Source organism: Aotus nancymaae, unplaced genomic scaffold, assembly GCF_030222135.1.
Source record: "Aotus nancymaae isolate 86718 unplaced genomic scaffold, 86718_ANA_hifiasm-v0.15.2.pri h1tg000012l, whole genome shotgun sequence".
Lineage (NCBI taxonomy): Eukaryota > Metazoa > Chordata > Mammalia > Primates > Aotidae > Aotus > Aotus nancymaae.
In genome coordinates, this window is record NW_026988423.1 from 47,404,418 (window position 1) to 47,474,534 (window position 70,117).

Genomic DNA, 70,117 nt, shown 5'->3' on the forward strand with positions numbered 1-70,117 from the left:
GGTTTCACCATTTAGGCCAGGCTGATCTTGAACTCCTGACCTCAAGTGATCCACCCGCCTCAGCCTCCCAAAGTGCTTGGATTACAGGCATGAGCCACCATGCCCGGCCAGGGTCTCTTTTTATTAAACAAGAGCCGTGGCTGTCATTCCTTTAAGGTTTTGTGTTTTGTTTTGGTTTTTGAGACAAGGTCTCCCTCTCACCCAGGCTGGAGTGCGGTAGTGCAGTCACAGCTCACTGCAGCCTCCTGGGTTCAAGCAATTTTCCTGCCTCAGCCTTCCAGGTAGCTTGGACAGACTGCAGGCATGCACTACCAAGCCCGACTAATTTTTGTATTTTTTTAAACAGATGGATCTTGCTATGTTGCCCAGGCTGGTCTTGAACTCCTAGGCTCAAAGAATTCTCCCACCTCGGCCTCCCAAAATGCTGGGATTCCAGGTGTGAGTCACCGCACCCGGCCCCTTAAAAGGTTTTTTTACCTGAAGCAGGGGAAAGCAGACATGGGATAATTACGGCTTTTAAACTAAAATGGTTTTATTGAGATGTTTCGGTTGGAGGAGACACTTTTTCTGGCAGCATTTCTGACTCAGAAGGTCCCTTCGGGCCCACACTCTTCCCATGAAACAGTCACATCACTGTCCAATCAGCTCCGCAGAGGCCAGCCCTGGAGCAGAGGAGGATTGGGGGCCGTGGCGAGGCCCTACTCCGCTCCGTTCTGGTCAGCGCTTCTCTAGACTCTAACTTGTACTGTTGTCCGTAGCAGGTGACATTTCCACTGGAAGTTCATAAAGATGGCAACAGCCTCATTTCTTCCTAAGTGAACTGAGGCCCAGAGGAAGGGGAGGTCCCCACTAGGGAAACAGCCAGGGCCCTGCCTACGCAGGATGGTGAAATCAACTACATGTAATGCTTGCTTTTTTTTTTTTGAGTTGGAGTTTCGCTCTTGTTACCCAGGCTGGAGTGCAATGGCGCGATCTCGGCTCACCGCAACCTCTGCCTCCTGGGTTCAGGCAATTCTCCTGCCTCAGCCTCCTGAGTAGCTGGGATTACAGGCACGCGCCACCACGCCCAGCTAATTTTTTGTATTTTTAGTAGAGACGGGGTTTCACCATGTTGACGAGGATGGTCTCGATGTCTTGACGTCGTGATCCACCCGCCTCGGCCTCCCAAAGTGCTGGGATTACAGGCGTGAGCCACCGTGCCCAGCACATGTAATGCTTTCTAAGAGACAAGGCAGAAATCTGTCAATCCAGAATATTAAATATGGCTCCCCCTCTATAAGTTAACTGTCCAAGCTTATCCTTAAAAACCCCAGCAACCAACAATAGCAATTAGGAATCCAAATTCATAGCAACAAAAGGACACAGATACCAGTGTTGGAGAATGGTTTTGGTTACAGGGACAGGGTGACAGCTTATCCTAAATCCTGGGCATCCATCTGTCCACACCCGGAGCCAGGTTACCCTCGGCACCAGGTGCCCGCCCCGCAAAGCCCGGATCAGGAGACGGCTTGGTGGCAGGGTTGCAGGTCCCACGAGTAACTGCCCTTTCCCGGGCTGCGTGTCCATGGCCAGGTGGTCCTCAGGGTGGCTGGTGCTCCTTCCAGGAGCTGTGATTGCAGTGGGCTTGAAAGTTGAGTAGCTCTGGGAAATGGTCCTCGGAAGGCAGCGACAGGTCCGGGAGCACAGTGGTCCCCTGGGCTCTTCGCCTTGGCTCCTTAAGTGAAGAGGAAAGGTTTGTCTTGATCAGTATTTTGTTCTGAGAACCAGAGCCACTGGTTTGGGGACAGCATTGAGCCTGTCTGCTGGCTGAGAACAGAACCCATCCATCAATCACTGGGTTTCTTTTCTTTTCTTTTTTATACTTATTTATTTCATTTTTGTGGAGAACAGGGTCTCACTATATTGCCAAGGCAGGTCTTGAACTCCTGGGCTCAAGCTGTCCTCCTGCCTCTGCCTCCCTAACAGCTGGGATTACGGGTGTGAGCCACTGCGCCTGGCCTCCCTCCCTCCCTCCCTCCTTTCCTTCCCTCCCTCCTTTCCTTCCCTCCCTTCCTTCCCTTCCTTCCCTTCCCTTCCTTCCTTCTTCCTTCCTTCCGTTTTGCTCTTGTTGCCCAGGCTGGAGTGCAATGGCGCGATCTCAGCTCACTGCAACCTCCCCTCTCCGGGTTCAAGTGATTCTCCTGCCTCAGCCTCCCAAGTAGCTGGGACTACAGGTATGTGCCAGCACACCTGGCTAATTTTTATATTTTTAGTAGAGACGGGGTTTCACCATGTTAGCCAGGCTGGTCTCGAACTCCTGACCTCAGGTGATCTGTCCACCTCAGCCTCCCAAAGTGGTGGAATTACAGGCCTGAGCCACCGTGCCTGGCCTCTTTTTTTGTTTGTTTTTGTTTCAAGATAGGGTCTTGTTCTATTGCCCAGGCTGGAGTGTAGTGCCGCAGTCACAGCTTACTGTAGCTCACCCTCCTAGGCTCAAGCTAGACTCCCACCTCACCTCCAGGTAGCTAGGACTACATGTGTGTGCCACCACACCTGGCAAATTTTTGTATATTTTGTAGAGATGGCATTTCGCCATGTTGCTCACCCCTGTCTCTACTGCTGCCACCCCTGGCACAGATGGCACCAGTGCCTGGGTCCTTCCTGGACTTCCTGTCTCCACTGTCCCAGTACCCATTTGCCCAAAAGCCAGAGAAATTGAATTAAAAACATCCAGCTGGTCTTCTGTCCAAAACCTTCCCATTGGCTGGGCATAGTGTCTCACACCTGTAATCCCAGCACTTTGGGAGGCTGAGGCCAGAAGATTGCTTGCGCCCAGGAGTTCAAGATCAGCCAGGCAACAGCAATACCTTGTCTCTCAAAAAAGAAAAAGAAAACCAGCAAGGCGTGGTGATTTACACCTGTAATCCCAGCACTTTGGGAGGCTGAAGTGGGTGGATCACCTGAGGTCAGGAGTTCAAGACCAGCCTGGCTAATGTGAAACCTGATCTCTACTAAAAATACAGTGGCCTGGCACAGTGGCTCACGCCTGTAATCCTAGCACTTTGGAAGGCCAACGCAGGTGGATCACTTGAGTTCGGGAGTTCGAGACCAGCCTGGCCAACATGGTAAAACCCCATCATCTCTCGCCACTGCACTCCAGGCTGGGTGACAGAGTGACACTCTGTCTTAAAAAAATACAAAATAAAATTAGCTGGGCATGGTGGCAGGCGCCTGTAATCCCAGCTACTTGGGAGGCTGAGGCAGGAGAATCACTTGAACCTGGGAGGTGGAGATTGCAGTGAGCTGAATTGCACCACTGTACTCCAGCCTGGCAGGAGCAAAACTCTATCTCAAAAAACAAACAAAAAAACCACCTATCTGCCTCCCTCCCTCCCATCTCATGCAGTAAAACCCCAAGTGCTGTCCCTGCCTGGTCAGCACCCCCACCTCCGGCCTCCACCTCCACTAGTCTCCCCTCACCTGCGCCTTCCCATCCCCTGGCTTTGCTCAGACCCTTGGGGCTCACTCCACCCTGGGGCCTCAGTTGTCCCCTCTGCCTGGATGTCCTTCCCCCCTACGGGGTGAGGAAGGGAGCTCCGAAAGGTTTCCCTGGCCTCCTTAAATTGCAACACCCCATATTGCCCACAGCCCCACACTACTTCCTACCCCCTTCCCTGCTTGATTTATCTCTGCCGGACCTACCACCAGTGGACATGCCCTGTCTTACCTGTTTTTTGTTTTCTTTTTTGTTTTTTTGACAGGGTCTCACTCTGTCATCCTGGCTGGAGTACAGTGGTACAATCGTAGCTTACCGTAGCCTTGATCTCCTGGGCTCAAGCGATCCTCCTGCCTCAGCCTCCCAAGTAGCTAGGACTACAGGCACACAGCGCTATGCCCAGCTAATTTTTAAGTGTTTTGTGTTTTTGAGACAGGGTATTGCTCTGTTACCCACATGCAAGCACAGCTCACTGCAGTGACCATGGCTCATTGCAACCTTGACCTCCCTGGCTCAAGTGATCTTCCCACCTCACCTCCCAAAACAGTGGGAGTCTACGGCACGTACCATCACACCTGGCTAATTTTAAGTTTTTGTAGAGGCCGGGCCTGGTGGTGCACACCTGTAATCCCAGCTACTCGGGAGGCTGAGGCAGGAGAGTTGGTTGAACACAGGAGACGGAGGTTGTAGTGAGCTGAGGTTGTGCCAGTGCATACCAGCCTGAGTGACAGAGTGAGACTCTGTCTCAAAAAAGAAAAAAAGATTTTGTAGAGACAGAGGTCTTGCTATGTTGCCCAGGCTGGCCTCAAACTCAGAGGCTCAAAGGATACTCCCACCTCGGCCTCCCACAGTGCTGGGATTATAGGCATGACCAGTGTGTGCAGCCCTATCTGTTTTCTCTCTCCCACGAGAATGTAAGTTCTAAGGAGCCAGGGGTTTCCTGTTCTTCGTTTATATCGGTGTCCCCAGCGCCTAGAGCAGGACAGGGGTCCGTTGGATACTGGTTGAATGAATGACATGGGGCCCTGCACACTGGGTTCACACTCCTGCACCTGCCTCTGGGGCAGACTCCTGACCACCCAGGTTCCCTGTGGTTTCAACCCTCCAGCCTGCCCACTCAGACGATGGCCTGTGTCTCCCAGATGGGGACTTTGGGCAGCCTTCAAGGCCCCCTGGGGTTTATCCTGCTTCCCAAGCAGAAGACAGCCTGGGCTTTGATGTCTGACCACAGGGGCTTCCGTCTCCTCCTCCCCTTACCCCACAATGTGACCTTGGGCAGGTGGTTTAACTGCTCTGTGGCTTTGGGTGCCAAGAAGTGGTGTATGTGTGAGCGGTTAGCATGACACCATCTCACTGGCCTGTGGCGGCTCCTAGGTGCCTCTCCACCACTGTCACCTCTCCCAGTGCCCCACCTCCTGCCCATTTCCAGCACTGACCTGGTGACTTTGTGTGCCATGTCTTGTCTGGTTTTTTTTTTTTTAAATTTATTAAGACGGCATCTCGCTCTGTCACCCAGGTTGGAGGACAGTGGTGCGATTTGGGCTCACTGCAACCTCTGCTTCCCAGGTTCAAGCGATTCTCCTGCCTCAGCTTCCTTAGTAGCTGGGATTACAGGCATGCACAAACACACCTGGCTAATTTTGTATTTTTAGTAGAGACAGGGTTTCTCCATGTTGGCCAGGCTGGTCTTGAACTCCTGACCTCAGGTGATCGCCCGCCTCAGCCTCCAAAAATGCTGGGATTATAGGTGTGAGCCACAGCACCCTACCATATGTGCGACGTCTTGTCTAAGAGGTGGGCACTGGCCGGGCCCAGTGGCTCATGCTTGTAATCCTAGTACTTTGGGAGGCCGAGGTGGGCGAATCACCTGAGGTCGGGAATTTGAGACCAGCCTGAACAATATGGTGAAACCATGTCTACTAAAAATACAAAAGTTAGCCGGGCGTAGTGGTGTGCACCTGTAGTCCCAGCTACTCAGGAGGCTGAGGCAGCAGAATCGCTTGAACCTGGGAGGCGGAGGTTGCACTGAGCTGAGATTGCACCACTGCACTCCAGCCTGGGTGACAGAGGGAGACTCCATCTCAGAAAGGAAAAAAAAAGGAGGGGCACCAAGTGAGGAACTGGGTTCTAGGAGGTCGTCACTTGGTGCAAGGTTGAAGCTAGGAGGAGGTGGTGGAGCTGGGAGACCCACCCGGCGCCCGTTCCTTTCCCCTCAAGTCATCAGAATTCCCCACCTGACGCCCATGGCCACAGTCAGTGTCACCTCAGCAGGCTTGCCGCTGCTGTATTCTCCTAGTCCCATGGACTCTGGGCAAGACTAAAGCCAGGTAGGAATGGCAGGGGAGGGGCTCCCTTCCGAGGGAGACCCAGAACAGAGGAGCAGAGTCGCCAAGCTACCCCCTGGGAGCACCCATGGGTGCACTCCGCAGCCCCCACCATGGCCCCTCTACCCACACACTCGGCTGTTCCCTTGGATTGGGGTCCTGCAGCCTGGAAGACCTCTAACCCTCGGCCCACAGCAGCTGGAGAGCAGGGGCCTACCTTCCTTGGTCTGTCCTAGGCTTCTGAGACTGACACCTCCCCGTTCACGTAATCCGGTTCCCCATCCTCCTCGTCTGGGCTTCCAGCCAGGCCAGGGGATGCTTCTCTCTGGACTTGCCCTGCAAACCAGTGGGCAGACAGGTCATCGAGTGGTTCACGTGGACACACCCATGACTGTTCCCCCAACTGGGGTGCTGGGCTCAGACCCCCCAGACTCCACAATACAGCCTGTGGGGAATGCCACGCCAGACAGGTCCTGGCGGTGTGTGTCTGTTCCGTCTCGGATTTGCCAGAGATCGTCCTGCTCTGGGAGAAGGTGAACGCATTACTCCATGCATGCAGCTGGCGGAGGTTGCAGTGAGCCGAGATCGTGCCACTGCACTCCAGCCTGAGCAACAGGGAGACTCCAGCCCCCAGTGATGATGGGGTCCTCCCTGCAGAGAGGGAGGATAGGACCCCTTGGCCCAGTCCCACTGAGGTTCCAGGAGCCGATGAAGCCTCCTCTGAGGAGGCGCCCTGCCTGGGAGGACCTGACCCCACCCTGGAGGCCAGGGCAGCTGCTGAGGGCCATCATTTGTGGCTCAAGGTCTCTGCAGCTGCTCCTGCATCCCAGGCGTCACTGCGGGGTCAGCTGGACTGGCTGGAGGAAAGCCCACTCTCAGCCCCGCCCCTCCAGGCCAGTCCCTCAAGCCTGCCCTAAGTGGGCCGGCCACCTACCCATGGCCCTCCTGGACTCTCGCCACTGACGGATGGATGCTGAGTTCTGATAATCCTCGGATTCCTCATCATCTTCCAGGGGCACAGAGGGACAGGGACTGGAGGTGGGGCCAGTCTTCAGAGCTGGCGAGGGACTGTGTTCTCCGCAGAGGCCACCTGTGCCCTCCTGTTGGGCACCTGCAGAGAGGGAGGATAGGACCCCTTCAGCTCAGTCCCACTGAGGTGCCAGGAGCCGATGGAGCCTCCTCTGAGGATGCTGGGGGCAAGGCTCTACCCAAAGACACCCGGGGATCTGAGAGCCTTCAGGCTTCAAGGTGGGGCAGCCTTTGATCAGTGGGGAGTGCAGGGGCACCTGGCCGAGGGGTCTGCTGCTCCTGGCCCCAGCATGGCTGGGCGGTCTTACCTGGCTCTGTCGTTTTCTGCTTGCAGATGAGCACATTCTCATAGGAATTGGCATCATCATCTGCAGGAGAGAGGGGAGTGGGCATGGGTCTGTGCAGACTCTGAAAGGCCTGGCTCGTCCTCCTCTGTCCTGCCCTCCCTTTGCAGACGACCTCTCCCACCAAGCCCCAGATCTCTGGGTACCCGAGGGACCTCAAGCCTTCTGGAAGAGCTTCCTAATGGGCGCTGGCCTGGCACCCCGCAGGCTCTTCCCTGAGCCCTGAGCTCTTTTTCTGTCTTTTTTTTTTCTTGTGGAGAGTCTCTCGCTCTGTCACCCAGGCTGGAGAGCACTGGCAAAGTCATAGCTCACTGCAGCCTCCAATTCCTGGCTCAAGCGATCCTCCCACCCCTCACCCTCCTGAGTAGCCAGGACTACAGGCATGCACCACCACGCCCAGCTAAGTTTAAAAAATTTTTTGTAGAGCGAGTATCTCACTGTGTTGCCCAGGCTGGTCTAGAGCCCCTAAGCTCAAGCGATCTTCCCAAAGTGCTGTGGTTACAGGCATGAGGAGTCACTGTGCCAGGCATCCTTCTCTGTCTCCTAAGAGCCCCTCCAAATGCATTGGGGAGAGGTTTGCAATTCAGGCCCACGATGCGGGGCAGCTCAGAGGCTCATCTCTATGGGGCAATCAGGAGCTCTCCCTAGAGCCACTGCCGGGAGGAGGCTGGACTCTTCCAGATAGGGCAGGGCGGGCTGGGGATGCTTTGTTTGGGGACCCAGGCCGAGTGTGGCGTCTCCAAGCCTGGCACCCCATCTTGGCCCTGTGATGGGGAAGCTGGGCTCTGACCAATGCCCTGCCTGATGTCCATCAGTGATGACGGGGTCCTAAGAAATGAGCACTGCCGGCAGGGCTCACACCTGTAATCCCAGCACTTTGGGAGGCTGAGGCAGGAGGATCACCTGAGGTGAGGAGTTTGAGAGCAGCCTGGTCAACATGGTGAAACCCCATCCCTACTAAAAATACAAAAAATTAGCCAGGTGTGGTGGTGTGTGCCTGTAATCCCAGTCACTTGGGAGGCTGAGGCAGGAGAATCGCTTGAACCCGGGAGGCAGAGGTTTCAGTGAGCCAGGATTGCGCCACTGCACTCCAGCCTGGGCGACAGAGGGAGACTCCATCTCAAATGAAAAAGAAGTGGAGGTGGCAGTGGTGGGTGCAGAAGAGGACCCCCGAACACCTACACCGGCATGGCCCAGGTGGGAGCCCGGCCAGGGAGCTGGACTCAAGCCCAGGCCCCTGCACTTCTCGGCACGCACCGCCCACACTTACTCCTGTTGCCCTTTTTTTTCTTTTCTTTTTTTTTATCGAGCTGAAGTCTTGCTCTGTCACCCAGGCTGGAGTGCAGTGGCATAACTCAGCTCACTGTAACCTCCACCTCTTGGGTTCAAGCAAGTCTCCTGTCTCAGCCTCCCGAGAAGCTGGGATGACAGGCATGTGCCACACCACCATGTCCAGCTAAATTTTTTGTATTTTTGTAGAGACAGGGTTTCACCATGTTGGCCAGGCTGGTCTCGAACTCCGGACCTCAAATGATCCACCCACCTCGGCCTCCCAAAGGGCTGGGGTTATAGGCGTGAGCCACCATGCCCGGCCTGTCAGTTGGCCTTTCTATAAAGCAAAAGCATTCAGGGCCCAAGGCTCTGGTGTTCTCGGCCTGCGGGGATCACTGTTCCTGGTACCTCTGGGCTCATCAGATGCTCAGTCCTTGCTGACGGGGGCTGGTCTCCCCTGACCTCCCCGAGCCAGCCCTCTAGTTCCCTGCCCCTGTGGCCCACTCTCTCCGACACCCTGTGCCCACAGCTTCTGCACTGACCTGCCCGCCCCCTGGCCATCCTGGGCCCCTGCCTGCAGCGACGGCCTCCTCCTGTCCACCCACCCTTCTCTGCCAATTCACCCGAACCCAAGCCCAGCCTCCTCTCCTGCCTGGAATGTGGCTTCTGCCCCGAGCTCCCACATCACTTCCTCCCCCGCCTCCGGCTTTGTCCACCTCACCTTCGGGGGGCTTTGAGAACCGCCCCCAGTTGTAATACTCCATGGCAATGGGGTCTCTGGCCAAGAGAACAGACAGCACAGGTTTCTCGACAGGCTGGAGGGTGGGGCGGGAGGCCTCAGGGCAGTGAGGCCAGGGCTGCTCCCACCGTTGCTCTTCTTGGGGGCCGTGGGGACTCGGGTCCCTCCCAAAGTGCTAGGACTACAGGCGTGAGCCACCTTGCTGTGCGACCTTAGGCCAGCCCACGTGGTTTGCCCATCTGTGAGATGATGCAACACACTGAGGGGTCCTGGGTGTCTTGTCGCTTGTCTTTGACTGGGTGATGCTGAATGAGTCTCCATCCCCCACCCCACACACCCCGTGTCCCAGAGCATGGCTGAGTCCGGTCCCACAAAGCCAGGATCACCTGAGAGTCAACAGGGCCACCCAAGGCCTGCCTGCCAGGAGAAGGAGGGGAACCTGGGAGTTCTAGTGCCAGAGGTGGTTCCTAGACCAGGAAGCCCAGGGCCGTGCGGGCAGCTGGGGCCACTCACACGTAGACGTCCTCCAACCCGTGTCTGCTTCCTGCGGGAGGAGGCGAGAATCAGGCCTGAGCCCCTGGGCTGCAGCCCCACCATGGCCTCCCCCTCTCCCCAGGAGCCCACCTACCTTTGCTGAAGTTCTGGTACCTGGGAGATGCTGGATCTGGAAGAAGGAAAGGCCCAAATCATCGCCTGCTCCCCTGCCCGGCTTTCCACCCAGCTCGGGCTCCACAGCCCAAGGTGGAGCAAGGTGTTTCCTGGGTCTGAGCCTTTGCCATGCTCCCTGTCCCCTCTGTCGGGCATGTGCGGGTGCGCACTCTCTCTGGGCCAGGCCGATTCCAGGAGCCTTTCCTGCCCAGCCTGTGTCTCTGCTGGGGAGGCCTCCCCTGTCCCCCCAGGTGTTGGCATTAGTCCCAGCTTGGCTAGGCCTGTCCCTGTCCCTGCCCTGTGCCACTCACCCTCCAGGCTGGGGGAGAAGTGCAGCAGCTTGTCCTTCCTGCAGGGAGGGGGAGGGGGGGTTGAAGGAGGGACTGTAGGGGAGAGGCCGCCCAGGACACATCCCCCGCATACCCCTAGTGGGGCCATCATATTGAGCCCTGGGGATCTGGGGCTGGGGGAGGGAGGGAGGGAGGTCTTGGCCTGGGTTCACCACGTGGGGACCTCCAGGACCTACCTTCCTTGTCACTTCCTGGGGGCTGTGACCTACCTTGCAGGTGCTGTGTCCGCCAGGGGTCCTGGCCATGCCTGCCCGACCACTGCGAAGGACAAGAAGTCCCCCAGGCTAGCCCAGCCCCTCACTCCATCGCTCCCCCTCCCACATCAGGCCTGGCCACGGTGTCAGGGCAATGGGGACTGAGAGAACTTAACAAGGACACCCCCAACCCAGAGCCCAGCCCGGGACCCTTGGAGACTTACAGGAGTAGGTCTGGGACCCCATAAAGCTCTGCTGGTCCTCACGCCTGGAAACACAAGGGCTGTGCTGAGCCTGGGCCTGGCCTCCCAGAGCCCGGGGACACAGGGACAGGAGAGATGGGTGGGGACAAGGAGGGAGAGCAGAGGGTCGGACCCGGGCGACAGTGGGGAGGAACTGCTGCCCTTTCAAGCCTCAGACTCTCAGCTCCCCCTGCCACCCCAATTCTCTGGTCCCTCTGCACACGGGGTCCGTGCCCACTGCTCACACAGGGCCCTGGGCTGGAGCCCCGCTCTCAGCAGCCCCATCCCCAACATGTCCTCAACAGGGCCTGCTGGGGGGTCCCAGGCCCCTGGAGATGGTCAGAGGGATCTGTGGACAGGGCTGGGGAGGCAGCCCTGAGATCCTGGGGCATGAAGGTGAATAAAGACCTGCTCAGGGGCCCAGCAGTGACTTGGGGTAAATTATTTCAGCCAGGAGTGACAAAGAGGCTGCCTCCCACCTGCTGGTGCCAGGGAGTGTTTTTAATTCCTTAAAATAGCACACGTGGCTGGGCATGGTGGCTCACACCTGTAATCCCAGCACTTTAGGAGGCCGAGGCAGGTGGATCACTTGAGGTCAGGAGTTCGAAACCAACCTGGCCAACATGGGGAAGCCCCATCTCTACTAAAAATATAAAAAAAATTAGCCAGGCATGGTGGGTGCCTGTAATCTCAGTTACTCAGAAGGCTGAGGCAGGAGAATCACTTGAACCCAGGAGGCGGAGGGTGCAGTGAGCCAAGATCATGCCACTGCAGCCTGGGCAACACAGTGAGACTCCATCTCAAAAAAAACAGCACATGCTCTGGGGACATTCAAACCCACCATTTACTTCCAAATAACTGGCAAGACAAGTTCAAGGCTTAGCAGACACAGCTAAGTGCCCAGTCGTCACCTGATTTCCCTTCTTGCTTTCAGAAGAAACTTTGATTTTTATTTAGACAGCCTGTGCTCATGTAAAAGGCTATCCTGGCCGGTGCGGTGCCTTACACCTGTAATCCCAGCACATTGAGAGACGGGCCAAAGTGGGCGGATCACTTGAGGTCTGGAGTTTGAGACCAGCCTGGCCAACATGGTGAAACCCCATCTCTACTGAAAATGCAAAAAATTAACCAGGTGTGGTGGCGTGTGCCTGTAATCCCAGATACTCCGGAGGCTGAGACAGGAGAATCGCTTGAGGTAGGCAGAGGTTGCAGTGAGTCGAGATTGTTCTATGGCACTCCAACCTGAACAACAGAGAGAATGAGACTCCATCTCAAAGTAAATAAATAAATAAATTAATTAATTAAAAGACTATCCCTAGCCTTCCTTGCACCAAAGCGTGGCCACGGATTAAGCTCTGGTCAATGAGATTCAAGCCAAGGTTGTTGACATTTCCAATACATCTTTTTAAAGGGGGGCACTGGCAACTGGGAGACACCCTTTGTATCCTTGTTCCTTCTTATTTCCCACTGCTGGGAATGCAGAGATGAGGGCTGGTGCCCCAGCTGCCATCTTGGATCATGAGGCACTCTTAAAAAATAGAAGCCACCATTACAGGTGATGGAGTGGATTCAGTCATTATTAAAGCAGGTTTTGGCCAGGCGCGGTGGCTCACGCCTGTAATCCCAGCACTTTGGGAGGCTGAAATGGGTGGATCACGAGGTCAGGAGTTCAAGACCAGCCTGGCCAAGATGGTGAAACCCTGTCTCTACTAAAAATAAAAATATATATATTAGCCAGGCGTGGTGGTGCACGCCTGTAATTCCAGATGCCTGGGGGGCTGAGGCAGAAAATTGCTTGAACCTGGGAGACGGAGGTTGCAGTGAGTCAAGATCATGCCACTGCACTCCAGCCTGGGCAACAGAGCAAGACTCAATCACAAAATAAAATAAAGCAGGTTTTGGGGCTCTTTCTCTGAATCAAAATGGGTACCTGGCCCAACCTTCCAGGAGCTCCTGGAGGACTGGGGCTCATGGTGGCCTCCTTTAGGAGAGATACCCTAAATCCACAGGAGAGAGTCAGACGTGGCTTCCCGGAAGAAGCAACCCAGGAGCTGGGCCTGTGCTCACGGCAGTCACTTCACGCAGGCCGGTGGGACCGAACCAAACCGAGGTAACAGATGGAGAGACAGGCAAAGGCCTTCCAGGGAGGGGGCCAAGCAGCGCCCCCCGCCACCTCCCACATGGGGACCTGTGGTGGTCTGGCCTTGACCATCTGCGGCTCTGAGATCAATCATGCAGCCAGGGGTGGGCAGGGCCTGAGGGAAGAGGGGAGAGGGGACGTGTCGGAGGAGTCAAGGGCATGGGGGACGCTGGGGGAGGTTGCAGGCAGGCCAGAAACCACGTGGCCAGAAAGACGCAGAAAGGTCTAGGCTTGGCCCACGGTCAGCAAGGCTGGGAAGATGCTATTTTCAAATCTCACTGTGGTTTTTCAGTTGCAAAAGGAAATGAGGAAGGATGTGTGTGCGTGCGTGTATGCGTGGTGGGTCATGAGTGACTGCTCAGGGGTGCATGTGGACCTCCAGGTTCTCTGAGCCTGCAGTCAATCATTCTTTTTTTTTTTTTTTTGAGACGGAGTTTCACTCTTGTTGCTCAGGCTGGAGTGCAGTGGTATGATCTCGGCTCACCAAAACTCCACCTCCCGGGTTCAAGCGATTCTCCTGCCTCAGCCTCCCAAGTAGCTGAGGTTACAGGCATGCGCAACCACACACAGATAATTTTTGTATTTTTAGTAGAGATGGGGTTTCTCCATGTTGGTCAGGCTAGTCTCGAACTCCCAACCTCAGGTGATTCGATCGCCTCGGCCTCCCAAAGTGCTAAGATTATAGGCATGAGCCACCTTGCCTGGGCAGTAAATCATTCTCTTAATCCAAGGACACCCGTGGCCACTGCCCCTGTGCCCGGGTTGTGTTGGGTTTCAACCTCAGCCCCTGGTCCACAGCATCTAACCCACTGCCCTTTCCTGCATCTGTCTTTCTCACAGTCCTTCCCTGGTCCCTGAGGGACTTGCCCACATTCTCCCCTGAGCTCCGACAGCTTTTTCCGGGGAGGTCTCCAACAACATTCACATTTCGCTCTGTGCCGGGGTCTCTGTCTCCCACATTCCACAGGGAGAGCAGATCCTCCGTCTGCCCCCTGGCAGTAGCCCTGGGGTACTGGGGTCAAAGGAAGGAAGGCTGAGGACACAGGTGCTGGACTTCTAATTTTTTTTCTATATTTTTCTATATTTTTCTTTTTTTTTCTGAGATGGAGTCTCACTCTTTTACCCAGGTTGGAGTGCAGTGGCGCGATCTCAGTTCACTGCAACCTCCACCTCCCGGGTTCAAGTGATCTTCCTACTTCAGCCTCCCAAGCAGCTGGGAGTACAAGCACCCACCACCAAACCTGACTAATTTTTGTATTTTTAGTAGAGACGGGGTCTGACCATGTTGTCCAGGCTGGTCTCGAACTCCTGACCTCAGGTGATCTACCACCTCAGCCTCCCAAAGTGCTGGGATTACAGGTGAGCCACCACGCCCGGCCGGATGCCTGGACTGCTAGAGGGCTTCACAGGCAAGCTGAACAGCGGCTGGCCCCACAGCCCAGGCATCGCTGCCTCCCAAAGCCCCCCAACCCAAGCTGCAGCAGGGCCTGGAGAGCGTCTGGGCACTTCCTCTCCCTTCTCTGATGCCTAGGGACTGGCTAGAGACTGGCACAGAGGTGTGAGTGAAGGGGTGAAGGACGGGGTGCCAGGAATTCCCTTGAGGACACCCATGCCCAGGGTACATGAATACACCAGGCTAGGGACATTGAGGCAACTCACAGACTTCTCTGCTGGTAGATTTTCTCTGACCTCTTTGCACCTGCAAAAACAAGCCAGGATTAGCAAGGGTCCAGGAGCAGCTGCGAACTGAGGTCAGATACTCCCCGCCGTGTCTTGTCTCCCAGCAGCACTTGGGGCCAAGTTGTCAATCATCACCAGCCGCCTGATATTAAAGAATATTTGGGGCCAGATGTGGCGGCCCCAGCACTTTGGGAGTCCAAGGTGGGAGGATCACCTGAGGTCAGCCGTTTGAGACCAGCCTGGCCAACATGGCGAAACCCCATCTCTACCAAAAACACAGAAATTAGCTGGGCGTGGTGGCGGGTGCCTCTAATACCAGCTACTCGGGAGGCTGAGGCAGGAGAACTGCTTGAACCCAGGAGTTGGAGGTTGCAGTGAGCTGAGAGTGCCACTGCACTCCAGCCTGGGCTACAGAGCAAGACTCTGTCTCCAAAAAAAAAAACGGTTAGGCGCGGTGGCTCATGCATGTAATCCCAGCACTTTGGGAGGCGGAGGCAGGTGGATCACCTGAGGTCAGGAGTTCAAGACTAGCCTGGCCAACATGGTGAAACCCCATCTTAAAAAAAAAGTATTTGCTCAGAGTATTTTAGAAGAGGAGAGGTTGGAAAAGTGGATGCCACAGGCAGCCCCGTCTCCCCTCCTTTGTCTGGGGCAATTTCTCTGGCCCAAGACATTGCAGCTGACCCAGCAAAACCAAAGCCCCAGGTGCATGTGACCATTGTCTTCAGGGGGCAGTTTACGGGTTCAGGGGTCGCCTCAGGAGGGTCATCTGCCCTTTCTGACCACAGCCAGGTCTGGGCTGACGGGGTCTCTGGGATGCACCGCCCACGCTTCTCTCCATCACGCCCCCGCACCCCCCGCCTACCTGGACGTGAGCAGCGCACACACAGGCTGGCCGCCACCGCCAGCAGCACCAGCAGTGCTGCCCCGGGCCACAGCAGTTCAGTCCCTGAGCTCATGCTGGCTCCTGGTGTCACCTCCTGTGGTTCTGAGATGGGGGGGTGCCCGTGAGCAAGGGGACCCTTTTTCAGGAATGCCACCCCATGCCCCCACTGTGCCGGAACAGTCACATAGCTGAGTCCAGGCTGCAGAAACGCCACCTCCCCTCCTGGCTCCTGCACTGGGCAAGGACAGAACCAGTCTTGTTCACCCCACAGGACCCCAAAGCAACATGTCTGCCTCGTGGCCCAGCATCACCCTTGATAAATGCTGGAAGGTTCTGAGGGCCCACAAGATACCCCCACATGCAAGCCCAAAGCCCTACACACAGCCTCGCTTAATCCAGACAACCGCCCTTGGAAAGTGAGGTTCACCGCCTTTCACAAATTGAGAAACTGAGGCCAGAGAGCTCACATCTGCTAAGTGGAAAGATAGGATTCAGGCCGTAGCATCCTGCCCCAAACCCTGGCTCTGCCCATCACATTTGCTGGCTCTAGTAAACCCACCGTGGCTCCTGGAGGTGACAGTCACAGTCTGTGGCCACCACCCATACAGAAGCACCCGGAAGCCCCCGCCCATCCCAGGGCAACTCAGGGCTCCTCTCTGCCCACCTCCTGCCTGGGGGTCCCCCTGAGGTCCACCCAGGACCTGGGAATGGGACTTCCATTCCTGAAACAACTGCAAGCCCAGATTCTGCCTGTGGTGAGAGCTGGGAGGAGGGGAGTCAGGGAAGGCTTCTTGGAGGAGGTGGCCCAAGAGCATGAGGTGGAGAAAGGTAGGCTGGGCGCACTGGCTCACACCTATAATCCCAGCACTGTGGGAGGCTGAGGTGGGTGGATCACAGGGTCAGGAGATGGAGACCATCCTGGCCAACATGGTGAAACCCTGTCTCTACTAAAAATACAAAAAAATTGTTGGAGCATGGTGGCGGACGCCGGTAGTCTCAGCTTCTCAGGAGGCTGAGGCAGGAGAATTGCTTGAACCCAGGAGGCGGAGATTGCAGGGAGCTGAGATCATGCCACTGCACTACAGCCTGGGCGACAGTGCGAGACTCCTTCTCAAAAAAAAAAAGAAAGTTGATTCGCAGAGGGATGAGGCCCTAGGGCCGTGCTGCACGTGTCTGGAGGGGATAAGCTGGGATGCCAGGGCTGGGCTGGAGACTCGACGTTCAGGGGGAGGGGGCCCTGAATCCCCGGCTGGCACCTGGCCGGCTTCTTGGTCTGTGGCTGGTCCCAGCCTTGAAACCATGGCGTGATGACCAGGCCTCAGCAAAGACAAAATGCACACCACACACCGTGGCCTGGTGGATGGAAGCGCGGCCCTCTTGAGTGGCTTCCAAGAACTGTTGCAACCATAAACAGCCCCAGGCTGGGCGGAGTGGCTCACGCCTGTAATCCCAGCACTTTGGGAGGCTGAGGCAGGGAGGATCGCTTGAGCCCAGGGAGGTTGAGGCTGCGGTGAGCTGTGATCGTGCCACTGCACTCTAGCCTGGGCAATAGAGGAAACTTTATTTCAAAAAATAATAAGGAGACCTGGTCACCTGGAGATGGCCAGGGACAGAGTTGAGGGTGGCGGGGGTCTCTGAAGGGGCTGGGCATGGCAGGCATTTGTGGAGCCAACACTCCCAAGTGTCCACCCTGCTTCCACTATGCTCTTCCCGTCCTGGCCACCAGTGAGGGCTTCTGCCCATCCCACAGCTGGGGAAGATGAGGCTGGGAGCAGTAAACAGGACTTAAAAGGAGGAGTTCCCGCCGGGTGAGGTGGCTCACGCCTGTAATCCCACCACTTTGGGAGGCCGAGGTGGGCAGATCACCAAGTCAGGAGTTCCAGACCATCTTGGTGAAACCCCATCTCTACTAAAAATACAACAAATAGCCAGGTGTGGTGGGGGCACCTGTAATCCCAGCTACTCGGGAGGCTGAGGCAGGAGAATCACTTGAACCCAGGAGGCAGAGGTTGCAGTGAGCCGAGATTGCGCCACTGCACTCCAGCCTGGGTGACAGGATCGAGACTCCATCTCAAAAAAAAAAAGGGAAAAAAAAAAGGAGGAGGAGCTCCAGGCTGCCTACCTCCTGCCTTGGGTTCCCCGAGGCCCACCAGGACCTGGGCTGTCCGGCTTGAAAGCTGTGTGGCCTTGGACGAGCCTCAGGACCTCCCTGAACTTCCCAAATCCCTGCAGAAAGATGAGTCAGAATCTCCGTATGACCCTGAGCCACCATCAGGGGCCCATCACAGAGAAGCCACCGGGCCTCCCCGCAAAAGCCAAGTGAGTCAGTGGGAACAAGTGAATTTCCCAGCCGTGTGACTGGCACGACCCAGGTCACCCCGGGAGGTGGTCCAAGGAAGCTCCGCTCTCTCCTCCCCAGGGCCTGCCTGGGCACTGCCCTTCTCCCTCCCCAAACCTCAACCTGCCTCAGTGCCCCCAACCCAGGGCGCGCCCCCAACCCCTCCAGCATGGCCCAGGTTCATCCCAGGCTTGTGAGGTTGCAGCACCTTGTCTTGGGGGAGGACTCATGGGAACAGATCTTGCCTGTGCCTGGAGCCCCCCAGCCTCAGGTTTCTCATCCATAAAATGGGGTCAGGCTGGGTACGGGGGCTCACACCTGTAATCCCAACACTTTGGGAGGCTGAGGCAGGAGGATCACTTGAGGTCAGAAATTGGAGACCAGCCTGGCCAACATGGTGAAACGCTGTTTCTACTAAAAATACAAAAATTAGCCAGGCGTGGTGGTGCACGCCTATAGTTCCAGCTATTTGGGAGGCTGAGGCAGAAGAATTACTTGAACCCGGGAGGTGGAGGTTGCAGTGAGCCGAGATTGCACCAGTGCACTCCAGCCTGGGCCACACAGCAAGACCCTATCTCTAAAAACAAAAAAACAAAATTTAACAGTCGTGTGTCTGCCCCCAGACTGAATGAATTCTGTGCTGTCTCTCTGTCTCTGCCTCCCTCTCTGAGTGTCTCTATCTCACTCTCACTCTTACTCTCCTGTCCGGGTTCTGAAAGCAGGTGGGGTGAGACGGAGGTAGTGGAGGGTGGGCCCTCGGAGGCCCCCAGGGGCCGGCAGGGCTGGGTGGGGTGGGGAGCGGGGATCACCGCAGACCACGGTTCTGCAGAGGCCAAAATAGCACTAAAGGGAAGTGGGCACTTTTCATATGAACAAAGATTGCACAGAGCCGGCTTCGGGGAAGCTCTCGGGGCTGGGCTGGACCCCCCTCCCGGAAGGCCACCCCGAGACCACCCTGCCTGTCCTCCCAGCGGTTGGGGACACTGGGGTGGGGGAGGGGCGGCCTGGCTTGAAGCCCTGGACAGCTTTAACCACTGGGCTCTTCTCTGGGGGCTGTTTCTTTTTGTTGTTTAGTTTTTAATTGTATTGAGTTTTTTTGATTTTGTTTTTAAGAGATGGGGGTCTCACTGTGTTGCCCAGGCTGGTCTCCAGCTCCTGACCTCAAGGGATCCTCCCCCCTCGGCCTCCCAAAGTGCTGGGATGACAGCTGTGAGCCACTGTGCCGGGCTGGTCCTGTTGCCTTTTCCAAATAACACTGGGCTTCAAATGAGGTTGGCTGGGAGGGAGAGAGGGGAGGGTGCAGCAGGGGCCTGAGCAGCCCTGGTCCCAGGGGCAGAGCTGAGGGCCAGGTAGGGGGCTGGGTGGGGAGGCAGGGGAGGGGGTTTCCACCTGACCTGGAGCAGGACGCGGGCCCTGGCCTGTAATCTCACCGTTTTCCCCTGACCTGTGTAGGGGTAACAGTCCCATTTCGCGGATGAGGAAACCGAGGCTCCCAGGCCAGGCCAGCCGCTGCTTTGGCCCTCACCTGCCCTCAGTCTCTGACAGTGAGGGGACTGCCGTGGGATGTCCCAAGGCTGTGCAGGCTGGACACGCGAAGGCGAGGGCAGGAGAGTGGCCAGAACCACAGAAACAAGCTGACCCCTGAAATGCCGCAGGGCCTGGTGCCAGGGCGGGAGTGGGGGCCTCGGGAGGGGGCGCTAGGCATCCAGGCCACCTCCCGCCCCACCCAGTGGGGCCAGGAGCTCCTGGGGGATGGGGGACAGCCTGAGGATGCAGGCACCCCTGGGAAAGGCTTACCTGAGAGTCCAGGGCTCCTCACCGCGGCCGCCCCATCCTGAGCCCGCACACCTGCTTGAGCCGATGTCAACACCACTGACACTGGCCGGGCGGACAGGGCGGGGTTTCTGCCAGCCACTGAATCATCCGCACATCCGCTGCTCTGCCGGACAGGCTCAGCTATGAACGGGGAGGGTGAAGGTGGGGGGAAGCGGGCGAGAGAGAGAGAGAAGAGACAGAGGAAAGAGAAAGAGGGTGGGAGAGAGAGAAGAGGGGAGAAAGAGGTGGGGTGAGAGAGAGACAGAGAGGGAGGGAGAGAGGACAGAGAGAGAAAAGAGAAACCAAGTGAGAGGGAGAGAGAGAAGATAAGCGACAGGGCCCGGCGGTGGCTCACGCCTGTAATCCCAGCACTGTGAGAGGCTGAGCGGGGTGGATCACCTGAGGTCAGGAGTTCGAGACCAGCCTGGCCAACGTGGTGAAACCTCGTCTCTAGTGAAAATATAAAATCAGCCGGGCGTGGTGGCAGGCACCTGTAATCCCAGCTACTCAGGAGGGAATTGGGAGGCTGAGGTTGCCGTGAGCTGAGATCACGCCACTGCATTCCAGCCTGGGTGACAGGAGTGAAACTCCCTCCCAAGAAAAAACAAAAACAAGAGACAGAGCAGAGAGACACAAGAGAACAGGAAAATACGGACACACACTAACACACACAGAAACATAAGTCACACAGAGAGGAGGAGGGATACACTCCAACAGACAGGAAGCAAGAGACTGAAACTGAGGCGCTTCTGCAGATGGCAGACATGGAGACACACACACGCTGAAAAGACACACACACTAGGCCGGCCACGGTGGCTCATGCCTGCAATCCCAGCACCTTGGGAGGCCAAGGTAGGCAGATCACCTGAGGTTAGAAGTTCGAGACCAGCTTTACAAATGTGATGAAATCCCTCTACTAAATATACAACGTGGTGAAACCTCTCTACTAAAAATACAAAAACAATTAGCTGGGCATGGTTGGGTGAGCCTGTAGTCACAGCTACTCGGGAGGCTGAGGCAGGAGAATCACTTGAGCCCAGGAAGTGGAGGTTGCAGTGAGCCGAGATCGCACCATCGCACTCCAGCCTGGACAACAGAGTGAGACTCCATCTCAAACAAAACAAACCAACTAACAATTTTAAAATAATAATAATAATTAATTAATACCTCGATGGCCTTGGGCAGCTGTTTAATGGTCAGTAGAGCAAGGCAGTCCACCAACTTGCAGAATGTGGCTTTATTGACCTCAGGTGCCAGGGCGTCCTGGGCTCTGCAGGGGACCGTCTCATTCAGTTCTCACGTCTGTGTGAAGAGCAGCACGGCATCTGCCCCAGGGCTGGACACAGGGACGGTGCTGGGCGGGAGTGGGCAGTGGTCCCTCTGCCTGTGCTGTCAGCCTGTTCTCCACGCCCCTTGATGCCGGGAGCCTCATCTGTGCAGTGGGGTGAGGCCCCAGGGGCTGCGGAGGAGCAGGGCTGTCCTGCCTCCTCCCAGCCTTCCGCTGCCTCTCCGTCCACTCCTCCACCTGTCTTTGATCACTTGTCCCGTCTGCCCTGATCTTGTAGTTTCTGCAGGGGTCTCTCTGTCCCTGCCCCGCCCAACTGTGTCCCGAGTCCTTTGCCTCTGTGTCTATTTTGTCCTCTGGGACTCTTGCTGTTTGACACTCTGTCTCTATTCTCTGCCCGCTTTTTTTTTTTGAGATAGGTTCTCACTTGGTCCAGAGGTGAAGCTGGATTTGAACCCAGACCCCAAAGCCTGGCTTCCTCGCTGGGACCCCCTGCCTGGCTCCTCTTCACAGAATGGGAACAAGCCTGCCTCAGTTTCCCTCCAGCCCCAGACTATGCACCCGGACAGGGGTTACCTGCTGTCCTTTTTCGAGACGGGGTCTCACCCGGTTACTCAGGCTGGAGTGCAGTGGTGCGATCTTGGCTCACTGAAACCTCCACCTCCCAGGCTGAAAGGATTCTCCCACCTCAGCCTCCTGAGTTTGCTGGAACCCCAGGCATGTGCCACCACGCCCAGCTAATTTTTGTATTTTTTGTAGAGACAGGGTCTCACTATGTTGCCCAGGCTGGTCTTGAACTCCTGGCCTTAAGCTCTCCTCCTGCCTCAGCCTTCTAAAGTGCTGGAGTTACAGGCGTGAGCCACTGCGCCGGGTCCCACTGAACCCACTGTGTATCCCACCTGCTGGAGACACCAGGGAAGAGCATGACAGTCCCCTGCCTCCTGTAAGTCTGGCATTTCAGAACCTGGGTCCCCAGTCCTGGACCCCTCTATGCCTGGGTCCCTGGCTCTGAGGTCCCACTCAGCTTGGGGCTGGGTTTGGCCGCGGTGTGTCCCGGCCAGGCCAGGAGAGGCGGCCACGGAGATGGGCGGCTGGGCCCGCTGCTGCCACCTCGTGGACAAGGAGGGTAGCACATGCTCCAGGGGGATTCAGGACCACGTTTTCTTCCCGCGGTAAACCGGTAAGAAGACAGAGGCTGGCAGAGGTGAAGCTGGATTTGAACCCAGACCTCAAAGCCTGGCTTCCTCGCTGGGACTCCCTGCCTGGCTCCTCCTCACACAACGGGAACAAGCCTGCCTCAGTTTCCCTCCAGTCTCAGACTATGCACTCGGACAGGGGTTACCTGCTTTTTTTTTTAGATGGGGTCTTGTTTGGTTGCCCAGGCTGGAGTGCAATGGCGCGATCTCGGCTCACTGCAACCTCTGCCTCCCGGGTTCAAGCTGTTCTCCTGCCTCAGCCTGAGTAGCTGGGATTACAGGTGCCCGCCACCATGCCCAGCTAATTTTTTGTACTTTTAGTAGAGACCAGGTTTCACCATGTTGGCCGGGTTGGTCTCAAACTCCTGGATTCAAGTGGTCCACCTGCCTCACCCTCCCAAAGTGCTGAGATTACACTGCTCCCAGTCTGTTCTGTTTTTTTTGTTTGTTTGTTTGAGACAGGGTCTTGCTCTGGAGTGCAGTGACAAGATCATAGCTCACTGCAGCCTTGATCTTCTGCACTCAAGTGATCCTTCCATCTCTACCTCGCTTGTAGGTGGGACTACAGGCACATATCACCATGCCTGACTCATTTTAAAACTTTGCAATGATGGGGTCTCACTATGTTGCCCAGGCTGATCTTGAACTCCTGGGCTCAAGCGATCCTCCTGCCTCAGCCTCCCAAAGTGCTGGGATTACAGGTGTGAGCCATCGTGCCCACTCTACCTGCTCTGCTCTCGCTCCCTGCTTCCTTGGTGGGCCTTGACACTGGCAGATGCTGGAGGGGATGGTCTGTGAATGGGCCTCATATGCGGCCAGGCGCAGTGGCTCACACCTGTAATCCCAGCACTTTGGGAGACCGAGGCGGGTGGATTACCTGAGTCAGGAGTTCGAGACAAGCCTGAGCAGCATGATGAAACCTCGTCTCCACTAAAAATACCAAAATTAGCCAGGCGTGGTGGCGCACGCCTGTAATCCCAGCTACTCGGGAGGCTGAGGCAGGAGAATTGCTTGAACCCGAGAGGCAGAGGTTGCAGTGAGCCGAGATCACGCCACTGCGCTCCAGCCTGGGCAACGAGCAAAACTCTGTCTCAAAAAAAAAAGAAAAAGAAAAGGAAAGGGCCTCATATGTAAAACGACCTTACAGACAGAGTGCAGTGTTTTGTTTTTGGAGATAGAGTTTCAATCTGTCACTCAGTCTGGAGTGCAGTGGTGTGATCTTGGCTCACTGAAGCCTCCACCTCCCGGGTTCCAGCGATTCTGTCTCAGGCTCCCTAGTAGCTGGGATCACAGGCACCTGCCACCACACCCAGCTAATATTTGTAATTTTAGTAGAGATGGGGTTTCATCATGTTGGCCAGGCTGGTCTTGAACTCCTGACCTCAAGCCATCCATCTGCCTCAGTTTCCCAAAGTGTTGGGATTACAGGCATGAGCCACCATGCCCAGCCAAGAAGTGTGGTCTTGCGTGGCTGGGAGACGAGATCTATGCACTGTTGTCCTTCAGATCCAGGACTTGCCTGTCATAGGGAAAGGGGAGGCGTGTTCCAGCAAGACGATGAGAGGCAGCTCTCCAGAACCGCAAGAACGCTGCATGCATCACAGTCTATAATTTGGGTGATAACATCAAGGCTGGCATGCTCTGGGCCGCCCCCCCAGGGTGGCTCACACCTGTAATCTCAGCATTTTGGGAGGCTGAGCCAGGAGGATCGAGCCAAGCCTGGCCAACATGGCAAGACCCGGTCTCTACAAAAATACTGTAAAAATTAGCCAGGGCTGGGCACAGTGGCTCACACGTGTAATCCCAGCACTTTGGGAAACAGGTGGGTGGATCACCTGAGGTCAGGAATTTGAGTCCAGGCTGGCCAACACAGTGAAACGCCATCTCTACTAAAAATAGAAAAATTCTCTTGGCATGGGTGGCACACACCTGTACTCCCAGCTACTCGAGAGGCTGAGGCAGGAGAATTGCATGAACTCAGGAGGTGGTGGAGGTTGCAATGAGCAGAGATCGTGCCACTGCACTCCAGCCTGGGTGACAGAGCAAGACTCCATCTCAAAAAAAAAAAAAAAAAAAAAAAAATTAGCCGGGCAGGGTAGCGAACCAGGAGGTATGACTATGCCACTAAACTCCAGCCTGGGGTGACAGAGCGAGTCCATACCCAAGATGTTTTCTGGAATAGATGAGAAGACAGTGTAGCAATTGTAAGGCTGGTCGCCTCGCCGGGAGCTTGGACACCACCCCCGCCTCGCCGGGAGCTCAGACACTGCCCGCCGCTCACTGGGAGCCCGGAAAAGAAGCCCCGCCAGGACCTACCTGCCTAGCATTTTGTCCCATCTGGGCCCCACTCCCCGCCTAGCATTTTGTCCCATCTGGGCCCCACTCCCTGCTTAGCATTTTGTCCCATCCGGGCCCCACTCACCTTGGGCACAACCAATCAAACGCCTCCATTCCCTATAAAACCCCACGTCTGAGAGGAGTCCATGTGACTTCTCCGGCCCCTCCTGTCGGACCGCAGAACCTCACCTGGGAGCCAAATAAATTCGCATTGGATCTTCTTGTGCTGGCCTCAGTTTCTTCTTTTTAAACTCGGCAAGAACCTAAGAACCCTTACAGCAATCATGGGGACTCCCCCATAACCAGAAAGAAAAGTTTCTTTTTTTTTAGAGAGACGGGGTTTCACCATGGTCTTTATCTCCTGACCTCGTGATCCGCCCGCCTGGGCCTCCCAAAGTGCTGGGATTACAGGCGTGAGCCACCATGCCCAGTTTCTTTCATTTCCCCTGGGAAGGGGTCTAAACTGTTGATTGGGAATCAGGTCTTTCCAAAGGCCACCAAGAACACAGTGGGTTGCTGGTCAGTTTTCTCCTTGTCTATCTCGGCTGAGATCAGATCATTGCACATTTGTTTCCAGGTAGCAATAACCAGGTGCTGTGGGCCTCTGTCCTGAGCCCTGCAGGCTCTGCTTCCCCTCTTCCCTTCGGTTAACAGTTGTTTCTGGTCCTTATCTCTTCCCTTCCCTCCCTCCTTCCCTCCCTTCCTCTTTTCTTTCTTTTTCTCTCCCCCCGATTTCCTTTTTTTTTTTTTTTTAGACATGGGGTCTCACTGTGTTGTCCAGGCTGCAGTGCACTGCTGTGATCTCAGCTCACTACAGCCTCAGCCTTCTGGCCTTGAGCAGTTCTCCCATTTCAGTCTCCAGAGTAGCTGGAGGTAGAGCTACACACCACCGTGCCCAGCTAATTATTACTATTTGCAGAGATAGGGGTCTCACTCCATTGCCCAGGCTGGTCTTGAACTTTCAGACTCAAGCTATCCTCACGACTCAGCCTTCCAAAGTGCTGGCATTACAGAGCCAACATACCTAGCCTTCCCTTTTTAAAATTTTCAAATTTATTACCCATATCCCTAAAGTTACCTAGGATATGCTTCCCTTTTTTGTTCTTGAGACGGAGTTTCACTCTTATTGCCCAGGCTGTAGTGCAATGGCGAGATCTCGACTCACTGCAACCTCCATCTCCTCGGTTCAAGCAATTCTCCTGCCTCAGCCTCCCAAGAACAAGTAGCTGGGATTACAGGCATGCGCCACACCTGGCCATTTTATATTTTTAGCAGAGACAGGGTTTCTCCATGTTGGTCAGGCTGGTCTTGAACTCCTGACCTCGTGATCCACCCGCCTGGGCCTCCCAAAGTGCTGGGATTACAGACGTGAGCCACCGCGCCTGGTCATCCTTCCCTTTTGAGAGCAAAACTGCTCATGCCGCAGAAAACAAAAGCCCTAAGCTTGCAGCCCTTGGCAGAATTACTGGATAGATGAAAACCTTCTCAACAGCTGCTGAGGGAAAGCTTAACCACAAGGGTGGCGCGGCTGGGGGACACTGGTGGGGATGGTATTAGGTTGGGCGCAACAGTGATTGTGGTTTTTACCATTACGTTCAACGCACGGCTGCGCCTGTAAATCCCAACTACTCAGGAGGCCGAGGCTTGAACCTGGGAGGTGGTTGCAGAGAGCTGAGATCATGCCACTGAACTCCAGCCTGGGCAACGGAGTGACACCCTGTCTCAAAACAACAACCAAAAAAACCCACAAAAAAACAAAAACAAAAAAAACCACCACCACCAAACAGAAAAGCCCAGACAGTTCATGTTCAGGTGCATCAATGCTAGTGCACTGAGGCTGGGTTTTCCCCACAACTCCATCGTTTTTGGTATATTAAACTGTAATATAAATAACACGTGCAGGCGAGGATGTGAAGAGGGAACGCTTGTGCCCTATTGGTGGGGATACAAATTACCAAACCCACTATGGAAGACGGTTTGGCGGTTCCTCACAAAACTAAACACTGAGCTTACCATGTGATCCAGCACTCCCACTGCTGGGTATATACCCCAAAGAAAGAAATTTGGCCCGGCGTGGTGGTTCACATCCATAATCACAGCACTTTGGGAGGCTGAGGCAGGAGAATCGCTTGAACCCACGAGGTGGAGGTTGCCACAGTGGGAGGAAGCTTATGCCAAGAGTTCCAGGCCAGCCTGGGGCATGTAGTGACACCCCCATCTCTACAAAGAATTTTTAAAAATTAGTGGGGTACGGGCCAGGTGCAGTGGCTCACGCCTATAATTCCAGCACTTTGGGAGGCCTAGGCAGGAAGATCACCTGAGGTCAGGAGTTCGAGACTAGCCTGGCCAACATGGTGAAACCCCGTCTCTAGTAAAAATAGAAAAATTAGCTTGGCATAGTGGTGGGCACTTGTAATCCCAGCTACTCGGGAGGCTGAGGTACAAGAATCATTTGAACCCAGGAGGTGGAGGTTGCAGTGAGCCAAGATCACGCCACTGGACTCCAGCCTGGGTGACAGAGCAAGACTCCGTTTCAAAAAAAAGCAGCTTTTCGGCCAGAACTGCCATCTTCCAGTAATTCACCAAAATGACGAACACAAAGGGCAAGCGGAGAGGCGCCCGATACATGTTCTCTAGGCCTTTCAGAAAACACGGAGTTGTTCCTTTGCCCACGTATATGCGAATCTGTAAGAAAGATATTGTAGACATCAAGGGAATGGGTACTGTTCAAAAAGGAAGCCCCACAAGTGTGACCATCGCAAAACCCGAAGTCTACAGAGTCACCCAGCATGCTGCTGGCATTGTTGTAAACAAGTTAAGGGCAAGATTCCTGCCAAGAGAATTCCTGTGTGTACTGAGCACTCTAAGAGCTGAGATCGCTTTCTGAAACGCAGGAAGGAAAATGATCAGAAGCAGCCAGAGAAAGGTCCCTGGGTTCAAATGAAGTGCCAGCCTGCCCCAGCCAGAGAAATGACCAATGGGAAGGGGCCTAAGCTGCTGGAACCTCTTCCCTATGAATTCATGGCATAATAGATGTTAAAAAAATGAAGGACCCCCAGACGATTAAAAAAAAGCCAGGCACGGTGGCGCGTGCCTGTAGTCCCAGCTACTTGTGAGGTCGAGGTGGGAGGATCGCTTGAGCCCAGGAGTTCTGGGCTGTAGTGTGCTATGCCGATCAGGTGTCTGCACTATGTTCAGCATCAATATGGTGACCTCCTGGGAGCGGGGGCCCACCAGGTTGCCTAAGGAGGGGTGAACCGGCCCAGGTCGGAAATGGAGCAGGTCAAAACTCCTGTGCTCATCAGTAGTGCGGTCACGCCTGTGAATAGCCACTGCACTCCAGCCTGGGCAACACAGGCAGACTCCATCTCTAAAAAAAAAAAAAAAAATTAGTGGGGTATTAGTACCAGCTACTCAGGAGGCTAAGGCGGGAGGAGGCTGGGGAGGTTCAGGCTGCAGTGAGCTGATTGTGCCACTGCACTCCTGTCTGGATGGCAGAGGGAAATCCTGTCTCCAAAACACCAGTCCTCTCTAGCAGCTACTCTTGGGTAGGAAGCAGCTGAAGCAGCAGTTACTCCAGGCACTCACATGAACAGCACCTGGCCACCTTACTAAAATGTAGCCATGGTCCCAGGTCTCACGTCACTGGACAATGCTCCCATCTGTAGGCAGGTGAGCTCTGCCTTGGCCAGCCCCTTCCAAAGCCAGCCAAGTTTCTGAAGCATGCATTCATGCCCTACACCTTCCCTCCCAGCTCTTGTCTGCAGAAGTCTGTTTTAACAACTACCCAACAGCAAACTAAAGCAGCACCTCCCCAAAATCAGGATCCGCTTCTCAGGAGGCAGCAGCCCTCCCCTCCATGAGGGGCACCCAGAATCTCCTTTGCAGACAAGCCGTATAAAAGGAGCCACATGTTGTGTAAATACTTGATTTCTGGCCGGGTGCGGTGGCTCACGCCTGTAATCCTAGCACTTTGGGAGGCCGAGGTGGGTGGATCACCTGAGGTCATGAGTTCAAGACCAGCCTAGCCATCATGGTGAACCCCCATTTAAAAAAAAAAAAAAAAAAAGATTTTTTTCCATCTTGAGAAAAAAAAAACTTACGTTCCTTTACCTCACAGCTAGGTAAAGGAACAGCTAGACTTTCAAGATTTCTGCCTGCTTGGGAAAATAACGCTTTTAGCAAGCGAGGGGAAAAAACTGGCATTCTATTTCCAATCATCACCCTCACTCAAAAAAAAAAAAAATCTCACTCATCCCGGAATTAAAATTACAGTCGACTCTTCCATTTCAATGGTGCTTCCCAAATTTAAAATCGGTCCGTTTCATGAGCAGCTGAAAAGAACTCAAAAATAACGGCAGGCATTAAATATTACGTAAGGTTTTCTTTTATTTAAAAGATCATTCACAAAATACCATATCCATAGATTCACTTTCTGTCACACAGCTGAATGTGTTAAGTGTTTGGAATTCCATTCTTACACTGCAAAGTCAACTGGATTGCCCGGAAGTTTAGATGCATTTGTTTTGTTCTTTATCTTATCCACATTGAAGATGTAAGTAGGTCATCTGAAAGCATCGGGTTTGATTACACCACATAATGCATGTCTTTCTGAAGTTAAGTATTGGTGTTACACAAATGGTTCTTATCTTGGAAGCAGAGAAGCCGACAGGTGGAGGGAAGGAGAGAGAGAGTTCTGTGGATTGCTGAGGCCTTGTCACAAAGACACAGTAGGAGAAGCCAAGGATGGCGGCTGGTGACAAACTACTAAGCACACAACGCTGGGCGCCCAGGCCACCCTGGCCCCACCAGCACCCGGCGAGGGTCTCTTTCCTAGGCGCCTGCTGCCGGCCGCCCCTGAACTGCTCCCCACAGGACAGACTGGGACTTGGATACTGAAGGATTTTTCATCTGTTCACATGCAGGCGTTAAGCTCAAAAGCCTACGCCCTAGCACGAACCCCCAGGTAAGTGCTAAATCCTGCACATGGGAACACCCCAGTGTGTCCCCAGACCTAGACAGCTGCAGTCCTCTACGGCCAGCTGAAGGTTCCTGACAGCTCTGCATAGTACAGTTCATTTCAACAAAGGAGATGAGTAAAGTGCCAGATTCTAGACCCATCTTGGCTCTGAACGGAAGGGCAGGTGGGAAGCACGGTATCTCATCATGTCGCCTATACCAGGAACAGACCAACACAAACACGCAGCCAACAGGGATGGGGGGAAACGCCGCGTCAGCGCCGCAGCAGCCCAGCGCAGCGCCAGCACCACCCCTCCACCCCCAAAGTGCCTCGGCCCAGCACAAAAGAAACCAGCTGGCTGTTCGCTGCACCCGGCCGGAGGGGAGCCTCGACCACGCCTGGTGAGAGTTTACTAGCTGGGACTCGGCCTCGAAAGAGTGGTAACAAACACGCGTGAACGAACACCTGAGAGCATTCACTGTCTCTTCTCCGTGGACTCCCTACCGCTATTCCGGGCCCCCACTCTCAGTTCTCACTGTTTCTCTCGTGAAGGCCTGTCTGCTTGGACAGTCCACTGGGGAGGGGTCACGGAGCCAGGACTCCCTTCTCAACAGGAATGGAAAGGACCCTGCAGAGAGTTTTATCCTAGTGTGCAAACAAGGTGCCTGCGATTCTGTCCATCACAGCTGAACACTGACAAGGAGCAGTTTCATCTGTCAGTGACTTCTGGTTTTTGTTGGAAGCCCCAGCAATACAGAACTCCACATGCAGGTCAGAAGAAGCACTGAGGAAATGAAAGGAGACGCCTGGAGTGGGGCCAGGAGTTAAAGTAAAAGAGAAAGCAAAGGAGAAAGATGACGCAGCACCGCAGCCCAAACGACTCCCCACGGCGGCCACCTCCGCTCCTCCAAGGAAACCCATGTGCTGCTGGGAAAACAAGGAGCAGGAGGAAGAGGACAGAAGGGAAATGGGGAAGCAGCGGAAGAAAGAAAAAAGCGCACAGACAGGCACTAGAGAGACACAGCAAAGCCCAGAATGTATCAAAAACCACTTGTTAACAGCTGACATGCACTCACAAGCTGTTTCCGCTGTGAGGAGGCCAATGGCAGGCGTGGGAGTGGCGGCTGCAGGATGGCCACCCGGGGACTCACCAGGCCGAGGTCCTGCTCTCACCCCCCATGCCCCATTCCCTCCCAACCGCAGGCTCATTCTTGCTCCTTCTGAACGACTTCCTCTCTGGGCCTGGCACCCCCGAAGATAGCAGAGTTGGGATTGGCTACTTGATTGAGGGGTGTCGCAACTGTTCGAGGTTTAAGCTGGAGTCGTGGTCTCTGTGCTCTTTCCTCTGGGGGAGAAAAAGCAGTTTGTCAGAGAGGATCCCATTCCATATCCAGGCCAAACGACCACGCTGATGCTGTCAGCAACCCAGCCCACGTTCTAGATTTCACCTGGCCTGCCACCCCCTCAGCAGACGCTCTAATGACCAAGATGAACCTGCTATTGCGGAGAACGTGACAATCTATGCTGATAACTTGTGTGCCGCAGGAATGCAAGTCCCCATGGGGTGTGAACTGGCCACGATCATCCCATCAGGAAAAGACGCCCTCCACCAACACTCGAGCCCGTACCTTCTGTCGGTTCTCTGAAATCCATGTTGGATCCGCGGAGGGGAGGGCCATCTCTGAAGCGGCTGCCCATGGGAGGGCCTGCTCGCCGGTCACCTGGGCGACTACCTCCCCTGCCCCCTAAGAAGTCATCCCTGAAGCCTGAGGAAGGAGGAGGACATTGAATTACTTTTCAAACGATCATCTCCAAGCTGCTGATAGAATAATGTACTGGGAGTTGTTTGAGCTTAATCTGTAAATTCTTTAGCATGTCCAGTGTCTGAAGTCTCTCCAAAATAAAGTGCATTAAAAATGGGTCCAAATGCCAACGTGTGGAGTAATGACAGCACTAACAGGCTTTCCAAAGAAGGAATTAGCATCTTAGGAGAGAAAACAAATTAAGCAAAACAAGCAAGCCTCAGAGCAGGCTGAATTCTATTTTCTAATATAAATCTATACAGCTAGTTTAAAAGATAAACCTGAAATTTAGAACTATTTACAACTTAGAGCACAAAATCACAAGAAAAAGCTATATGAAGACCAAAAAAATGCTAGAATTCTCACTGGTGGGTAGAAGGAAAGAGTATTTTCTCGATGGTCTCAAGGGGTCTTTATTGTACTTAAGTGAAAGCTAGACATTAACTGTATAACTTACTGAAGTTAAAATTTGGCAAAAAGAGTAGTTTACGTCTTATAACCCCAGCACTTTGGGATGCTGAGATGGGAGGTTCACTTGAGCCCAGGAGTTCAAGACCAGACTGGGCAACACAGTGAGACTCAGTCTCTACGAAAAATATTTAAGTTAGCTGGGCATGGTGGTGGGGCATGCCTGGGGGTTGCAGCTACTCAGGAGGCTGAGGCAGGAGAATCATTTGAACCCAGAAGGTGGAAGACGCAGTGAGCCGAGATCATGCCATTACACTCCAGCCTGGGTGACAAAGTTAGACTGTCTCAAGGGAAAAAAAAACTTTGGCAAAAAGAAGTTAAACCATAATCAAACAAATAAGCAGCCGGGCGCGGTGGCTCAGGCCTGTAATCCCAGCACTCTGGGAGGCCGAGGCGGGTGGATCACGAGGTCAGGAGATTGAGACCATACTGGCCAACATGACGAAACTTTGTCTTTACTAAAAATACAAAAATTAGCTGGGCGTGGTGGCGGGCACCTGTAATCCCAACTACTCAGGAGGCCGAGGCACAAGAATCGCTTGAACCCAGGAGATGGAGGTTTCAGTAAGCCAAAATCATGTCACTGCATTCTAGCCTGGCGACAGAGTGAGACTCCATCTCAACAACAACAAAAAATGAGCTTGCTGCTGCTGGCTGCGCACTCAGGGGTGACCACTGCTACTCTCTGCAAGGGTAGTGCCACGGCTCCGAGCTTTCTGGGAGTTTGTCTTTGAGAAGAACCCTCAGAGCCTGAGGTATGCACTATACAGTCATTCTCATGATCCACAGCCCCTATTTGCAAATCCATCCAGTTGCTGAAATTCATGCGTCATCCCCAAGCTGCGTACCAGCAGCATTTCTGCAGTCAGGCCTGGACCTGCGCAGATGTGATGATCCCAGCTGAGGCTGAAAAAGACAAGGCTCTGCCTGTTTCCGTTCCTAACTGTCAAGTCTTTGCATGATGAGTGTCGGGTGTTTTGCCCTTCTGGGCTTTTGCTGGTGGGATTGCTGTCTAAAGTGGCCCCAGGCGCAGTGGGAAGTGCTTCTGCTGCTCCTAAGTACAGGCTGGCTGTGAGGTGCCCTACAGACAAAACCGGCACGGGACGAGCTTTCAAAACAGGCTGAAATGATGGCACCACAGACTACTACAGCTGGCCCTGAGTTCAATGTGAACACTATGCATTAAGTGAATCAACAAACATTAACTGAGGCGTATTTAGAACGAAGGTCACATAAAACAATGTTAGGTGCAATCAGCTGACGAAACGCTGTGATCCGAGGCTCACAGAAGCAGCTCCACACTGGCTGATTCGGTGCTCCAGCCCCTCCACAGAGCCACCGCAGATGACCAGCGCCGACTGGGTAACTTGTGGGGATGGCCAATTTCTATTCTTTAAAGGTGGCAAGGGTTTTGGAAACCAGTCAAGTGATCTCGCACCCGGTTCAGAGACTGAGTTAAATCACATCAATTTCAACAAAACAAGTAACGAAAACAAGTCTCAATCGATTGAGACCAACAGGAGCACTGCTTTAGGGGAATATACTGGGAGGCATATAGTCAAGTAGAAGGTCTTTACAAAGTCTTTTAGCCACTGCATTACACAGTTCATTGAACAAGCCTAATCAGTATTCAAACACTGAACCTGACGTTCCCCCAAACTCAGCTGTGAAGTGTACCTTTCCTTGCCATGTGAGTACAAAGTAAATTTACGGCTTCTATACGAGATTACATCATTTCCACCACCAAGGTCTAGCATGAGACATGTGCTCACACCCACACCGGTGAAGCAGGGAAACACAACTGCTACTTGTGTGTCCAGGTGCCCGACGGTGCATGACAGAGCCCAGCAGAGAAAACTATCAGTGTGCATTAACACCAAGTGAGAGCCTCATTTCAAAACCTCCTAGGAAATAAGTAGTGGGAAAATTAGGAATGAAAAGCGAGGTCTGACATGATCAAGACTCTCTCATCTGTTGGTGGGTTTCTAGGAAGCAAACTATTCATGAGAATCCTCAGAGTTTTCTTTACAAAGCTTAGTTTAACACTGGCTGTTTCTGACGGTGGAATGCTTTTGCGTTCTTTGTTTTTTCTGTTGCTCTATTTTGTTTTGTTACAAAAAGCATGTATCATTAAAAAAATAGCACCATTCTGGCCGGGCGCGGTGGCTCACGCCTGTAATCCCAGCACTTTGGGAGGCCGAGGCGGGTAGATCACAAGGTCAAGAGATCGAGACCATCCTGGTCAACATGGTGAAACCCCGTCTCTACTAATACAGAAAATTAGCTGGGCATGGTGGCGCGTGCCTGTAATCCCAGCTACTCAGGAGGCTGAGGCAGGAGAATTGCCTGAACCCAGGAGACGGAGGTTGCGGTGAGCCGAGATCGTGCCATTGCACTCCAGCCTGGGTAACAAGAGCGAAACTCCGTCTCAAAAAAAAAAAAAAAAAAAAAAAAAAAAAAAAAAAAAAAAGACCATCCCGGTCAACAAGGTGAAACCCTGTCTCTACTAAAAATACAAAAATTAGCTGGGCATGGTGGCGCGTGCCTGTAATCCCAGCTACTCAGGAGGCTGAGGCAGGAGAAGTGCTTGAACCCAGGAGGCGGAGGTTGCGGTGAGCTGGGATCGTGCCATTGCACTCCAGTCTGGGTAACAACAGTGAAACTCCGCCTCAAAAAAAAAAAAAAAAAATAGCACCATCTTATTAAAAAGTAAAAAAGATCTATTCTTGCAAATAACGTATAATGCCTCAAATCAGCCATAACTCCGTCAAGTGAGCCCACGTTGGGTTTGAGATGTCACCAAAACACTGCAGTTCCCACTGGAACTGGGGGCGGCAAGGCCAGGGCTGTGTTCATTGTGTCTCTGCTTGAGAGCTAGCAGCCAAGCGAGGCCACGGGTCGGAAGACGTAAGTACCCGGGTGACTTCTACAGCACCTACGAGCACCACACTGGCAGGTGAAAGGCCGTTCCCAAGCTGCCGGCCAGCTCTGAGACAGCTGCTGCAGGTTTCAGTCAGAGACTAGCTTATACATAAAATTACAGACTGACTGGACCATACTGCACTTTTATGAATAAGCTCATTTCTGACTGGCTACAGGACTTTTAAGAACTGTATTAGTCAACAGATCATCAGTCATCTGTTTAGCCAAAGCTGAGTTTTTAAAAATCTCAGACTCACAAGACAGCGCGCACCAGTCCCTCCCGCACTTACCCGTGACTGTACACCAGTTTTGTTTTGATGGGGGGAGGGTGCAGAGTATGAGTATATCCCAAGTTTGTAGGGAAGAAAACAAATTTGTTTTTCTTTCCCTATCTTTCTGTATTACAATACTGACGTTTTTATCATGTAAACATAAAATATTTTACACTTTTGTAATAAAAAAACAAAAAGTAGAGATGAAAAAAATGCTGCAAATCACCCTGCAGAGCAGAGGCCTGGTGCGGGGAGTGGTACTTTGCGCTGTGACACCAGCTGGTCTGCCCGGGGTTGGCTAAGAAAGCTAACAGCGACGTGGGACATGTCCACTCTCAAGGGATTGGACCTCCAATCCTCCAAGGAAAAAAAATAGGCCATCAGGACTACCTTTCACCACGTATGAGAGCCCAAACCTCTATCCTGTTTTCTGGAAGGAACAGTGTACTTCTCTTGGTGCCATCCACGAAACCACCAAGGAGTTCCCCGGGCTAGAGTCTGAGAAAAACTGCTGAGAGAGACCAAGGGCCCAGGCCTGGTGCATCTAAAGAACTGCAGGTGAACACAGGTGACCACAAAGGAGCATGGGTCTCACCTGCCCACAGTGTGGAGCCTTCAAGGCCTGCCCCCACCGAGGCTTACTTGCTTGCCTGGGCACCTTCCAGGAGAGTTTGTTTGTTAAAGGAACGGAAGAAGCAGTCCCACCAGGCGGGCTACTCACAAGAAACAGACAACAGCAGCAAGGCCCCCTAGGAAAAGTTAGGTGGTGATACTTTAAATACTGATACCGGAATTGAAGTCATCCCGGGAATCCCATCCACCTCTAGATTCTCAGGAGCTACCCATTCCTGAGGATACACAAAAAAGATAAAGTTGAGGAAGTGTCATTACCTTGCTGCACAAACATGGAAAAATTCATTTGGAAGACATACAAGTCAATGTGATGGGAGGGTCAATGAAATCATTCTAAGAGTTTTTGCTTCCAACAGAAAAAAAAAAACCAGGCTTGCAGAAGCATCAGCCGTTCTTTCTAGGATTTTAGGCAACCTTCTAAGAGCCGGCAAGAACCTATCACACCTATGAGATAATCGAGTTCCACTAGGAACATTCAAGAGTTGTAACTGGTAGGCATACTGCAAGTCTGTATGAAGTTCAGCTTTAGAAGAACCAATCACCTCTGTCATCTGGTCCACCTTTTCTGAATCCAAAGCCACCTTTATCTTGTTTTCTGCCTTCTGCAATGTCCACACGAAGTGACCGATCGCCCAACAGCTAATAATAAGGGGAAAATAGTGTTAAGTACTGGCAAAGAAAAGAATCTCAGCTGCTATGGCAGAGAAACTGAGGATACTTACTGCACCATCGTATGTCAAGGCTTCCTTAAGGGAATCCACTTCATCGAATTCTACATAGCAGAATCCTGGAAAAGACAAGACCACGATTTCCTCAAGTAATTCTGGGTTAAAGATGTGGGAGGATCCTGTTCGTACTATTTCTCTACAGCACAACTACCACTCTGCTGTCTAGATGATAGTAGGCTAGGAGAGCCTGAAGGAGTACATTTTACTTTCAGTAGACAGAACTGACTGGCACTCCTCCCTCTCGATTATAATCAGTCAGAAAATGCTAACTGAACATGCACTGAAACAGCAGCTGCGTTTCTAGAAAGCTTTCTTCTTGAATGTTTTAACCATAATATTAAAACCTTCATCAGGCCATTGGCAGCTGTTTTGACTTCTGAATGACTATTTAATCTAAGTGAGGATTAGATTTCAGATTTCAAATTTGATATCCTAAAATGCTTTGAAGAAGAGGCTTAAAGTGCCCGTTTAACTTACTACTCAGGTAGTTGATAGCAAATTTGCTTCACAAAGCTAAAAACCTACCTTCAGCAACCAGGGCGTGCTTCTCTGAATGTTAATGAAATGACAGATGGCCTGGGTTCAAGTACGTGTTACTGACAACCCATGTCTCTGATGTCAGATTCTCACACTGCCCCTTCCTTGCTGCCTGGGGTCTAAATCTAGGTGGATGACTCCCCAGATGCTCACACTGCACCCTGCATCCCCACTCCCCAGCATCTTTGCCCTGTGCATAACTCCATCATCACACTTCATCTTCGAAGCCACTAGACCGCAAATGCTTTGAAGGCCTGAGTCCAAACTTGCCCTGTTCACTAACTGTGTGTAAAGCCAACTGCCTTGGCTGGAGGGATGTCCCTCAGCTTTCTTCCCTAAGTGGGCTCAACTTTGGGAATAATGGAGAACACTACCCTGACTTGACAGAGGCAGCAGGAGCCCCATCATGAACCTCATCCTCTAGAGCTGCGCAAGTGAAGACGGTCTTCTATGAGCCAAACTCCAAAGCCTGCGGCGACTGACCCAGCCCAAAGGCTAGGCTCACCCACGCATTTCTACCCAAAGTTTAATTCCTAATGCCTGCTAGCAAGCAAACTGGTGGAGCTTACTTCCACAAGTGTAACTGACATATCTGCTTTCACTGTTTGACTACATACTCCATGTGGCTTCAGATTCTGAAGTCAAAAAGATTAAGAATGCCACCGACACACAAAACCTCCCAGGTCAGCAAGGCCTTCTCTACTGCTGGCACAGCTCCCCACCACAAGTCACTCCGTACCTGTCACAGATGTGCTTCTGGGTGGATCATGTGGACCAAACATCCCAGGACCCAGCATCACACACTTAAATACCAAGCACACTTCCTTCAGGAAGCCCTGGAGGTAGGATGCGCTTGGATCCCTTCTTCCTCTTCCTCTCTGCTCCCGCACCCCACAGACGCACCACCTCTGAACCCTCAGCCAGCCCTCCCAAGCACACTCTCCAAATGTACGAACACACACTGACAACACTGGCTGCCTCTCTTCTGGATTTTGTAATGACTGGATGCCTGCACTACCAAGAAAAATCTACCCAGCATTCCAGGTGACATGTGCCTCGGAGTTCTCGGCTCTGTTCCTCTCTCCTGGGGAGCTCCATTACTGGCAGAGACAGGACTGCTGCAGAGGTGAGGCCCACGAACCTGGGCGAATGCCACACATTTCACAAACTACATCGTGTACAAAACGTTTTCCCCTAAGTGAACTGAAGACCTGAGTTGAAGAGCTACATTTCTTTTGGCTACTTAGACCAGGCAAATGTTTAAAACACTTTCCTGATCAGAGGCTCTGGTTCACTGATCTGTTTTTATTCAGAACCCGTTCCCATCCTCCTCCACCCTTTACAGTCATATCCAATAAGAATCCCCCAAACTCACCTTTAAATTTATCTGTGTCTTTGTCTCTGACTAGTCGTACACTCCTTATGCTGAGATCCTTAAAGATTGCATCTATGTCACCCTGAACCGTATTAAAAGGTAGATTTCCTACGTATGCTGTGTAGGGGGGCTCTGTGGGCAACTCCTTCTGGCTACGGGAACCATGGCCACCAGCACTGCCACGGGACCTAGAAGGGGAGAGAGACAGGACTCAAGTGTGCCCAGAGTAAACAAGCAAACCAAGTCAAGTCGTCTTCCACTGAGCCGCCTGGCCAGCGCCCCAGTGAGGCACTCTGCTCGAATGCACCATAAGACTGTTACGGAGAATGGCCTGAGAAAGAACAAAAAAAGAAAAAGAAAAAAATCTGTAAGATGAACTATCTCTCTGTCACCCAGGCTCGACTGCAGTGGCGTGATCTCAGCTCCTGCAACCTCTGTCTTGATTCAAGAGATTCTCCTGGCTCAGCCTCCTGAGTAACTGAGATTACAGGCATGCTCCACCATGACTGGCTACTTTTTGTATTTTTACTAGAGACAAGGTTTCACCATATTGGCCAGGCTGGTCTCGAACTCCTGACCTCAGGTAACCTGGCTGCCTTGGCCTCCCAAAGTGCTGGAGCGTGAGCCATCATGCCCAGCCCAAACATAACATACCTTCCTAAGACAGCTGCTTCTCTCCTATTCACTCAGAATCTGCTATCTGCAGTATTTACACCCTAAAACCTAAGCAAATACCCTCCTTCACACACTGTGGCGCTAAGAAATACAGAAAGGGATTGTCTAGAAGTAATGCTGGACTCAGAGGAAGGATTACTGAAGCTGCTTAACACATTCACACATAATGAAATGATTTCTCCTTACTGCCCGACTATAGGCATAAGAATGTCCTAATACGGCCAGGCATGGTGGCTCATGCCTGTAATCCCAGTACTTTGGGAGGCCGAGGCGGATGGATCACTTGAGGTCAGGAGTTCGAAACCAGCCTGTCCAACATGGCGAAACCCCGTCTCTACTTTAAATACAAAATTAGCTGGGCATGGTGGTGCATGTGTGTAATCCCAGCTACTCGGGAAGCTGAGGCAGGAGAATCGCTTGAACCTGGGAGGCGGAGGTTGTAGTGAGCCAAGATCGTGCCACTGCACTCCAGCCTGGGCAACAAGAGCAAAAATTCCATCTCAAAAAAAAACCCAAAAAAACAAAAAACAATGTCCTAATACAAATTTTCGATGTTACACAGCAAGCACTCATGTACGTAACACTCTCATGCGATACTTCACAGGGTCCTGAAATACGTGGTGTGCATTACCAATCCATTCAAACCTCGATGTCACTTCCTCAGTTATATCAAGTACCTTGCATAGGTCTCTGTTTAAATCCAGCCTGTCACTTACTAGCATATGACCTTGAGAAGTTATTCAATTTCTCTAAGCTTTATTTTATTTGTAAAACTGAGTTAATCCTAACATAGTACTTTGGGAGGCCGCGGTGGGTAGATCACCTGAGGTCAGGAGTTTGAGATCAGCCTAACATGGAGAAACCCCATCTCTACTAAAAATACAAAATTAGCTGGGCGTAGTGGTGTGCACCTGTAATACCAGCTACTTGGGAGGCTGAGGCAGGAGAATCACTTGACCCCAGGAGGCAGAAGTTGCAGAGAGCCAAGATCGCACCACTGCACTCCAGCCTGGGCAACAAGAGTGAAACTCCATCTCAAAAAAAAAAAAAAGAAAGAAATCAAAATATAGTATACATAGATTATATCAAAATGATACTGCCATAAGGATGCCCCAGGAGAGACTTAAAGTCGTTAGGAGTGAAGTGCCAAGACAGCCAACATTTGTTTTCCAGCAGGTCACCATAAAGGGCACGTGTGCAGGTACACAGACAAGCATTCAGCAAACAAGGCACAGCAGTCACTTCTGCATCCACTAGCGTCATCCAACTCTACCATTATTTCAACCTTATTGTAGACTTGAAAATTTTCAAAATAAAACGTTTGGAAAACTCAGGAGGAAAAAAAATTAAGGGAGTGATATGTTTTTGAAACAGACATTTAACTCATTTCCTGTTTGCTCCAAAAATACTGTGCTGGCAGCCAGCTGTTTTTTCCTAAACAGGAAATGCGTTTAAATAAATTAGATCCTTCACGACAATCAAAGACCTGCTCAATGTCACCCTCCTTGCAGGGAAATATTAATACCCATCTTAGAGAGCAACCTGGTCTTTCATCCATATACTGCTAGAAACATCATAATGGAAACTCCACTTCCTCCAGAAGATAAATTCCAAGTGTCTCAAATAGCGAACAAGTATTACTCACCAAAGCATTTTTATGAAGATGCGTTGACCAAGCTGTAATGATTCTTTGATGGTAAAAAAGTTTTAAGTGGCCGGGCACGGTGGCTCACGCCTGTAATTCCGGCACTTTGGGAGGCCGAGGCAGGTGGATCACGAGGTCAAGAGATCGAGACCATCCTGGTCAACATGGTGAAACCCCGTCTCTACTAAAAATACAAAAATTAGCTGGGTATGGTGGCGCGTGCCTGTAATCCCAGCTACTCAGGAGGCTGAGGAAGGAGAATTGCCTGAACCCAGGAGGCGGAGGTTGCGGTGAGCCGAGATCGCGCCATTGCACTCCAGCCTGGGTAACAAGAGCGAAACTCCATCTCAAAAAAAAAAAAAAAAAAAAAAAAAAAAAAAGTTTTAAGTTTCATAATTCAGAAACCTGACACTTCCCAGTAGGAAGTTCCACATTCTGTTCTAAGACCACCAGAAAAGAGGTTTACAAGAGAACTGCATTCTACTTGCCCACTTCTCCCACCTTTCCAGATCTAGTAAATGCAACTTATTTTGCATTTCAGTAACCTTTGCCAATAGTACTCTATCGTTGCTATCTCCAAGACCATAAATCCTAAAATATTTTCAATAAGATACTATTTAGGACTGGATAATAAATACATGAGATACAGGCTGGGCGCCATAGCTCAAGCCTGTAATTCCAGAACTTTGGGAGGCTGAGATGTGTAGATCACCTGAGGTCAGGAATTCGAGACAAGCCTGGCCAAAATGGCAAAACCCTATCTCTACCAAAAATACAATAAATTATCTGGGTGTGGTGGTGCACTAATCCCAGCTACTTAGGATGCTGATGCAGGAGAATTGCTTGAACCCGGGAGGTGGAGGTTGCAGTTAGCCAAGATTGCGCCTGTACTCCAGCCTGGTAACAGAGCAACGCTCTGTCTCAAAATACAAAAGCAAAAGAAGAGATACAGTATAAGGCCGGGCCCCGGTGGCTCATGCCTGTAATCCCAACAGTTTGGGAGGCTGAGGCAGGAGGATCCCTTAAGGCCAGGAGTTTGAGACCAGCCTGGGCAACATAGTAAGACCCCATCTCCATAAAAAAAATATAAAAAATTGGCTGGGCGTGGTGGCTCATGCCTATAATCCCAGCACTTTGGTAGGCTGAGGCAGGTGGATCATGAGGTCAAGAGATCAAGACCATCCTAACCAACATGGTGAAATGCCATCTCTACTAAAAATAGAAAAATCAGCTGGGCATGATGGCGCGTACCTGTAGTCCCAGCTACTGGTGAGGCTGAGGCAGAATAGCTTGAACCCAGGAGGCAGAGGTTGCAGTGAGCTGAGATCACACCACTGCACTCCAGCCTGGCAACAGAGAAAGACTCCGTCTCAAAATAAAAAAATAAAATAAAAATACACACACACACATACATACACACACCACACACTCACACACTCTCAGCTGTGTGTGGTGGCCCACACTTATATTCCCAGCTACCTGGGAGGCTAAGGTGGGAAGATCACCTGAACCCAGGAGGTTAATGCTGCTGTGAGCCTGGGTGACAGAGGGAGACTGTCTCCAACTGAAGAAAAAAAAAGAAAAGAAAAAAAGGCCAGGCACAGTGGCCCACGCCTGTAATCCCAGCACTTTGGGAGGTCGAGGTGGGTGATCACTTGAGGCCAGAAGTTCAAGACCAGCCTGGCCAATATGGTGAAACTCTGTCTCTACTAAAAACACGAAAATTAGCCGGGTGTGGTGGCATTACACTTGTAATCCCAGCTACTTTGGAGGCTGAGGTGGGAGGATCGCTTGAACCTGGGAGGTGGAGGTTGCAGCAAGCCGAGATTGTGCCACTGCACTCCAGCCCAGGCTATAGAGCAAGACTCCATCTCAAAAGAGGGGAGGGAAAAAAAAAAGATACAGTATAAACATGTGGAAAACCGAGGGTGAAGGTTAAAAAAAAACAAACTTTAAATTCATTACTCAACATTAAACATCTAGTGATGCTTAATGATGTTAAAAGATTCCCTTGTGTGTAAGTAGCTCACAACTGTGTAGGGCATATAAAACCTGTGTATACATGCAGTATGTGTGTGTGTATAAATGTATAACATATACATAAAAACTAAATTAACCAGATACCATTTTTTTAAAAACTTAAGGTAAGGGTGAGGATGAAGAGAGATGATAAACTCTCGGGTGTTTGATGTAGCTGCTGAGCAAGGAGAATGAAGGTGCAAAGGCTTGCTAAATGTGCTCAAACGTACAGAGCAGAACAACTGTGGAACTGAGATCAGGCCAGACTTGACCCCTGGCAGAGCACAGGAAGCCCAACTGAATGCCAGAAGACGATGGGGCACTACTAAAAATTCACTAGGATGGGAAGGTGGCTCTGGCTTTGGAGAAGATAGGAAAATCTGGTGTGGGGCAAACCATTTTTGAAAAGTGAGCACATACTAAATGGCAGCACCTAACAGCTAACTGATGACATAATTCTGGAGCAAAGATACACCAAAGGCCACCAATTTGTTCAACTCACTCGTGCCTCACACCCCCACCAGTGGCTTAATACTCTAGACTTTTCAATAAGTAACTAACTAGTCCTAATGTTCCCATACCCTACCAGATGTAGTCTCCCTTTCACAGGACTTAAGCACTTGTTACCTTGTTATCCCATGCAATGGAATCACTAGGGGGCAGCGCAGCTGGGCGATGTGACTTTAATCAAGCTAGCACTGAAGCGTCCACTGTGTGACAGTCACTTGAGACACAAGGGTGACTAAGACAAACCCCAGAGTATACATCACATAGGACAACACAAATCTGTTACCCAAATCTACAAAATCAAATGTCAGAAACTGAGCCAAAATCTCTGACACCTTTCTTTCACTAGATTCAAGTTTGAGGGGACTACTATTTAAGCAAATAAACCGTGTTAGGCTGGGCGCGCGGTGGCTCACGCCTGTAATCCCAGCACTTTGGGAGGCTGAGGCGGGTGGATCACAAGGTCAGGAGTTTGAGACTAGCCTGGCCATATGGTAAAACCCTGCCTCTACTAAAAATACAAAATTAGCCAGGTATGGTGGTGCGCACCTGTAGTCCCAGCTACTTGGAAGGCTGAGGCAGAAGAATTGCTTGAACCCAGGAGGCAGAGGTTGCAGTGAGCCGAGACTGTGCCATTGCATTCCAGCCTGGGCGAAAGAGTGAGACTCTGTCTCAAAATAAATAAATAAAAACAAATAAGCTGTGTTTTATGAAATTCAGTACATTCCTACGTAGGTCAGTACCACATAAGAGAACAGATTCACCCGACAACCTTAGCTAGCTTGATGTAGGACCTCTGCCCAACTGCCTCTGTACCTACATTTTCTCGTCTGTTATTTTATATTTCAAATCCTAATTTTATAAAGTTTAAAACCGATCATAAAAATATTTCATAAGTACCAAGTGGTATACAAAAGTTTAACAACAGTTCTAAAATGTTCCTGGGTAGAGCAACAGGCTTGAGGCTATACTGGGCCAGCAGGAGTGCATATAAAACAGGAAACACATCAGCAGAGCGTGCCAATCCAGAACAGACACCTGAAGTCAAGGTCTGTGCTGCAAACTCCCTGCCACTACTGAGCACTGATCCTTTCTCCTGCCGTTAAGGACAGTCTATGGATTATGAAGATTAAAGTAGTAAATTACAGCCTCAGTGATTCAGAAAATCCCACTTTTGGCTCCAAGTGTGACTAATATCCTTCACAGGCAAATCACTTTTCCTTACTCACATCAACCACGTATCTGCATGTCTACGAAGGGAGGAGCAGAGTGTATACAAGACACAAACCTAAGACCCAGTTTCTGCCCTCAAGGAGCTGATAATTTGGAAAGGATAAATCGTATCACAAGCAAAGGTCTGCAGAAACTCCAGGAGACAGCAATGAGAAGTCTCTCCTGGGTGGAGCAGTTGGGAGCAGGATATACCCCACAACACAGCAACACAAGTGGGACTCCACTTCCAGACAGCAGATGGGGCCAATACTGAACCCTTAGGATGATGAACCAGAAAAGATCTGTAGGTGTCAAAGGAGACTAAGAGAGGCTAACTATAACAGAAACCAATGTAGGCCTGGGCGTAGAGGTTCACGCCTATAATCCCAGCACTTTGGGAGGTAGAGGCACGTAGGTCATGAGGTTAAGAGATCGAGACCATCCTGGCCAACATGGTGAAACCCCATCTCTTCTAAAAATACACAACTTAGCTGGGCATGGTGGCCCGCACCTGTAGTCCCAGCTACTTGGGAGGCTGAGGCAAGAGAATCGCTTGAACCCGGGAGGCAAAGGTTGCAGTGAGTAGAGATTAGGTACATAAATGTTTTTCCAGCTTTTTTGGTACTGACAAAAAATACCTAGTACATTATCACCTAATATATATGCATACATAATACACATGTATGTGTATTAACTAAAACAGAGTCTCGTTCTGTTGCCCAGGCTGGAGTGCAGTGGCATGATCTTGGATCACTGCAATCTCTGCCTCTGGGTTCAAGCAATTCTCCCTGCCTCAGCCTCCTGAGTACCTGGGATTACAGGTGCCTACCACCATGCCCGGCTAATTTCTGTATTTTTCAGTAGAGATGGGGTTTTGCCACATTGGCCAGGCTGGTCTTGAACTCCTGACCTCAGGTGATCTGCCTGCTTTGGCCTCCCAAACTGCTGGGATTACAGGCATGAGCCACCACGCCCAGCCTATTTCATTTTTAAAAATGCTTGTCAGGTACCCATTAAACTGATTTGATTATTCACCTATAGGACATGACAGGCATTTGCAAAGCCTTATTCTAGATGGACAGATGGACAGTGAACACTAGGGAACTTTTGTTTTACATGGTTAGACATTTTTCAAAAATCTTTTCATTGAGACAGAGTCTCACTATGTTGCCCAGGCTGGTCTCAAAACTGGCCTCCAGTGATACTCCTGCTTTGGCCTCTCACCATGCAGGCCATGGTTTGCATGATCTTTTTGAATGTGTGAGGATGTGCCTGTAAACTCAGTTACTTATTCCAGAGGCTGTAAGACGGGAGGATCATTTGAGTCCAGGAGTTTGAGGCCAGCCTGGGCAACATAGTAAGAGCCTGTCTCTTAATAAATAAAAAATGCTTGAGATTTGACATTCCACATACTATCAGCTCCCAGTCATTTTGTGACATGATTTTCTGCAATGGAGGATTTGATAATGATCTACATATAACTCACAATTACACAGTTTAAGATGTTTACAACCTATTAAAAATTATGTAGGTAACTATAAAATGCCATAAACAGATCTCCATTTAAAACCTAGAATTCGGCCTGGCGCGGTGGCTCACGCCTGTAATCCTAACACTTTGGGAGGCCGAGGTGGGTGGATCACCTGAGGTCAGGAGTTCAAGACCAGCCTGGCCATCATGGTGAAACTCCATCTTAAATAAATAAATAAATAAATAAATAAAATAAAACCTAGAATTCAAAGGCACTCAGAGTCATAGCTAACAGTTCTTCTCTTCCTCACTTAATATTTGAAAAATAATTTAAGATCTAACTTACTTGCGCTAAAATACACTTCTATATATCAATACCTAACATTAATACTTTGCTAAGATCAAATTTATCTTAATTTATAGCTATTTCACACATGATGCTTATAAGAACTAAAGGTATGGAAGCTGTGAATATGGTGGAGTGAGGCATGCCGCTGTGAACTGGCCTCTGGGCCTGGGGCAGGCCAGTCCGGCCAGCCCCCGGGAGGCGAGTGCATCTACTGGACCGTGCGAGATTCCTTATCACAGGAAGAACATTTTCCTTGACATTTGGGTGCTTTTATATTCATCTCAAAAACAAAATTCTGAACTCAGGACTTGGCAAGTGTCTCTACGTCGTCTCCTAGAGTGTGTAGTTCTACTTCTTTTACCCAGTTACTTTCCTTATTCTTTTTTTTTTCTGCCTCTCGGACTGAACACAGAGGAGCTCCTAGGATTCCAGTTATCCTGCCAACTTCTCCACAAAGAAAGAAGCAACTTGCATAGGTCTTCTGCTGTTTGCTTAATTATAAAGACATCATTTTGCAAAAAAAAAAAAAAAGAGAGGGCCGGGCACGGTGGCTCACGCCTGTAATCCCAGCACTTTGGGAGGCTGAGGCGGGTGGATCACAAGGTCAAGAGATCGAGACCATCCTGGTCAACATGGTGAAACCCCGTCTCTACTAAAAATACAAAAAATTAGCTGGGCATGGTGGGGCATGCCTGTAATCCCAGCTACTCGGGAGGCTAAAGCAGGAGAATTGCCTGAACCCATGAAGCGGAGGTTGCGGTGAGCCGAGATTGCGCCATTGCACTCCAGCCTGGGTAACAAGAGCGAAAACTCCCGTCTCAAAAAAAAAGAACTAAATGTATTAAAAAGTACCTGGGAACCTCCTCTTGCTTTAAAAAGAGCAAGAGGTTCACGGTGGTTCACGCCGGTAATCCCAACACTTTGAGAGACTGAGGCAGGCAGATTGCTTGAGGCCAGGAGTTCAAGACCAGCCTAGGCAAAATAGCAAGGCCCATCTCTACAAAATATACAAAAATGAGCCGGGCATGGTGGCGTGCACCTGTAGTTCCAGCTACTCTGGTGGCTGAAGCACAAATGCCTGAAGCCCTAGAGATCAACTGCAGTGAGCCATGATGTTGCCACTGCTCCCAGCCAAGGCAACAAAGCAAAACCCTGTCTCAAAAAAAAAAGGAAATTTAGTAGGCAGGACAAAGGAATAAAAACATGTACTGGACTACTGGTATTATTAACAAATGATCCATTTTTCAGATGTGATGATGTTGTGATCATATTTTTTTACAAAGATTTTTCCCTTTGAAATGCATGCTGAAGTACTTCTAGATGATGATAACATACATTTGCTTCAAAGTAATCCAGAAGTATGTGGGAGGGAGTGAGAGGGATAGAGTTCACTTAAAAACAAAGAATAGGCAATGGGTATACAGGAAAGGCTACTATATCATGCTTTGGTTCATGTTTTACATTTTCTACATTTTTCTGTGATACATTTTGCATATTCAAACAATCCAACTACACAAAGCAATCTTTGCAAAAACTGGGAAAAACTGAACACTGGGTAATGGGAAAACTGTCAGTTAAAGAAAAGAAAACTAAGCCCTTATCTGTTAGAAACATACTCAAGTATGAAGAGGGCAGGTGTGGTGGCTCATTACCTGTAAACTCAGCACTTTAGGAGGCCAAGGTGGGTGGATCACAAGGTCAGGAGTTCAAGACCAGTCTGGCCAAGATGGTGAAACCCTGTCTCTACTAAAAATACAAATGTTAGCCGGGCACAGTGGCAGGTGCCTGTAATCCCAGCTACTCAGGAGGCTGAGGCAGGAGAATCGCTTGAACCCAGGAAGTGAAGGCTGCAGTGAGCCGAAATTGCACCACTGCACTCCAGCCTAGGTGACAGAGCGAGACTCCATTTCAAAAAAAAAGGTAATATAAGATACATCTACTAGGGTAGTCATAAAAATTAAAAACAGGCCGGGCGCGGTGGCTCACGCCTGTAATCCCAGCACTCTGGGAGGCCGAGGTGGGTGGATCATGAGGTCAAGAGATCGAGACCATCCTGGTCAACATGGTGAAACCCCGTCTCTACTAAAAATACAAAAAAATTTGCTGGGCATGGTGGCGCGTGCCTGTAATCCCAGCTACTCAGGAGGCTGAGGCAGAATTGCCTGAACCCATGAGGCGGAGGTTGCGGTGAGCTGAGATTGCACCATTGCACTCCAGCCTGGGTAACAAGAGTGAAACTCCATCTCAAAAAAAAATAAAATAAAATAAAAACAAAAAAATTGTTTTAAAGTACTAATATTTACTATCACAAAGATGAGGATTAAAATTTTAAAAAATAAAAAGTATTTAAGATAGAATGATAAGTAGCTAGGTTTAGCCTTAAATTATCCTAGCCCACACCTCCACCCAAAAGTAGGGAAGATAGATGTAACAGAAATAGCCAAAATGTTTGTGGTTAGAAGTGGGAAAGGAATGGAGTTGTTTAATGGGTACAGAGTTTCTGTTTGGATTATGAAAAGGTTCTGAAACTAGATAGTGGCAACAGTCACACAACACTATGAAGGTACTCCATGCCACTAAATCATACACTTAAAAATGGTTGAGGCTAGGCGTGGTGGCTCATGCTCGCAATCTCTGCACTTTGGGAGGTCAAGGCAGGCAGGAGTATCCCTTGAGGCTAGTCCAAGACCAGCTTAGGTAACAAAGGGAGACCCCATTTCTACAAAAAAACTAGCCAGGGCTGGGAATGCATGGTGTCTCAAGTCTGTAATCCAAGCACTTTGGGAGGCTGAGGTGGGCAGATCACTTAAGGTCAGGAGTTCAAAACCAGCCTGGCCAACATGATGAAACCCCGTCTCTACTAAAAATAAAAAAATAAAAAAAAAAAATAGTGAGATGTGGTAGCGGGTGCCTGTAATCCCAGCTACTCAGGAGGCCAAGGCAGGCAGATCACAAGGTTAGGAGATCAAGACCATCCTGGCTAACACAGTGAAACTCAGTCTCTACTAAAAATACAAAAATTAGCCGGGAGTGGTGGCACATGCCTGTAGTCCTAGCCACTGGGGAAGCTGAGGCAGAAGAATTTCTTGAACCCAGGAGGCAGAGGTTGTAGTGAGCTGAGATCATGCCACTGCACACTGCATTCCAGCCTGGGCAACAGAGCAAGATTCCATCTCAAAAAAAAAAAAAAAAAAGACACCAGTCAGGCTATTTTGAGGTTATACTGAGCTATGATTGTGCCACTACACTTCAGCTTGGATAGAAAAGAAAAGGAAAAAGGTTGAAATAGTCAATTGTTATGTATATTTATCACAGTAAATAATGACTACATGAGAGTTCCAAATACTAGTCTCTACCTTTGTTTACATATGAAAATGTTAAGATTAACTTTTAAATGTTAGGGAAGTGAAGGACTAGAAAATTCCAGCCCAATCTAGACCCACTGATATTATTCCATTAACAAAATATTATTCAGCGACGGGCACAGTGGCTCACACCCGTAAGTACTTTGGGAGGCCAAGGCAGGAGGGCTGCTTGAGCCCAGGAGTTTGAGACTAGCCTGGGCAACACAGTGAGACCCTGTCTCTATTTTTAAAAAATTATTTAGCTCAAGTAGCAGTTCTTTACATTTTTGCAGTCTCTGAAGAGTGCCAAGATGTAATCCTTTGGTTCTTTTCTGCCCTCGAGGGCTACACCTTTCTTCCATTCAGCAGTCCCAGAGGCTTAAGAGCTGATGTATCACTGCTGCTAAGGCTTCTTTCCAAGGTCATCTACACTAAAGCTGCTGAGCTCTTCCTCCTAAGATGAAGTTTCAGAGCCCGGCCATCCCAACTATTACCTCCTCCTTCACAGGCTGCAGTGTGCTGATGCCTTAAACTATGGTTCCCACAATGGTTCACAATATTCCACATTTATAAAGCAAAGACCTATACTGATCTCACAACAGGTCCTTGTATTAATACAAACCAAGGCAGGGGCACCAAACTGCATTACTCATGCTTTTCCACCACGCACTTGAAGTATTTAAAATAGGAAGAAAAATCACAGCTTCAATTAGGAATATCCTTGGTAAAGCAGTAAAAATGAATCGTGACCCACTTTTGAATACCCTATGTTATGAAACACGGCACTTCTGCTGCATACAAAAGCATGATGGCTGCTCCAGGAGAAGCGGCTGAGCTACACAAGCTGAACTAGCTGTTCTGTCCACAGAACAGAATTTTTCACCTGAAGGAAGTGACAACAAACCACGGTTATTCAGATGCGAGTATCAGTTTTTAAAACATGAAGTTAGTCTGTTGCTTGAAGTAAAACAACACTACTTGTTTTTTGTTTGTTTGTTTTGAGATAGGGTCTTGCTCTGTTGCCCAGACTTGAGTGCAGTGGTGCAATCACAGCTCACTGCAGCCTCAACCTCCAGGACTCAAGTGATCCTCCAGCCTCAGCCTCCCAAGCAGCTGAGACTACAGGCATATACCACCACATCCAGCTCATTTTATTTTTTGAGAAGACCAGGTCTTGCCATATTGTCCAGACTGGTGTCTAACTCCTGGGCTAGAGTGATCCTCCTGCCATGGCCTCCCAAAGTGTTGGGATTACAGATGTGAACCACCCACCACACCTGGTCAAAATAACAGTATTTTTGCCAACAGTAAAATTCAAGCTTTCAAGCAAAAAACAAGTGTTTCAGAAAACTTGTAGCCATCAACGTAAGCCTGACAGCCTTTCAATACTCAAGAGACTTTTGTGACATCTATGGTGATATTAATGAATGACTTTGTCACTATGTAACAAAATGTGTCAACATTTGGAAGATCTGCATTGCTCTGCCTGACTCAGTGAACAGGTATTTTCCAAATCACCAACACATTACAAATGTATGCCTTGATAAAGGATCCAGTCAGAGTGCAAGATAAACTAATTTTTTTTTGATACGGAGTCTCACCCATATCCAAGTACCATGTACAGTGGTGCAATCTGGGCTCACTGCAACCTCCACCTTCCAGGTTCTAGTGATTCTACAGCCTCAGCCTCCCAAGTAGCTGGAACTACAGGTGCTTACACCATGCCGGGCTAATTTTTGTGCCTGTAGTAGAGACGGAGTTTCACCCTGTTGGCCAGGCTGGTCTTGAACTTCTGACCTCAGGTAATCCACCTGCCTCGGTCTCCCACAGTGCTGGGGTTACAGGCGTGAGACACCACACTCGGCCAAATGATGAATTTTTAATGTATGAGTATGAAGAGTTTATTGATAAGGTTTCAGTTTCCATGTTGCAACAAACCTTCATAGAAACTACCGCTTGCTGAGTTTTGGTATAGAATCAAATACGAATATCCAGAATTATCTGATTACTCCTCCCATTTCCAACTATTCATCTGTACAAGGCTTGAACTTCTCCACAGAAGTCAACCAAAGCAACACATCCTAAGAGTGAAGACAGATGCAGGTGTGAGGAACCAGTTGTCTTCTATTAAGCCAGACGTTTAGAAGGCCCCAAAAATGTGAGTACACAGGAAAGCTAGGGGAAGAGTGCGCAGAACAAAGATGACGCCCCCCCCCACCCTGTACTGGAGTGCCACGCTGAACCAGAGGCTCCTCTTCCGTGCAGCAGCCACATACTAGAGCACCTTCAGAAGGCCCTGATCAAGACGGAAAACCATGTAAATCAAGACATGGGAAAACTTCGAAGACAGGAACATTCAACTTAAACAAAAGAAGTCTTAGACATACACACAGCTGTCATTAGGTTCTATCAAAATCATCCAATCACACTCATTTCGTGCCTCAGTACGCAGGTCTACTCAGCTGCACACATGGTGCAAAAGCAACCAGGAGGCAAATACTCTCCTGCAGCTTCTAGGGGAAGCTGGCAGCTACAGTGTGATCCTGGACAGACACTCAAAGAGTCTGCTTTGTATATTCTAAGCTTCCGGAGAGACTCCTTGAAATTGTGATGTCTTCCCAGAACACTAAGCTTAATTTCTTTTTTTTTCTTTGTAGACAGTCTGGCTCTGTTGCCCAGGCTGGAGTGTAGTGGCGTGATTTCAGCTCACTGCAACCTCTGCTTCCCTGGTTCAAGCAATTCTCCTGCCTCAGCCTTCCAAGTAGCTAGGATTACAGGTATGCACCATCACACTCATTAATTTTTGTATTTTTAGTAGAGATGGGGTTTTGCCACGCTGGCCGGGGTGGTGTCCAACTCCTGGCCACAAGTGATCCACCTGCTTCGGCCTCCCAAAGTGCTGGGATAACAGGCATGAGTCACTGTACCCAGTCACTAAGCTTAATTTCTAATAGCAATATAAATTGTAGGCTGAGAACTGTGGCTCACACCTGTAATCACAGCACTTTGGGAGGCTGAGGCAGGAGGATCCCTTGAGCCCAGGAGTTTGAGACCATGCTGGGCAACATAGGGGACCCTCTATCTCTATAAAAAATACAAAAATTAGCCAGGTGTGGTGGTGCACCCTGTAGTCCCAGCTACCTGGGAGGCTGAGGTGGGAGGATGGCTTGAGTCAGGGAGGTTGAGGCTGCACTGAGCTACGATCCTGCCACTGCACTCCAGCCTGAGGGTGACAGAAAGAGAGCCTGTTCCATAAATGAATGTTTCTAACTCCTATGTGGGGAAAATGAGGCTCAAAGAGGTGAAGGAACTTACTCCACATCACACAGCTAACACATGGCTTAACTGATAAACTCTGGTCTGCCTTCTTCCAAAGTCAGGGCTTTTGCATGAACCCTCATGCAGAGACCTCTTAGCAAATCCAAGTATTTCTGGTAACACTTTTCATAGCAGATAATGGTTTGGATTTAAGCAATGGAACACTTGCAGTGAAGAAAGAATAACAAACCCAAACAACTTGACATCTGACAGTTAAACAGCATTTGAAAATAAGCTTTTCAATACTTTTACAGGCCCTAGTATCCGTGGAAATAGCTGTAGTTTTTATACACTGCTTTCTTTCCTATGATATAGAAGTCTGAAAATCTGCTTAGCGACAGAAAGTAGAATGGTGGTTGCCAGGGACTTGGAGGAAGGAAGCAACAGGGAACTACTGTTCAGCAGGGACAGAGTTTTAGCTTCACAAGATGAAGAACTGAGTAGATGGACAGCGGTGACAACTGAACATTATAAACACACTCAATACCACTGAAATGTATACTGAAAAATGGGTAAAGTGGCACATTTTATGTTATATGTATTTTACTACCATAAAAAATTTGGATAAAATATGCTGAGAAATTTAGACAGAGATGCCAGGCTTAAAGATTCAAAGGTAAGAATTCTAAACTCTCAGGCTAGGTATGGTAGTTAATGCCCGCAATCCTAACACTTTGGGAGGCTGAGGCGGGAGGATCACTTGAGTCCAGGAGGTTCAAGACCAGCATGGGCAACATAATGAAACCCATTTCCATTTAAAAAAGATTCCAAACTCCTTAACTGAATCCTGATAAAGAAAATTTGGGCCAGGCAGGGTGGCTCACACTTGTAATCCTAACTTTGGGAGAGCAAGGCGGGAGGATCATAAGGTCAGGAGATCGAGATCATCCTGGCAAACACAGTGAAACTCTGTCTTTACTAAAAATACAAAAATTAGCTGGGCGTGGTGGCACATGCCTGTAATCCCAGCTACTCAGGAGGCTGAGGCAGGAGAATTGCTTGAACCTGGAACCCCGGGTTCAAAAAAAACACTCCATCTCAAAAAAAAAAAAAAAAAAAAGTAAATTTGGAGTTTTGCCAGTTTTTAGATAGCACCATTTCAGCCACCTCAATTCTTGCTACCTCAGATTTCTCATCTCAAGATCAGTGGTTTTCTGCTAAGCACTCACTGCCTTTGTTACAATTAGAAATGTAACAGTAGCCGGGCGCAGTGGCTCACGCCTGTAATCCCAGCACTTTGGGAGGCCGAGGCGGGCGGATCACGAGATCAAGAGATCGAGACCATCCTGGCCAACAAGGTGAAACCCCGTCTCTACTAAAAATACAAAAATTAGCTGGGTGTGGTGGTGCGCGCCTGTAGTCCCAGCTACTCGGGAGGCTGAGGCAGAAGAATTGCCTGAACCCAGGAGGCAGAGGTTGCGGTGAGCCGAGATCACGCCATTGCACTCCAGCCTGGGTAACAAGAGTGAAACTCCATCTCAAAAAAAAAAAAAAAAGAAATGTAACAGTATTACTCTGCAATTCACTGCCAATGTCAAATGAGAAACTGGAACCTCAGAAAGATAATTTAGCAAACTGCAAAACAAAGTCCATTCAAGATCTGATACAATCAACTCCTGATCATTTGGAATTTTGTTTTGATTTGCCTGCTGAACAATGAAGTCCCTGGTTCTCTCCCTGGCTGCTGCCAGGAGAAAAACACAGTGGTTCCACATTGTTTCCTGACAACTGTACTAGTTATTAAACACAACTACAAAGATGTATAATTACCAAACTATGTTTTAAGATTATAACTGTTCATTTTAAGCCCACCATTTCTTTCACCTATGACCCAAGTGATTTGGAGTTCAGATGTATTAGCCTGTCTGAGGCATTTCAGACAAAGGAAAAGGTGCCCATACAAGTACCAAACAAAGCAGTGTCAAAACTGCTTTCCATAGGTGGCAATCTTCCATGATGCTTAAGCATTGTAAAGCACTGACATCTGCTCATGTAGACGTAATTAAAATAGTTAAGGCCCACGCCTGGAATCCCAGCACTTTGGGAGGCTAAGGTGGGTGGATCAACTGAGGTCAGGAGTTCCAGACCAGCTTGGTCAACACCTCGAAACCCTGTTTCTACTAAAAATACGAAAATTAGCCAGGCGTGGTGGTGCGCACCTGTAGTCCCAGCTACTGGGGAGGCTGAGGCAGGAGAATCGCTTGAACCCGGAAGGCGAGGTTGCAGTGAGCTGAGATCACACCACTGCACTCCAGACAAGGCAACAAAGTAAGACTCTATCTCAAAAAAAGAAAATAATAGTAATAGTTGAAATTATAGTTTCAGAGTTTTTCTCCTTAACTATCCTACCTTACTGCTACATTTCAGAGATCCTAGTAACTGAGAACTACTAATTTGATGAAATTAAAGTAACACTAACTCTGGAATAATAAATGCTTCTACATAAACTACATCTCTCCATGTCTGGTCCTGTGAAATTTCTCCATTCACTCCAAACACATGTATAAAGAAAACATGTGGCCAGACGCAGTGGCTCACGCCTATAATCTCAGCACTTTGGGAGACCCAGCCGGGTGGATCACCTGAGGTCAGGAGTTTGAGACCAGCCTGGCTAATATGGTGAAACCCTCTATCTACTACACATAAAAAAAAAAAAGCCAGGCATGGTGTCACAAGCCTGTAATCCCAGTTACTTGGGAAATTGAGGCAGGAGAACTGCTTAAACCCAGAACGCAGAGGTTGCAGTGAGTCAAGATCATGCCATTGCACTCCAGCTTGGGCAATGAGTGAAACTCCATCTCAAAAAAAAAAAACCACATGTATAAATAAATACATAAATTCACCAGGTTTTGTAAACTACTTTTAGGAAGCTGAGCAATACTTTATGTACTTTTAGAAGAATATGAAGCCAAATAGAAAATTCCAAGTACGGCCGGGTGGAGGTGGCTCATGCCTGTAATCCCAGCACTTTGGGAGGCCGAGGCAGGTGATAACAAGGTTAGGAGTTCAAGACCAGCCTGGCCAAGATGGTGAAACCCCGTCTCTACTAAAAATACAAAAATCAGCCAGGTGTGGTGGCAGGTGCCTGTAAGCCCAGCTACTCAGGAGGCTGAGGCAGAGAATTGCTTGAACCCAGGAGGCAGAGGTTGCAGTAAGCCGAGATCAGGCCACTGCACTCCAGCCTGGGAGACAGAATAAGACTCTCCCCAAAAAAAAAGAAAAAAAAGAAAATTTGCAAGCAAGTCAGATGGAAGATGCTTAACAGTAAAGAGACTTTCTATTAGGAAGTTTAAGTGAGGCACAGTGTACCTAACTTCTATCAGTTTCTGGAGTACACCTGGGCATATAGCTAATATTTTCATTTGCCTGTGGATATTTGAAATGAATAGCATCTTAAGAGAATTTACTTCTGATTGTTCCAGGCACTCCCAAATATCAAAATTTGACACCAGAACATCTGGCAAATTTGCCTAAAGGAATAATTTTTTTTTTAAATCCCCAAACTCAGTTTAACGAGGCCACCTTGTTGTAGTACCAATGCAACTAAAACTTAAATTGACCACGCTCTTTAAGAAGAATTTTCCTGGGTACTTCTGTGAAAGTTTTTTGGAACTGAAAAAAAAAAAAAAAAAACCCTAGTTATTAAATTTCGAAATGACTTAAGAACAAATGTGATGTCTAGAAACCTACCCCAAAGGCGATAATTTTATGTCATCCAAACATTTCTTCTTTTATTAGCAAATAAAATGTTATTTGGAATGACAAGTAGCTCCACCCTCCCCAACACTTCCACATTACAGTATGGTGAATGGTATTAGCTCCACTCCTGCACCAAAACAAGCTTTTGTTTGAGCCGTTCCCAAACCAAGGTATTAAAAGTGATCATTCTTCACCAAACAAAGACACTTTTGGACTGCAACCCAGGAGACTGAACACCTCAGTGTGTACTATTGTGGTGTTATCCTGGGAAAGTAATCCTTTCCGCAAGAAAACACAAACAGCCTTGTCCTTGCCAAACAGCAATGTGTTCATAGCCTAAAATCTAACGAGGCAACTATTAAAAAAAAAAAAAAAGTGCAGATTCCTGGAATTAAACACTATGAGCTCTCTATTCAAAGATGTTTCTTTTAAACAAGGTGTTTCAATTACAAATAGTCGTCTGCATTTGACAACAATCAGGACGAGGCTAAATGCGGTTTCTTCTCCAGGTCAGAGCGAGAAACCAGAGGGAAATAAAATTGTGCCAAAAAGCACGTAGCACCTGTCAAGGCACTGTGACCCAACAAAGATTAACACAAAGAAGCCACGATGGATTTGGTCATTCTTGGTCTCTCCCCGCCCGCAGGGAGTCCTACCAACCCCAGGCCAGAGCCGCCAAATCCCAGCCACACGCGTAAGGGGAAGAGAATCGCGCCTCTCGCCTTCCGACCTTCCCCAGTCGGCTGGCCTCATGGCAAAGCGGCCAAGGGCCTGCAGAGCCGGCAGACAACAGAGGTCCGCGAAAGAGGCCAGGACAGGAGCGGGGAAGGCCGTGTGGCCCGCACCCCGGCGCCGCAGCTCAGCCCCGCGCTGGTCCAGCCGTAGGGGGGATGGGGCTAGAACCTGGCGCTCGTCTCCGGGCACTCTGCGCCGCCGCGGCCGAGGCAGGGCAAAACCCTACACGTTGTCGTTGGCGGGAAGCAGTGGAAGGGATCCGCCTCGCGAGCAAGACCCCCGGAGCCCAAACGCCGCCGCCCCCTCTCCGAGCGCGCCATTTCCAGGCCCTGGCCCTCCAGGCGCCGCTCCTAGGCCTCCGCGGGTCCCCGCGCGGGCCCCCGACTCCGGACGCCCCGGGTGAGCGCAGGACGGCCGCCTCCCTGATAGCCCCGACCCCGCCGGCCCCCCAGCCCACGCCGGAGCCCGCGCACAGCCGCCTCACCCTCTGCCGCCGCCGAAGCTGCTGTAGGCCCGATCGTCGTAGGTATCGAAGTCCGCCATTTGCCGTCTCCGCTCCGAGAGAAACCAGGGTGAGCGAGGAAGGACCCCGCAATATAACTCCCCCCGCCCCGCCGCCGGGGCTGTCCGCCGCGCCGCCTGATCGCAAATCGCTCGGCCGCACGCACGCGCGCGCGCGCACGCACGGACGCTCGCCGCGCCGCGCCGCGCAGCGCCGGGCCTTGGGCCCACCGGCAGCTGCTGGCTCCGCGCGCTCTAAGGCCCACGTGGTGCGGCGGCGCCCCTGCTGGACGCCTGCTCTGCCACCGCGGCCCATTATGTGCTGGCCCTGGGGCTGCGTGCGCGGCCGCCTCCTGTCCCCGCCGCGCCCCGCTCTTGCGCGCCGGCCTTCCCCTCCGTTGGCGGGAGGTGGTCGGCAGAGCCGGGCAGGAACTCCCTCTCCGGTTCGCCTGGGACCTTGCCTTTTGGCCTCCAGACCTGGCAGGGACCGCGGAAGCCTGTCCCGCTTGGCCTCGCGAGTGATCCCCTGGTGACACCCAAGTAAAGGCCACCTCCTTCAGACAGGAACCGGCTACACGAAGAGGATGCCCTGGAAGAGGGTGCAAGGCGATGGGACGCAGATGCGAATCCCGCCTTCCAGGGCTTAGTCGCTGCCTGGGTATTGGGGTGTTTTGAGAGGAGATAGGTGGCCTGTGACTTAGCAAGAGAGGAGGCACATCTCGGTGTTTTGCAGAAGTCGTTGCCTTGGAAAAAGAGTTGTTTACTGATATGGATTCCATCATCTAGCAATAACAAAACATAGTTACGCAGTGGGAATTAATTACACGGGTACATTTCCAGGCTTGTGATTGAGATGGTGGTAATTGTGGGTGCCACAATGGTGACAAACCCTAATTATCTAGGCACACTTTAAAAATCTCATAGGCCGGGCGCGGTGGCTCATGCCTGTAATCCTAGCACTTCCGGAGGCCGACATGGGTGGATCACAAGGTCAGGAGTTAGAGACCAGCGTGGCCAATATGGTGAAACCCCATCCCTCCTTAAAAAAAAAAAAAAAAAAATTGCCGGGCGGGGTGTCGGGCATCTGTAGTCCCAGCTACTCAGGATACAGGAGAATCGCTTGAACCTGGGAGGCAGAAGTTGCAGTGAGCCGAGATTGTGCCACTGCACCCCAGCCTGGGCGACAGAGCGAGACTCCATCTCACAAAAAGAAAAAAGAACCTCATGGAATTTTTTGCTTGTTACTATTTATTTGTTTGTAGTTGAGACAGGGTCTCACTCTTGCCCAGGCTGGAGTGCAGTGGCATGTTCTCGGCTCACTGCAACCTCCACCTCCGGGGTTCAAGTGATTCTCCTGCCTCAGCCTCCTGAGTAGCTGAGACTACAGGCGTGTGCCACCATGCCCAGCTAATTTTTGTATTTTTAGTAGAGATGGGGTTTCATTGTGTTAGCCAGGATGGTCTCAATTTTCTGACCTCGTGATCCACCCGTCCTGTGCTCCCAAAGTGCTGGGATTATAGGCCCGCTACCCGACCTGGCTAATTTTTGTATTTTTTGTAAAGATGGGGTTTCACCATGTTGGCCAGCCTGGTCCTCAACTTCTGGCCTCAGGTGATCGCACTCGCCTCGGCCTCCCAAAGTGCTGGGATTACAGGTGTGAACCACCTCACCTGGCCACAAATAGATTTTTTTGAGTTAGGGTCTTGCTCTGTTGCCCAGGCTGGAGTGCAGTGGCGCCATCATAACTCATGGCAGCCTCCAACTCCTGGGCTTAAGTGATCCTCCTGCCTCAGTCTCCTAGGTAGCTCAGACCATAAGCATATGCTACCACACCCAGTTAATTTTTGTTCTCGTAGAGATAGGGTCTTGCTATATTGCTCAGGCTGGTCTCAAACTCGTGGCCTCAAGCAATCCTCCTCTTACCTCAGCTTCCCAAAGCGCTGGGATTACAGGCCTGAACCATGGAATCCAACACAAGTAGGTTTTTTTTGAGACGGAGTCTCGCTCTGTTGCCCAGGCTGGAGTGCACTGGCGCGATCTCAGCTCACTGCAACCTCCGTCTCCCAGGTTCACCGATTCTCCGGCCTCAACCTCCCAAGTAGCTGGGATTACAGGTGTGCACCACCATGCCCAATTAATGTTTTGTAATTTTAGTAGAGACAGAGTTTCACCATGTTGGCTGGGATGGTCTAGATCTCTTGATCCGCTGGCCTCAGCCTCCCAAAGTACTGGGATTATAGGCCTGAGCCACCACACCTGGCCTACAAGTAGGTTTTTAATGGAAAAGACAGGCAGTTTCCTAAACTGTTTACCAGGAATTTACATGACAATAAAGTGAGCTGTTGATTGGCTATGCCTTTTTTTTTTTAATATTATTTTTGTTTTGTTTTGTTTTGTTTGCTATGCATTGTGGTCTCTATCACTGATTCCAAGAATTTAAAGATAATGAATGAGGCAGCAATTTGGGAATAAAATGACTTTAAACACTTGCCCCAGGCCCAGCACAGTGGTGGTTCATGCCTGTAATCCCAGCACTTTGGGAGGCTGAGGTGGGCGGATCACTTGAGCCCAGGAATTTGAGACAAGCCTGAGCAACACGGTGAAATCCGGTCTCAAAAAAATGAAAATAGGCTGGGCGTGGTGGCTTATGCCTGTAATCCCAGCACTTTGGGAGACCAAGGTGGGTAGATCACCCGAGGTCAGAAGTTCAAGACCAGCCTGATCAACATGGAGAAACCCCGTCTCTACTGAAAATACAAAATTAGCTGAGTGTAGTGGCGGCAGGCACCTGTAATCCCAGCTACTTGGGAGGCTGAGGCAGGAGAATCGCTTGAACCCGGGAGGTGGAGGTTTCGATGAGCCAAGATCACACCATTGCACTCCAGCCTGGGCAACAAGAGTGAAACTCCATCTCCAAAAAACAAAAAGCAAACAAAAAATAAAAATAATCTTGGAGTATGTTTCAATTTGAGTTGCAAAAAAAAAAAATTAAAAATCACCCCCTGAGCATGGGTTAGGGAGGAAGGGTTGGGGAGAGGGTTGGTATGGGTATGGGGGTCATGCCTGAAGTCCCATTCATGTGGGGCACCCAGGGGACAGAGGTTGCAATAAGCCAAGATGGCGCCACTGCACTCCAGCCTGGATGACAGAGTAAGATTTTGTCTTGAAAGAAAATGACCCAGCACGGTGGCTCACGCCCGTAATCCCACCACTTTGGGAGGCTGAGGCGGGCGGATCAGGAGGTCAGGAGATGGAGACCATTCTGGCCAACATGGTAAAACCCTGTCTCTACTAAAAATACAAAAATTAGCTGGGTGTGGTGGCAGGTGCCTGTAATCCCGGCTACTCGGGAGGCTGAGGCAGAAGAATTGCTTGAACCAGGGAGTTGGAGGTTGCAGTGAGTGGTAGATTGCGCCACTGGACTCCAGCCTGGGGACAGAGCAAGACTCTGTCTCAAAAAAAAAGAAAACAAAACAACTTGTGCTTACATCACAGGCCCCAGATTGCTTCAAGCTATTCTCCTTTTCTCAGGAGTTTTGAATTCTTGGGCTGAAAGAGACAAGCTTTCCTGTCACTTCCCCATGTAGACGGGTACATGTTCTCAAGCTGATCCTATAGCTGTATAGTTGTCTGATGCTCACGGCAAGTCAATAAGCCCAGATGCCAGGTTGCAAGAGGTGTTTGAGGCCGGGTGCCGTGGCTCACACCTATAATCCCAGCACTTTGGAAGGCCAAGGCAGGCGGATCACATGAGGTCAGGAGTTCAAGACCAGCCTGGCCAACACGATGAAACCCTCTCTCTACTAAAAATACAAAATTAGCTGAGTGTGGTGGTGCAGGCCTATAGTCCTACCTACTCAAGAGGCTGAGGTGCGAGATTCACTTGAACCCAGAAGATGGAGGCTGCAATGAACTGAGATCATACCACTGCACTCCAGCCTGGATGACAGAGAAAGACCCAGTCTCCAAAAAAAAAAAGAGAGAAAGGGGTATTTCACTGCAGGATCACTAAATAAGGAGATGGGAAGAAACCTGAAATCCACCTCCCCAGGAGTTTGGGACTGGGGCTATTAAGGGTCTTGGAGTGGGCTAAAGTGTTGGAGGTCGTTGATTGGTTGAAGAGTACAGGGTGAAGTCATGGGACAGGGAGACAAGGAGCTGTGTTTTGTTTTTGTTTTTGAGGTGGAGTCTTGCCCTGTTGCCCAGGCTGGAGTGCAGTAGCTCGATCTTGGCTCACTGCAACCTCCGTCTCCCGGGTTCAAGCGATTTTTCTGCCTCAGCCTCCCAAGTGGCTGAGATTACAGGTACCCACCACCGTGCTGGCTAATTTTCAGTAGAAATGGGGTTTCACGGGCTGGGCGCGGTGGCTCACGCCTATAATCCCAGCACTTTGGGAGGCCGAGGCGGGTGGATCATGAGGTCAAGAGATCAAGACCATCCTGGTCAACATGGTGAAACCCCATCTCTACTAAAAATACAAAAAATTAGCTGGGCATGGTGGCATGTGCCTGTAATCCCAGCTACTCAGGAGGCTGAGGCAGGAGAATTGCTTGAACCCAGGAGGCGGAGGTTGCGGTGAGCCGAGATCGCACCATTGCACTCCAGCCTGGGTAATAAGAGCGAAAACTCCGACTCAAAAAAAAAAATAAATAAATAAAATAAATGGGGTTTCACCATCTTGGCCAGGCTGGTCTCGAACTCCTGACCTCATGATCCACCCACCTTGGCCTACCAAAGTGTTGGGATTACAGGCGTGAACCACCGCTCCCAGCCTGTTGTTGTTTTTGAGACAGGGTCTCAGTCAGTTATCCAGGCTGGGGTGCAGTGGCGCGATCTTAGCAATCTTAGCTCACTGTAGCCTCAACCTCCTTGGCTCAAGTGATCTTCCCACCTCAGCCTTCCATGTAGCTGGCACTACAGGCATGTGCCACTATGCCTGGCTAATTTTTTTTTTTTTTTTGAGACAGAATCTCACTGTGTCACCCAGGCTGGACTACAGTGGTGTCATCACGGTTCACTGCAACCTCTGCCTCCCGGGCTCAAGTGATCCTCCCACCTCAGCCTCCCGAGTAACTGCGGCTACAGGTTTGCACCACCATACCCAGCTAATTTTTTTTTATTTTTTATTTTTATTTTTTTTTTTTTGAGACGGAGTTTCGCTCTTGTTACCCAGGCTAGAGTGCAATGGCGCGATCTCGGCTCACCGCAACCTCCGCCTCCTGGGTTCAGGCAATTCTCCTGCCTCAGCCTCCTGAGTAGCTGGGATTACAGGCACGCGCCACCATGCCCAGCTAATTTTTTGTATTAGTAGAGACGGGGTTTCACCATGTTGACCAGGATGGTCTCGATCTCTTGACCTCGTGATCCACCCGCCTCGGCCTCCCAAAGTGCTGGGATTACAGGCTTGAGCCACCGCGCCCGGCCTTTTTTTTTTTTTTTTTTTAATAGAGACAGGGTCTTGGCTATGTTGCCAAGGCTGGTCTCGAATTTCTGGGTTGATGTGATTCTCCCTCTTCTGCCCCCCAAGTGCTGGGATTACAGGCGACGTGAGCCACAGCCCCCAGCCCAGGAAGAAACTGTGTTCTATGCTGATACTGTTCCTCTGCGGGGGTCTTCACGCTGGTTAGTGTTAGCTGTTTCTCAGGAATCTGGGGCCTGAAAAACATCTTAAGGGCCCTTTAAAGTAAGCCTTATGGTCCTCACGTCAGAGATCCCGTCTATAGGAACAATGGGATGCAGTGGCCAGGATCTACTGCTACGTGACTTTTAGCAACAAGGAAGTGGGCCAAAGTGCAGGCTGATGATGTTGAATGCTAATTATAACAATATTTCTGTCCAGGCACGCAGTTCTTGTCAACCTTGTGGGGACGGTTTCAGTCCTTTCAGTGAGGGTGTGGCTCCTGAAGGATGAAGTGATCTCTGTTCTTTTCTTTTTTTTTCTGAGACGGAGTTTCGCTCTTGTTACCCAGGCTGGAGTGCAATGGCGCGATCTCAGCTCACCGCAACCTCCGCCTCCTGGGTTCAAGCAATTCTCCTGCCTCAGCCTCCCAAGTAGCTGGGACTACAGGCCTGCGCCACCATGCCCAGCTAATTTTTTTGTATTTTTAGTAGAGATGGGGTTTCACCGTGTTGACCAGTATGGTCTCCATCTCTCGACCTCGTGATCCACCCACCTCGGCCTCCCAAAGTGCTGGGATTATAGGCGTGAGCCACCGTGCCCGGCCTCTTTTCTTTTTTTTTTTTGAGACAGAGTCTCACTCTGTTACCCAGGCTGGAGTGCAGTGGTGTGGTCTCGGCTCACTGTAACCTCCGCCTCCCGGGTTCAGGCTATTCTCCTGCCTCAGCATGCCGAGTAGCTGGGACTACAGATGTGTGCCACTACACCTGGCTAATTTTTGTATTTTCATTAGAGACGGGGTTTCACTATGTTGGCCAGGCTGGTCTTGATCTTCTGACCTTGGAATCCGCCCACCTTGGCCTCCCAAAGTGCTGGGATTGCAAGTGTGAGCCCCCACACCCGGCTTATGGAAGTAATCTCAGGTCTAACTCTGCACTTTAGGTGGTCCTGGGCTTGTCTCCCATAACCCACAGGGGATTTAAAACAAACCCTGGCCAGATGCGGTGGCTCACGCCTGTCATCCAAACACTTTCCGAGGCTGAGGCGGGCGGATCACCTGATGTCAGGAGTTCAAGACTAGGCTGGGCAACATGGTGAAACCCCATCTCTACTAAAAATACAAAAATTAGCTGGGTGTGGTGGTGTGTGCCTGTAATCCCAGCTACTCGGGAAGCTGAGGCAGGAGAATCACTTTAACCCAGGAGGCAGAGGTTGCAGTGAACTGAGATCACTCCATTGCACTCCAAGCTAGGTGACAGAATGAGCCATCTCAATAAATAAATTAATTAATAGATAAAAATAGCCGGGCGCGGTGGCTCACGCCTGTAATCCCAGCACTTTGGGAGGCTGAGGTGGGTGGATCACCTGAGGTCAGGAGTTCAAGACCAGCCTGGCCATCACGGTGAAACCCCATCTTAAAAAACAAATAAATAAATAATAATAAAAAATAAAACACAAGCCCTGTCGAGGTGCAGTGGCACACACCTGTAATCCAAACAGTTTGGGAGGCAGAGGCAGGAGGATTGCTTCAGACTATGCATTTAAAACCAGCCCTGGGCAACATAGCAAGACCCCCATCTCGCCAAAAAATGTAAAAAATGAACCAGTTGTGCAAGTGGATGCCTGTTGTCCCAGCTAATCAGGAGGCTGAGGCAGGAGGATCTCTTGAGCCCAGGCGGAGGCTGCAGTGAGCTATGGTCGGGCCACTGCATTCCAGCCTGGGTGACAGACCAAGACCCTGTCTTGCAATAATAATAATAATGATAATAATAAGTAAATAAAACTCAAGCCCCGACTGCTCACCCCATCCTCGCTCCACAGCAGAAGCAATGAGAGCTCATCAGTTGTTCTTTGCATGGGTCAGTCTTTTCTCTTTTCTAGGTTTTGGAGATTTCCTTTTCTTTCTTGGAAATGCAGCTGCGGATTTGAAATAAATTTTTCTTAATATTTCATTGACCATTTTAAGGATTTTGTGATGGGAAAATGTTCCGATTATTAATTTGTTTGTTTATTGATTTTTTGAGACAGAGTCTTGCTCTGTTGCCCAGGCTGGAGTGCAATGGCACGATCTCAGCTCACTGCAACCTCCGCCTCCCAGGTTCAAGCTGTTCTCCTGCCTCAGCCTCCCAAGCAGCTAGGATTTCAGGCATGTGCCACCACACCCAGCGAATTTTTGTATTTTTAGTAGAAACGGGGTTTCACCATGTTGACCAGGCTGGTCTTGAACTCCTGACCTCAGGTGATCTGCCTGCCTCGGCCTCCCAAAGTGCTGGGATTACAGGAGTGAACCACCATGCCCGGCCCAGATTATTTTGCATGCAAAAATCAGAAATTCCTAAGGAGGTATTCACTGAGCTATCAAGCACTGGGAAATGTAGCCAATGTGACTGTGAAACTGATTTTTCAATTATATTTCATTTGAATTACTTTTCATTTAAGGTTAAGTAGCCACATGTGGCTAGAGGCTTTCATATTGGACAGGGCAGCCTTAAGAAGGAAGGAAGAATTCATCACTGACCTAAAAGGTGGGAAGGCTCAGGTCATAGCCTAATCCCAGGGCGTGGAACCTGCATTCTAGCCCTGCCCTTGTCCACGTCTTCCAGGTCCTTGATGGAAGGTCAAGATAGAAGGAAGTGGTTTGCCTGGATTCCATAACTTGAATTTGGACCTAGGAAGTGCCTGAGGAATGGGTTAGCCAGCACAGAGTTCAGCCAGACCAGAGAGGAAGGCTTAGGGCTTTGTTTTTTGTTTGTTTTGAGACTGTCTTGCTCTGTCACCAGGCAGGAGTACAGTGGCACAATCTGGACTCATTGTAACCTCTACCCCCCAGGATCAAGCGATTCTCCTGCCTCATCCTCCTGAGTAGCTGGGATTACAGGTGCATATCACCACAACTGGCTATAATTTTGTGTTTTTAGTGGAGATGGGGTTTCACCATGTTGGCCAGGATGGTCTTGATCTCTTGACCTCGTGATCCACCTGCCTTGCCTCTGAAAGTGCTGGGATTACAGGCGTGAGTCACTGCGCCAGGATGGATCAGGACAACTTTGAGTGACAGAACACCAGAGGGCCTTTTTTTTCTGTCTTTTTTGTTTGTTTGTTTGATTGGTTGGTTTATTTTTTAAGGCCAGGTCTCACTCTGTTGCCCAGGCTGGAGTGCAGTGATGCAATCATAGCTCACTGCAGCCTTCAACTCCTGGGCTTAAGCCATCCTCCCACCTCAGCTTCCCAAAGTGCTGGGATTCCAGGTGTGAGCTACCATGCCCAGCCTTATAATTTAATTTTACTTGTTTCTCTTTTTTTGGTACCTTCCCTGTAATGTAAAAATACAATTTATCTTCAAAAGTAAGTTTACTTTAGCAGTTAAAAGTAAGAAAAACAAATAGAAAAAAGGAAAAGGAAAAGTAAGTTTACTTGCACAACATGCAGGATTCAAAAACTATCCATGAGGCCAGGCGTGGTGGCTCACGCCTGTAATCCCAGCTACTCAGGAGGCTGAGGCCGGAGAATCACTTGCACCCAGGAGGCAGAGATTTCGATGAACTGAGATCGCGTCATTACGCTCCAGCCTGGGCAACAGAGTGAGACTCTGTCTCAAAAAAAAAAAAACAAAAACCATCCAGGTGTATGTGGTGAAAAGTTGTCTCCCGCATACTCTGGGTGACAGGCCATGCAATTCCCCTTCCCAGTGGCAACTGTTGTCCCTCATCAAGTTCTCAAGGGCCATATGGATTTCCTTTTGAGCTGCCAACAGATAGCCAGCGTCTGTGGGGCGGGGTTGATTTTGTCTGTGCCCTGCAGGCTCTCTGTGGACACTAAAGGGTGTGATGCTTGTGCAGATTCCAGCCATCTGAGGACAGGGCCTGGAACAGAAAGAGGGAATCTGAGAGCTGTAAGGAGGGCTCCAGCCTCATGCTCAACTTTGTGACCCCTCCCTGCCTGAAGAAAGGACAGCAGCACTGTCGACAATCAACCACCAGCTTCTTCGGGGCTTCAGGGGTGTGATGGGAATGGGAGCAGGCAGGGGCTTGATTTTAAGGCTGACGTTTCCTGGCCAGTGCGTTGTCCATAAACATCAGTCATTGCTCTTTTTTATTTAAATAATTAATAAAAAAAATTTTTTTTCAGACGGAGTTTTGATCTTGTTGCCCAGACTGGAGTGCAATGGCACAATCTTGGCTCACTGCAACCTCCGCCTCCCGGGATCAAGCGATTCTCCTGCCACAGCCTCCCGGGTAGCTGGGATTACAGGCGCCTACCACCATGCCTGGCTAATTTTGTATTTTTAGTAGAGATGGGATTTCTCCATATTGGTCAGGCTGGTCTTGAACTCCCAACCTTGGGTGATCTGCCCGCTTCGGCTTCTCAAAGTGCTGGGATTACAGGCATAAGCCACAGTGCCTGGCCAATATATATATATTTTAATGGATGGGAGGTTTATTTGTTGCTCAGGCTGGCCTTGAACACCTGACCTCACCTCCTCAGGCACCAGGACAACTGGCATAAGCCACTGAGGCTCCCTCTGGCTGGAGTGCAGTGGCGCGATATTGGCTCACTGTAACCTCCACCTCCCAGGTTCAAGCAATTCTCTTGCCTCAGCCACCCCAGTAACTGGGATTACAGGTGCCCGCCACCATGCCCGGCTGATTTTTGTATTTTTGGTAGAGATGGGGTTCCACCATGTTGGCCAGGCTAGTCTAGAACTCCTTCCTGATCTCAGGTGATCTGCCTGCCTCGGCCTCCCACAGTGCTGGGATTACAGGCATGAGTCACTGCACCCAGCCATTTTTCTTTCTTTCTTTCTTTTTTTTTTTTGAAAGAGAGTCTCGCTCTGTCACTAGGCGCCAGGCTGGAGTACAGTGGCGCAACCTCGGCTCACTGCAACCTCCACCTCCCAGGTTCAAGCAATTCTCCTGCCTCAGCCTCCTGAGTACTTGGGACTACAGGCATGCGCCACCACGCCCAGCTAATTTTCGTATTTTTAGTAGAGACAGGGTTTCACCATGTTGGCCAGGATGGTCTTGATCTCTTGACCTCGTGATCTGCCTGCCTCGGCCTCCCAAAGTGCTGGGATTACAGGCGTGAGCCACTGCGCCTGGCCTTCTTTTTTTTTTTTAAGATGGAATCTTGCTCTCCTTGCCCAGGCTGGAGTGCAGTGGCACCATCTCGGCTTACTGTAACCTTCACCTCCCAAGTTCAAGGGATTCTCCTGCCTCAGCCTCCCAAGTAGCTGGGACTACAGGCGCACGCCACCACACCCGGCTAATTTTTTGTATTTTTAGTAGAGACAGGGTTTCTCCATGTTGCTCAGGCTGGTCTCAAACCCCTGACCTCTGGTGGTATGCCCACCTCGGCCTCCCAAAGTGCTTGGATTATAGGCGCCTGCCATCACACCTGGCTAATTTTTGTATTTTTAGTAGAGATGGGGTTTTACCATGTTGGGCAGGCTGGTCTTGAACTCCTGACTGCAGGTGATTCACCAGCCTCGGCCTCCCAAAGGGCTGGTATTACAGTTGTGAGCCACCGTTCCCAGCCAGCTTTCTCCCTCTTTTATGCTGACCACAAGTGCCAAGAGTCATTCATGCATTCCTCATTCATTCACTCAGTATCATCTATGGGTCATGAAACTGTGTTAGACATTGGGGAAACAAAAGTGTAAGACTTAGCTGGGCATGGTGGTGTGCACCTGTAGTCCCAGTTACTTAGGAGGCTGAGGCGGGAGGACAGCTTGAGCCTGGGGGTGCCAAGATTACAGTGAGCTAAGATTGTGCCATTGTACTCCAGCCTGGGCGACAGAGCGAGACCGTGTCTCAAACAAAACGAAATGAGAAAAAACATCTAAGACACAAAGACTTGAATCAACACTGGGAAAGTGGGCTGTGGGATATTCTCCAAGCGCGCAGGAGCCAGTCTTGCCCCCACCCCAGTTCTGGCCCAAACTCCATCCGGATTTTGTTGTTCTCCTTAGGGGACTATATCAGAATTTTGGCAGAGAAAGAAGGGCTATAAAACATGTGCTGAAAAACCTCTCCATATGTTTCTGATTTGGCAGGCACAGAGAACCAGAAAACTTTCCTATTAATAACTCTTTGAAATGTTTAATACAATTTAGAAAAATGATGTTCAATGCCCAGCTGAGCTCCTGTGAAAGAAAGGGAAATCCTAGGAATCCAGAGACAAAGAGGAAACTAAACGCTGCATATGATAGGCAAGGAATTGATCATGTTTCTGCTCTGAACGGTCACTGAGGGTCAGTGACCAGGAGCTTGCTTTAATGCCCACGTCAGGACAGGAGGTGAGGCCCTAGACTAGAATTACCAGATGAAATAGGGCATTATAGGATACATGCACTTTTTTTTCCTGCAAAATATGGCTAATTAAAAAAAATTAAAACAAAGCAATATGGAGTGAATTAAGCTAAGGGCCCCCATGCGCATTAGGAGGATGGGGTGGAGCTAGCAGAAATTCACACCTTATGCAAATGAAGCACCCAGCCCTCATCAGTTTCTTGGAGACGCTTTTGCATTCGACTGTAAAAATGGCCTCTGTTGGGTCCCCTCTCCATGGCAGAGAGCTTTCTTCTTTCACGTATTAAACTTTTACTCCAGTCTCACGCTTGGTGCCCATACTCCTTAATTTTCATGGCTGTGAGACAAAGAACCCCGGGTGATACCTCAAACAACAGAGAGATTGCTACATTGAGTTCCAGTTCAAATGGAAATTATATCTGGACCCAGTTCAAATGGAAATTGTGCCTGAGATCCCTTTGAAATGTGATCCTTGAAAAGCCACACTGTCTGTGAAAGGCTAGACTGGAGATCATGAGTTCATCTGCCTCGAGGAGTGACAAACTTGCCAGCCTGAGCCTGAAAATTTTAAAGAATTCAAAGACCCTGACCTGGCTTCACATGTATGTGGGTTTCCAGAGAACTCCTTAGAAATAGTTTAGTCACCTGTAAGTCCCCAAGTCAGAAATAAAGGTATTTTTTTTTTTTGAGATGGAGTTTTGCTCTTGTTGCCCTGGCTGGAGTGCAG

At 50.4% G+C, this 70,117-nt stretch overlaps 2 protein-coding genes across 3 annotated transcripts; both read right to left on the reverse strand.

Annotated features, from left to right (window-relative positions):
* Positions 1 to 511: 511 nt before the first annotated feature.
* On the reverse strand, positions 512 to 19,856 carry LAT2 (linker for activation of T cells family member 2). Of its 2 annotated transcripts, XM_012449063.2 has the most exons (13): positions 19,459 to 19,856; positions 15,303 to 15,425; positions 14,417 to 14,456; positions 10,600 to 10,643; positions 10,391 to 10,439; positions 10,143 to 10,180; positions 9,812 to 9,847; positions 9,697 to 9,727; positions 9,166 to 9,221; positions 7,137 to 7,196; positions 6,734 to 6,910; positions 6,017 to 6,135; positions 512 to 1,714 (listed from the first exon to the last, which is right to left on the reverse strand). In XM_012449063.2, exons 2-12 carry the CDS (start codon positions 15,394 to 15,396, stop codon positions 6,032 to 6,034), a joined length of 729 nt encoding a protein of 242 aa, XP_012304486.2. In that variant the 5' UTR covers positions 15,397 to 15,425; positions 19,459 to 19,856; the 3' UTR covers positions 512 to 1,714; positions 6,017 to 6,031. The 2 variants fall into 2 exon arrangements, with proteins under 2 accessions (XP_012304486.2, XP_012304487.2); XM_012449064.2 differs by lacking the exon at positions 9,697 to 9,727 and having other exon boundaries at positions 9,832 to 9,847.
* An 8,807-nt stretch (positions 19,857 to 28,663) lies between these two features.
* EIF4H (eukaryotic translation initiation factor 4H) lies at positions 28,664 to 57,552 on the reverse strand. Its single transcript, XM_012449062.3, has 6 exons — positions 57,449 to 57,552; positions 37,992 to 38,179; positions 36,074 to 36,138; positions 35,894 to 35,990; positions 30,883 to 31,020; positions 28,664 to 30,599 (listed from the first exon to the last, which is right to left on the reverse strand). The coding sequence occupies exons 1-6, from the start codon at positions 57,505 to 57,507 to the stop codon at positions 30,460 to 30,462; spliced, it is 687 nt and encodes a 228-aa protein (XP_012304485.1). The 5' UTR covers positions 57,508 to 57,552; the 3' UTR covers positions 28,664 to 30,459.
* Positions 57,553 to 70,117: the final 12,565 nt, after the last annotated feature.

Excerpts from the sequence above, each read along its gene's own strand:
- LAT2 (XM_012449063.2), bottom strand. The coding sequence starts at position 15,396 with ATGAGCTCAGGGACTGAACTGCTGTGGCCCGGGGCAGCACTGCTGGTG. Across the intron at positions 10,181-10,390 it reads GCGGACACAGCACCTGCAAG|GAAGGACAAGCTGCTGCACT; the intron begins GTAGGTCACAGC and ends CCCTCCCTGCAG. Across the intron at positions 9,848-10,142 it reads CTTCTCCCCCAGCCTGGAGG|ATCCAGCATCTCCCAGGTAC; the intron begins GTGAGTGGCACA and ends TCCTTCTTCCAG.
- EIF4H (XM_012449062.3), bottom strand. The coding sequence starts at position 57,507 with ATGGCGGACTTCGATACCTACGACGATCGGGCCTACAGCAGCTTCGGC. Across the intron at positions 38,180-57,448 it reads AGCTTCGGCGGCGGCAGAGG|GTCCCGTGGCAGTGCTGGTG; the intron begins GTGAGGCGGCTG and ends CTCCCCTTCTAG. Across the intron at positions 35,991-36,073 it reads CCTTGACATACGATGGTGCA|CTGTTGGGCGATCGGTCACT; the intron begins GTAAGTATCCTC and ends CCTTATTATTAG.